The sequence below is a fragment of the Azolla caroliniana genome, unplaced genomic scaffold (assembly GCF_043228905.1).
Source record: "Azolla caroliniana isolate FFs.n. ecotype wild unplaced genomic scaffold, voAzoCaro1.0.p SCAF_68, whole genome shotgun sequence".
Lineage (NCBI taxonomy): Eukaryota > Viridiplantae > Streptophyta > Polypodiopsida > Salviniales > Salviniaceae > Azolla > Azolla caroliniana.
Window position 1 is genome coordinate 68,179 of NW_028230503.1, and position 66,411 is coordinate 134,589.

The 66,411-nt window shown below is 40.6% G+C and overlaps 5 protein-coding genes across 5 annotated transcripts; 2 read left to right on the forward strand and 3 right to left on the reverse strand.

Annotated features, from left to right (window-relative positions):
* The first annotated feature begins 16,310 nt into the window (after positions 1-16,310).
* Positions 16,311-21,152, forward strand: LOC147849415 (bifunctional 3-dehydroquinate dehydratase/shikimate dehydrogenase, chloroplastic-like). Its single transcript, XM_087337550.1, has 10 exons — positions 16,311-16,579; positions 16,701-16,806; positions 16,991-17,206; positions 18,706-19,052; positions 19,396-19,459; positions 19,561-19,669; positions 19,969-20,106; positions 20,225-20,373; positions 20,588-20,750; positions 20,845-21,152. Exons 1-10 carry the CDS (start codon positions 16,365-16,367, stop codon positions 20,886-20,888), a joined length of 1,551 nt encoding a protein of 516 aa, XP_087193676.1. The 5' UTR covers positions 16,311-16,364; the 3' UTR covers positions 20,889-21,152.
* Positions 21,153-22,660: 1,508 nt separating this feature from the next.
* Positions 22,661-25,529, reverse strand: LOC147849416 (pentatricopeptide repeat-containing protein At4g13650-like). The gene is made up of 2 exons (XM_087337553.1): positions 25,410-25,529; positions 22,661-25,221 (listed from the first exon to the last, which is right to left on the reverse strand). Exon 2 carries the CDS (start codon positions 25,217-25,219, stop codon positions 22,661-22,663), a length of 2,559 nt encoding a protein of 852 aa, XP_087193679.1. The 5' UTR covers positions 25,220-25,221; positions 25,410-25,529.
* Positions 25,530-34,890: 9,361 nt separating this feature from the next.
* On the forward strand, positions 34,891-35,867 carry LOC147849417 (expansin-A4-like). The gene is made up of 2 exons (XM_087337548.1): positions 34,891-35,085; positions 35,224-35,867. Exons 1-2 carry the CDS (start codon positions 34,899-34,901, stop codon positions 35,850-35,852), a joined length of 816 nt encoding a protein of 271 aa, XP_087193674.1. The 5' UTR covers positions 34,891-34,898; the 3' UTR covers positions 35,853-35,867.
* A 17,936-nt stretch (positions 35,868-53,803) lies between these two features.
* LOC147849418 (shikimate O-hydroxycinnamoyltransferase-like) lies at positions 53,804-56,027 on the reverse strand. The gene is made up of 2 exons (XM_087337551.1): positions 55,558-56,027; positions 53,804-55,362 (listed from the first exon to the last, which is right to left on the reverse strand). Exons 1-2 carry the CDS (start codon positions 55,981-55,983, stop codon positions 54,118-54,120), a joined length of 1,671 nt encoding a protein of 556 aa, XP_087193677.1. The 5' UTR covers positions 55,984-56,027; the 3' UTR covers positions 53,804-54,117.
* Positions 56,028-62,039: 6,012 nt separating this feature from the next.
* LOC147849419 (uncharacterized) lies at positions 62,040-66,405 on the reverse strand. The gene is made up of 4 exons (XM_087337545.1): positions 64,445-66,405; positions 62,882-64,343; positions 62,735-62,794; positions 62,040-62,319 (listed from the first exon to the last, which is right to left on the reverse strand). Exons 1-4 carry the CDS (start codon positions 66,377-66,379, stop codon positions 62,261-62,263), a joined length of 3,516 nt encoding a protein of 1,171 aa, XP_087193671.1. The 5' UTR covers positions 66,380-66,405; the 3' UTR covers positions 62,040-62,260.
* Between the last annotated feature and the right edge of the window lie 6 nt (positions 66,406-66,411).

Below are 66,411 nucleotides of genomic sequence, written 5' to 3' on the forward strand. Positions count from 1 at the left end.
ACAGTGACCCCCATACATAAAGGGGGGGACCCCATGGACCCAAATACATATAGGACCATTATGATAGGCCATACCCTTGCTAAGTTATATGGTGCAGTAATGGAAGCAGAGCTTAGCGACTACATGGAGACCCTAAACCTTCGTGCACCTGAACAAGCTGGCTTTAGACGAGCCTTCTCCACTATTGATCACATCTTCACACTTAGATGCCTAATTGACCAAACTAGGGCTCGCAAGAAGAGATTATATTGTTGTTTTGTGGACTTCCGCAAAGCCTTTGACACAGTCCCTAGAGATCGGTTGTCTGATAGACTTAAAAGCTTGAGGATACCAGATGATATGGTATGGGCCATCTACGCACTATATGAACAAGTGTCCGGGTGTGTCCGATGCCCAGGTGGCCTATCCAATCGTTTCACTAGCACTATTGGTGTAAAACAAGGTTGCCCCCTATCACCGACGCTTTTTGGGATTTACATTGATGAGATCACAGATTTTATTGCTCGTGAAGGAGGCACCGGAGTGGTCCTTGGGGATACGCAGGTTCGTATCTTGCTCTATGCGGATGACATAGTTTTGCTCTCTGAATCCGAACACGACCTACAGAGGCACCTCAATGCCTTAGATGACTTTTGTGTACAACGAGGATTGGTAGTGAATCTAGGGAAAACGAAAGTCCTTATCTTCCACACATCGGCCCAAGTTAGAGCTAAGTGTCACCTAACTATCTCCCATAGCCCAGTCGAGGTGGTTGGATCGTACGTATATCTCGGAGTCACTTTTAGTGCCCGCTCAGGTAAATTTTCGATGACACAGGCAGCGAAGGATAGACTCACGAGAGGACATGCATCCCTCTCACTCCTAGAGAGACAATGCCACCAAGCACACTTTCAAGAGCCACGGACTAAAGGGTGGCTCTTTGACTCATTAGTGACCCCCTCCCTCATGTATGCATCTGCGGTTTGGGCTCCAGGATTACCATCCTTCATGTGGACGCAATTAGAGAGACCATTGGTGATGATGCTATCACGCCAACTCCGAAGCAAATCGACTGTACCACATGACATTATTAGGGCCGAGTTCACGTTACCCCCAATGCTAGTAGAGGCACTTTTTCAACTTGTAGTCTTTATTGATAGGATACATAGCCAACCACATGATAGAATATCTCATCAAGCCTTTAAGGCCTCTCGATCATTGTATGAGTCCGGCTATACTAGCTCATGGTATGGCATGATGGTGACTTGGCTTCTTGCGAATGGTCTAGACATTAATAACCTACCTCCCCTTAGGTACAACCACACGAGTGATAACACCTTAATCTCTCATGAGAACCGCAATAAAGTAATACGCCAAGAAATATGGCAAATTTACACTCGGTGTAAATGGATCACCCCACTAGAGCCACTCCCATCTAAAATGTCGTACTATAAGAAACACTTCATGCACTTCTCTGAGTTAGGTTTTATCACACGGCCAAAATATCTAGATATATTCTTACCACATACACTAAGGGTTGCCATTGGACAACTTAGAATATCATCTCACCAACTTGAGATTGAAAATGGCCGTACTAGTGGAGTCCCTAGGGAGGAAAGGATATGTAGGTTATGTCACATAGAGATAGAGGATGAGTACCACTTTACTTGCAAGTGTCCAACCTATGCCGAGATAAGGGCAAAATACCAAGACATACTTGGTCCGTCTCCCACCCTCCCCAAACTATTAGATACTCTAGATATAAAGAAATTAGGCAAATACATTCTAGAACTAAAACAACACAGAGAGAATAAATTACAAAATGTTGACAATAATGCTGCTAATGATCACGAACATGTAACAAATGCAGTTTTTCAGGAACCTGAGGAGACAACGAATGACGACACACTTGCACCACTCGGCCTTTCCATTGATGAGGCAGAAAACCAGAGAAGAACCAGACGTCCTCGGGTGCCGGGTTTCAAAACAACTCAACGTGATGTGGACACAATATTGAAAATAAGGGAACGTGAGCTACACCGCCTCGAAGCCATGGCTAGGGCACTCTCTACATTGGAACCCACATCAAGACCCTTTGACCCCCCACTTCTTTTCGAGAGGCTTGAGTGGAAATAAAATTAGGCTTAGTGTATAGTCACTTTCGAGTATACTACATATTGTACACTACTAGAACTCTTTTAGTTTAAGTTCTATTTTTTTTTACTTAAGTTTATTTTTAGTTATGATGACTGGATAAATACTCTATTGTTGTAAACCAATTGTCTCATGGGCCAAATTTGGCCTTAGAAGACGTTAATACACCTTTCTTTCTTTCTTTCTTTCTCTCTCTCTCTCTCTCTCTCTCTCTCTCTGCGTTGCATTGCTCTAACGGCTCTCTCTATCGTTGTGTTGTTGTCGCTGTCATCGTCGTCGTCACCGTCGCCGTCGTCTGCAGCCGCTGCAACCGTCGCCGTCTGCTCTCTCTCTCTCTCTCTCTCTCTCGCTTCCTCGTCTCTCTTTGCCGTTGCTGTCGCCGTCGCTGCCGTTATCTGCGGCCGTCACCGTCTGCCACCGTCTGCAGCCGTCTTCTACAGTCTGCAGTCTTTTGTCGTCTGCTGCTGTCGTCTGTCGTCTGTTGCCGTCGTCTATCGTCGTTTGACGACTGCCACCGTCACGAGGTGTTTTCTTCTCCGTTTTCTCTTGATGTGGTGAAGTGCCTTTTTCTTGACGAGTTCGTAGGTGGGTTCTTTTGGTGTGCTCGTCGCGTGCTACAAAATGCCGATGTGATTGCGACACACACACAAACTCGGCTAAGTCTCGAACCCATTTTATTTTACCTTTTTTTTTCTTATTGACACCACAATGACGTCTAGACGGACTAAGGAACTTAAGGATATACAAGACGAGGCTATAAGTAAGGAGGACTTTTTAGATATGTTTAATCGTTTAACAAAAATAGAGATGGATATGAAAAAATGGGTGAAAGACACCGAAACCCACAAGAAAAAAGATAGAGAGGAAAAAGACACCCTCAAGGCCGAAATAGAACAACTTAAAGTAGAAAACATCGACCTTAAAAAACAACTTAAGGACATCGAGGTATCTCGAGAAGACGGTGAAATATCCTCTATAGAGGATATAAAGGACGAAATTAAAAAAGTTAAAGAGGAAGTTAATAATAACATAGAGTTAGCTAAAACGGGTTGGGTAGATGTGGTTAAAAGAAACATTAAAAAAGAAATAAAAGATGAAAATATTGTTAATACCACCCTTGAAGAAGAGAAAATGCGTCAGGCCCGACGCTTAAATGTATGTGTCACTGGGCTCAAGGAAGGTGCATCCCCAAATGAGGACGCACAAACACTTGGGAAAATGTTAGGGTACACAGAGGCCCTACCTATCACCAAAGCATGGAGGGCCGGGCGTGACACAACTAGGAAGAGAGCCTTAGTCCTTCAATTTAAAGACTTAGACTCTAGAATCACTTTCTTTAAGAAGAGACCAATCCTTCGAGGAATGGATGGGGACCCCATCTATCTCGATGAAGACCTCACTAAGATGCAAATTGAGCATCGCAAGAGTTGTATGCCACGAGTTATGCAAGCTCGTAAAGAAGGCCATCGCGCCTTTTACCGAGACGGGCGAGTGATCATAAATGATCGCACTACTAACTGACGGCGTGTGGCCCATGTGACAGAAAATGCACTTAGGATGACCCTATGGAATTGTAATGGCGCACTCTGGGCACACCCCGGCCGCCTAGAGGAGATACTAAAGGTATCTGATATACTCTTCTTGGTAGAAACACATCAGAGCCCAAATAGAGGACTCCCACGGGTCAAAGGATTCCGTTGGGAGTCCGCTTTTAGACAAACCTCACGTCGACACACTACTAGGGGATCTGGAGGTGCCGCGATACTATTTCGTAGAGAGCTACATAATAGGATAGAAATAATGAAGATAGACCCAGAAGCTCGTTTTATGTGGGTGAAAGTCTCCACAAGCAAAGACCATGCAGTATTTTTCGCCATTTGTTACTTTCCCCCAAAAGGATCCCGTTATAATATTAGTGGCTTGACGAGATTAGTCGATGAAGGAATGCCACATGGGCCTTCTCCATACGAACCCCTATCGGATGACATAATCCGATATTCTTCCCAAGGAGAAGTATTTCTTGTAGGAGACTTCAATGCGAGAACCCAATCCAGACAATGCACAGTATTTCAGATGAATAGAAACCTAGAAATGGTAAATGTTGATCCTTTAGACATAGGCACCACACGTAGATCAAAGGATCAAGGTGCGGACGCCACGAGCTTTGGCCATCACCTGCTCGAACTTGGCAGTCGGCACCAGATGGTCATATATAATGGTTTAGCTAAGTGGCCGGGCTCGGAAGAGCTCACATGTTTCCCACATGGAGGAGGGGAAAGCACAGTTGACTATCTAATAGGGCGCCCTGAAGCTACCCACATGATTAACTCCTTCCGAGTGGCCCCATGCCCTATTGGCGCAGACCATAGTTTCTTATACTTCGAGCTAAAATGTGATATCTCTAAGGTCACCAAGTCCAGTCAACCATGCCATCACACCACAATACATTTCACACATGAGCTCTCTGACATATACTCTCAACATGTTCAGGCCCATCTCCCCTCCATTGATCCCTCCCTACCGTTAGAAAGCCTTAGTACAAAATGTTGGAGACAAAGGCGTCTGTGCGGAAGATCAAGAAGCATTCGATTGCTGTTGAATACCTGCGTATGACAGTTTGTAGGTCGTTGCACAGAGAGAGAGAGACAGAGAGACAGAGAGGCACAAAAGACTTTCTTATTCCATAAAGCAATAATACAACAACAAAAAAAAAACATTTACAAAAAGGTTACAAGGTCACTATATATAGTGACCGACTTAGGGCAACTACCCTTTATGCTAATTACATAAATGGCCAAAACGGGATAGTGTGAATACGTCCATTATACACATGTATTCGACACTCCCCCGTAATGGGCGTATACATGGGTTATCTAAGATTACAGGTATAGACTTAGGTTCTCGGACATATCAGCTTTGTTCGAGTCGGCAGGGTCCAAAGGCAGAAGACCGAACTGGTCGGGTCGGAACAGTTGAAGCCGATCATTAAGGAACTGATGTCGGTTGTCGGGAACCATCCTGCTCTGTGTCCGGCTCTAACCGGACTGGTTTGTCGTTACGCCCATCTGATGCCGAAGAGACCGAAAACGGTCTGCCGAAAGACACTTGGTCATTCCATCTGCGACATTGTCGGTTGTGGATATTTTCTCTAGACCGATTTTCCCTGAAATGACGCAGTCCCGAACGAAGTGATATCGAACGTCGATATGTTTGGAGGCGTTGTGGTGAACCGGATTTTTCGACAAGGCAACAGCACCTTGACTGTCGCTGTAGACAACTGGAGCCGAGTCATGGTCGACTTGTCGAAACGTGTGCGCCAGCCGACCGAGCCACAAAGCTTCTTTTGCTGCGTCGGACGCAGCTACATATTCTGCTTCGGTCGTTGAGGTCGCTGTGCACTCCTGAAGTTTCGACTTCCACGAGATTGCTCCATTGCCGAATTTGAAGCAGTATCCGGTTGTTGATTTCCGACTGTCTATACAGCCGGCGAAGTCCGAGTCGGTGTAACCGACTACGCCTGAGGTTCGGTTCGGACCGAAAAGAATGCCGTGGTCTTTTGTGCCAGCCAGATATCTGAACACATGCTTGACTGCGTTCCAATGCGATCGGCCAGGATTGTGCATAAATCTGCTAACGACTCCTACGGCGTGAGAAATATCAGGCCGTGTCGCGACCATCAGGTACATAAGGGAGCCGACTGCCGGTGCATACGGTACCGACTTCATATCTTCCCCCTCCGGACCGGATGTCGGGCAGTCTCGCTGAGAGAGCCGAAGATTCATGGGGAGCGGGGTTGAAGCAGATTTGGCTGATTGCATGTTGAAGCGTTCTAAGACACGTCGGGTATAGTCGGTCTGAGACAAAAAAAGATGTCGTTTATCGCGATGCCGACTAATCTTCATGCCAAGGATGTGTCGTGCCGGACCGAGGTCCTTCATGGCAAACTTCAACCGCAGTTGTCGAATGAGATCGGCAAGTTCGCCCGCGTGGCGTCCAGAAATTAGCATGTCGTCCACGTAAATGATGAGGAAGATGGGTGATCCATCTTGAGCTGTGTTGGTAAAGAGACAATGGTCCTCATCGCTTTTTAAGAAGCCGATCGATTGGATGAAGTCGTCGAACTTCTTGTACCATTGTCGCGGTGCCTGTTTGAGGCCGTATAGACTCTTCCTGAGTCGGCAGACTAGATGTTCTTGGCCGGTTGCCACGAAGCCTTTTGGCTGCTCCATATAAATTTCCTCGTCAAGATCACCATGGAGGAATGCTGTTTTGACATCTAGCTGAATCAGCTCCAAGTTGTCGGCTGCCACTACGCCGAGTAGAAAACGAAGGGTTGTCATTTTCACCACTGGTGAAAAAATCTCGTCGAAGTCGACGCCATATTCTTGTCGGAAGCCCTTCGCAACTAATCTGGCCTTGTACTTTGGGGTGGTCGAATCAGACGTCTCTTTTAGTCGATAAACCCACTTGCAAGGAAGAGCACGTCGGTTCCTAGGTAATTCGACCAGATCCCAAGTCTTGTTTGCCCGAATGGAGTGCATTTCCGACTCCATCGCCAGATGCCAGGTGGCGGAATCGACAGATGTCGATGCTTCTTCGTAAGACGTCGGTTCGCCGGCGTCGGTGAAGAAAATTCCAGGAGAATACCTCTCCGGAGGTTGCGACAGTCTCTCGGATCGGCGAGGTAAGATTGGACTGGTCGCATCGGGTATCAAGGCCGGATGGTCCGAAAGCGGATTGTTCTGCTGTGCCGAGTCGGGGTTGTCCGAGTCGGTAGTGTAAGGTTCAGCTACCCGTGAAGCTGACCGTGTGTTGAGAGCAGGGCCTTCTTGAAGGGTCGGCACATCGGAAAATGTTACCCTTCGGACTTCGATCGGTTTTTCGACTAATGGATTCATAGCCGACTCGTTGAACACAACGTCCGAACTTCGAACGATTTGTCTGCGTTCGGGGTCCCAGAGTCGGTATCCCATTTCGCCGTCGGATCCATATCCAAGGAAAATGCATTTCCTGGACCGAGGTGCAAGTTTTCGGCGATCATCTTTCGGAATAAGGGCGTACGCCTCGCATCCGAAGATCCTCAGCTTGTCGTAATTCGGCTTACTGCCGATCCATAGTTCCTGAGGAATTTGAAGTCCTAGAGGTCTACTTGGCGACATATTGATTATGTGTACTGCCGTGAGTAGAGCCTCTGCCCAGAAGCCATCCGACAGTCCGGAGTGTTGGAGCATGGAAACTATCCGTTCTTGGATTGTCCGATTCATGCGTTCGGCAATCCCGTTTTGCTCCGGACTGTGTGGTGCCGTAAATTCACGTCGGATGCCGCGTTGTCGGCAGAATTTGACGAATTCTTCGGATTTAAACTCTCCCCCATTGTCTGTCCGAAAGCATTTCAGCTTTCGGTCGGTTTGATTTTCTACCATAGCGAGCCAATCGGTGAAGATCGAGAAGACCCGATCTTTGGTGCGAATTGGATAAGCCCACACCTTTCGAGTCGAATCGTCAATAAAAGTGACGAAGTAAGAGGCACCGCCGAGAGACTGATGCGGCATTGGGCCACAGACGTCCGAGTGGACCAAATCGAGAGGTCTCGTTTCTCTTGGTGCTGATGTCGGGTGTGATGCGGCTGCTTGTTTGCCATACTGGCAATGCTCGCAGAATTGATGGTCCGAGAAGGAGAGTTTGGGGATGTATCCGGCTCTAGATAGGTGCGTGATGCCGGCCTTGCTGAGGTGTCCTAATCTTCGGTGCCATAGTGATGACACAGGAATATCCACCAAAAACAGGTTACCCTCTCTGAGCGTAACATGTAACGGATACAGGGAGTGTATCTTGGGTCCTCTAGCAAGCAGGAGGTTCCCCCTGTGGAGTGTCCACCCTCCCGAAGAAAAACCGGCACGAATGCCGTCTTCATCTAGTTGTCCGACTGAGATCAATGGCCTTGAGAGCTCGGGTACATGTCGGACATTGTGGAGTACAAGTGTAGAGCCACCTGCAAGGTTGAGCTCTACTGTGCCGATTCCGATGATGTCACAGTGTTGTGAGTTGCCGACTCGAACTGAGTCGGAGTGACGGATCGTATATTGCCGAAATTGGGATCGATGAGGAGTCACGTGAAATGACGCGCCCGAATCTAAGAGCCATGTGCTCGATTCTTCAGTCGTGAGTAGAACTTCTGATCCGACTGGATTTTCGATTGATAGTATATTCGGGTCGTCCGGTAGTACATCAGCTGAGAAGCTGACGTAATTGATCTCCTCATGCCGGCCACTCTTCTTGTTGTTCTTGTTCTTGAGTGCGCGGCAGTCGGCTTTGATGTGTCCGAGTTTCTTGCAATAGTTGCAGATTCGGTTATCCCGTGACTGGCTCCGTCTTCGCTGATTGTTCGGCGGCCGTGAGGAATCTCTTCCTCGTATGTTCGATCGGTCTGTCGAACCTTGTACTACGTAAGCGTCGTCTGTTGAGTCTTTGGCGAAAGACTTTCTCCGAGCTGCTTCGGTCAGGATTGCGCTCGTGACTTCGGAGTATTTAACAGCCGTGGTTGACGCGTTGCACACGGTTGTGACGAAAGTTTCCCATGATGAGGGAAGGCTGCTCATGAGTATCATTGCTCTGAGTTCATCCTCGATCGCCGTCCCCTGTGACGAGATTTGGGAGCTTATGCTTTCGTACTCATTGAGGTGTGCTTGAACCAAATCGGATTCTTTCATCCGCAAGTTGTAGAGGCGCCGGATCAGAAACATCTTCGTTGCGGCGACCTTCTTTTCGTAAGTGTCCGACAGTGTTTTCCACAGTTCGAATGCTGTCGTACACGATTGCACCGTAAAGTATACCGATTCCGATAGGTGCATCCGAATCGTGGCGCGGACAATTCTGTCCAGCTTCTGCCACTCAATTGGTTTGTATCCTTCTGGAGGTTCTTCATTTTCGATGGGATCGATTTGCCCCTTGACTATGAGATAGTCCTGCATTTGTTCCTTCCAGAAGTTGAAGTTCGATCCATCGAACTTTCGTAGACTCATTTCTGACGAGCCGGATGTTGATGCCATCAAATTTGGTTTCGGTTGACGAAGCTCGGTTCGGAGTTGACTACGAGCCTTGTTGGAGTGCAGCCGGTTGGCTCACCCGATATCGCTCTAGTCGGATTTGAACCCGAGTCGGTTCGGCTTCGGAACTTGCTCGAATTGACTCCGGTAGCTTGAGGGACAGAACCGACTGGTCTTCCCGAATGTTGCCGAGTCGGAGTGAGCCCGGTTCGCTTCGGATATATATGCCGAATACCGATTATTGAAACCGATTATCTGGACCGATTCTGCTTCGGTTGACTGCAGCAACGAGAGAGACGGATCCGACTGATCCTCCCGAATGTCGATCAGCCAGATGAAGCACGAATTTGGGGTTGTTGTCTTGAGACCGATCTGCACCGAGTGGTTACAACGAGCGGCGAGCAGCGTTTGATGACCTCTTCGGATGCCGTTTAACCGAATGGAGCACGATCGTGTCAAAGTTGCACAAGGGGATTTCACCTCGAGCGGTTACGATCACAAGGAACGGAGTACAACCTGCTGGCTTACTCCAAGCAAAGATGATCTAACGCGATGAGATGCAGGCCTCGTTTTTCTTCTTCTTCTCTCTTTTTCGAATGACGCAGGAAACCGAATGCTGAGACGACGGCCGACAGCGGATTGAAGGACCGACTACTGTGCAGGCTCTGATACCAGATGTTGGAGACAAAGTCGTCTGTGCGGAAGATCAAGAAGCATTCGATTGCTGTTGAATACCTGCGTATGACAGTTTGTAGGTCGTTGCACAGAGAGAGAGAGAGAGAGAGACAGAGAGGCACAAAAGACTTTCTTATTCCATAAAGCAATAATACAACAACCAAAAAAAAACCTTTACAAAAAGGTTACAAGGTCACTATATATAGTGACCGACTTAGGGCAACTACCCTTTATGCTAATTACATAAATGGCCAAAACGGGATAGTGTGAATACGTCCATTATACACATGTATTCGACACAACCTATGCCGAGATAAGGGCAAAATACCAAGACATACTTGGTCCATCTCCCACCCTCCCCAAACTATTAGATACTCTAGATATAAAGAAATTAGGCAAATACATTCTAGAGCTAAAACAACACAGAGAGAATAAATTACAAAATGTTGACAATAATGTTGCTAATGATCACGAACATGTAACAAATGCAGTTTTTCAGGAACCTGAGGAGACAACGAATGCCGACACACTTGCACCACTCGGCCTTTCCATTGATGAGGCAAAAAACCAGAGAAGAACCAGACGTCCTCGGGTGCCGGGTTTCAAAGCAACTCGACGTGATGTGGAAGCAATATTGAAAATAAGGGAACGTGAGCTACACCGCCTAGAAGCCATGGCTAGGGCACTCTCTACATTGGAACCCACATCAAGACCCTTTGACCCCCCACTTCTTTTCGAGAGGCTTGGGTGGAAATAAAATTAGGCTTAGTGTATAGTCACTTTCGAGTATACTACATATTGTACACTACTAGAACTCTTTTAGTTTAAGTTCTATTTGTTTTACTTAATTTTATTTTAGTTATGATGACTGGATAAATACTCTATTGTTATAAACCAATTGTCTCATGGGCCAAATTTGGCCTTAGAAGACGTTAATACATCTTTCTTTCTTTCTTTCTTTCTCTCTCACTATGGAAGTGCTCAAGTAGTTACCCTAGGATTAGGGCTAAGTACACTTGTTTGGCACAACAAACTTTGTTTAAGACAACATCCACTAATTCCCTCACAAAAATAAATTTCCCTTTTCAAACCAAGGTTATTAAGGAATGATTACAAATGGGAAATATAAAGTGATGTTTACTAGGTATATAGTTGCAAAGAAAGGGAGTAAACAAGGAGAAATGATCTTTTTGTGGCCCGACCTCACGAGTAAGGATAGTTGCACCTTTTGTTATCGTGACTTTCCACTCCCTCTTTTGCATCCTCCTTTCTTCATCTTTCTCCCGTTTCTTTGAGGAAGAAGTGCCCAACAAACAACCTTGGTAAAGAATAAAGAAGGAATGTTGCCCAATAGCCACTCTCACACCATACACAAAAACCCTAAACTCAAGAGGATGAAGAAGAAAACAAAAAAGCCTCACAAACCCTAAAATCAGAACATAAATAATTTCTAAGACCTTTGAGCAACCAAACCCCTTAGGGCCCTCAATTCCCCTTCTTATAGTGGAAGAAGAAGCTAACCCATTGCATTAAATACTCCACCTCCACAAAAAGGCCAAAAAAGAGGTAGTTAATGCCCCATGCATACAAAGATTCTAACCATACAATGGCTCTTACACAATCGGATGCCTTAAACATTAGGACATTAATTATCTATCATTTAGATATTGCCATCTATTTTTACACCTATTTTTCGCCTCATTTCCCACCATTCTATCTTATCACAACAATGTACCTTAGAGCTTAATCCTCTTGTAACATGCTTATCTCTCATTGGTTATGACTCCAACCATTTAACCTAATGTCACCTTAAGTCTTAATAGTAAGTATGTAGTGTTTAGGTTGCTTGTTATAACTTTGGAAGAGTGATATCTTGTTCTTCAATCGAGTGTTAGCTTCATGTTTTCATTATCTTTTATGTTAAGCAATTTAACATCTCTATTGAAGTCATTAAGCTTGCTTGATTAAGTCTTGACCTCATGAGTGTAAATGCTAAGTTTAGAGTTTGGTTGCTTGCTTACCAATATTTGCTAATAGGCTTAGGAGTGGATTGACACCCACCCTAAACCCTAAACAATAGAGCAGAAGTTGTCCCTACCTCATATATATTGGTCCTAAGTTAGCTAGATAATATTGATTAGTGCAACATGAGGTAAGTGCTAAATTTCTCATAATCGGCATTGTGGTCGGGGGCTTGGGGAATTCTTGTAGCCTTGACAAAGAAATCCTTTTGAGTGTATAAGAAGCACTGAGATAAAAAGAGGCCTCAAGAAGCTCTCTAACATTATTGGCCTAACTTTCTCCCTCGTACAATTAATTGTGTGATTATAGTTTTGCATTCACTGATTAATCCAATTACATTATGTAATTTTCACATATTAGAATTATTATTATTATTTGTTCTTGTCTATCTTTTCACCTAAGCTATATTCATACTTGTTTTCAACAACAAGAAAATGAAATATTGCTAAAAACAATTCGAATGTAATTCTCCGCAAAACTCCTTTTCCCCACATTACTAAAGGTAGTTTTCTTTAACTAAAAACAAATAGAATATCATTTTTTGAAAGCAAGCAAACTTTTTTGTGATAAAAGAAAACTACTCTCTTTTTACAATGCTCAAGTACATAGTTTTGAGTTTATTTGAGTAAAAATATATTATAAGTGGAAATCGAAATTATGAACACAATTATCACATGCTTAAGAAAGAGGAACAAACCCAAGGCATTATGTCGAAATGTAGCATGTTACTGCTTTTGCAGGTATGATGCATTCAAGAACAATCACCAGTGACCACCATTACCATTACAAGGGGATGGAGTACATTCTGGTGATAAATCTCTTGATGAATCATATGAATACGCACATCAACTAGGTTGAATTCACACTGAATTTCAAGGGAAGACACAAAATTTAAGTTCAATTTGTTCTACTCAATAACTTAAAAGTCCCAAATTTTAAATACTCACTTAGGATGATCCACCTTTTGTACTTATGTTTTGATTCCCAAACATGTAGAAAAAACATATTTCCTTTATATGAGCTTATAAAGAGAGTAGTTACTATTGAGAATACATATGTTAAAACTTAAAAGTATTAATGATTGTGTATGTTATTTCCTACTTGTCATTATCACAATAAAATAGACAAAAATCCAACTTGGAAATTCAAGTAAAATGGGATGTTCTTTTTCATCGGTACCAACATGGTGCCTTCTAGTACAAATTCTTTGTAAATGTGAAAAACACGTGCTTCAAAAAGCTTCGAATTTTATTGGTCTTGTTTTTGTTGATTTCGAATATTACATGTAAATGGCATGTAGGGATGGAGTTACACCTATGGAATAGATCAACACTCTACTGAACAAGCCAAATACTTTTCAATCATAGCAATCAAATTTCTTAAATTGTGTGAACAAGACACAAGGCCCAATGTGACATAATGGATCTAGAAACTAAATAGAGGAAGAGATAGATTTCTTTTTAATGTCCACAAGAGATTGACTGTGAGAAAATGTTTAACAATTAGGTATCAGTTAATAGAGGTGTATCATGTATGATTGGCTCCTATTGCCTACCTTAGTTTTAAGGTTTTTTTTCTTATCATGAATGTCATGATAATATCAAAATATGAATAATAAATATTAGTGTTACGATTAAGAGCTTTTAAAGAAGAGCACATACCTACTAAACGGTCTAATACTTGGTAAGGAGGGCAAATTAAGATACCAAGAAGAGAAAAGGAACTTCATATTAAGTCAAAAGTTAGTGACGAAGATGTGGTAAGGTGGGCAAATGACCTCTTGATTGACATCAAACATAAAAGTTCCTTGCATCTCTTTGTATCTTCTAACTTCTTCCCATATTTTGTTTTCTCTCTTCCCATATTTTGTTTTCTCTCTCCTCGAGTTCTACAAAGTTAGCATATTCCCGTCAAGCAAGAATCTAGGGCTAGAACTCCTCCATACCTCGTTTTACTACCATGACTTCATGGTGTAGCAAAAATATCTATGTCCATGCATGGGTTATAACGTCATTTATGCTCATAAAAAACATATTATTTCTCTTGAGACATATTGGCAAATAAATAGTTTGATATAAGTATTTGTAGAGTATGGGGAGGGATTATAGTGAGCTTTTTGGAAACAAAAGCTCATCTAAGAGAGGTAATGTTATCAAACATCTACTATATAAGTTCCTAGTTCCCATTTGATCTAGGTATATGCCTATTATGGTGAGGGATATTTGGCTTTTCAAGTTGGGGATCAAAAACAAAAGTTCTTCAATCATAGGCAATATTAACAAACACCCTACTCTATCATGTTCACTCTAGAGAAATTGATAAGATATGTAAAGGTTTCATATTTTGGTAATTGTTTGACTGATGGAAAGCAGAGATTATGCTTCGCATCGTTGCCAGGTTCGAAGTAATTCGATTATATATATATATAGAAAAATCAAGTTCTCGTAAGTTCCAACTTTAAGATTTTCTTAGAAAGAGCAAAGCTTTATTGAAATGATAGCAAAATTTGGGCATGTTACCTCGTGTTACGTTTGAATTTAAGACAGCAAAGGGATCTATTTGGTACAACACATCAAGTAGAAACGCGTTAAAAGCAAATAAAAATAGAAATCGAGACACAAACACAGACCCCAAAAATGTTCCCTGTAACTTATCGATGAAATTTGTACGATTTTTTTAGCACTTATGGGTGGTCGATAATTAGCTAAAGAACACCTTTGACTCTTGAGGTGCCCTACTTTTTTTGTCCAAGAAAATTACTACATTACTATTAGGAATGCCCTAAGGCTGCACATGAAATATGTACATATAGGAAATTACCACCGGATTTTGATTAAGGTTAAGTTCTAAGTTCTAACTATCAACATAAAAAAATACTTTGGGGTGGAGTAAAGCCACTCCACCTTGGCAAATTTCCTCTTATAAAATATTCCTTTGTTCCATGCGGCATGAAACTCCAATCTTTGTAACTCTCCCTATTGCATATTACATTTTATGTTATGCAGAGACCGTATGAGATTATGCACAATCTTTGTCCAAATCCTAGTAATTATCTAAGTAGGTCTTTGTCACATTCTGGAATACCTTCAAAGAAAAATGATAATGGCAATTTGCATTGTTTTCCAATCACATGACATTGTTGGTGTGCAACCATTAAAAGAAGACTATGAATGATTATCAAGGTTGGTCATACAATTAAATTTACAAAGAGACGATGAATGATTGTTAAGAACAACAATAATTAAGAGTAATAAATTATATTGGATTCACAAAAGGCCAAATAAATATAGTTAAGGCAAGTGGCATATGGGCGAGACAAGTTAAGTTCAATGGGTTTACGTTGTTCCATTTGGTATTGGAGTGACCCATCTTTAAATATGGACAATAGATGGCTTCCTGAGATAGAAACCCAAACAAAATAGGTCCTCAAATGTCCATACCATTCTTGAAAGAAATGGTACTATTTGCCTAAGGTATCATATAGTATACAATACATATACACATGTAATGTTCCTCTAACTTAGTGTCCCACACATAACTAGCATGTTATGTTATCCATACTATGGTATGAAGCATACATACCATTGGTGCATTCTCATTCGCAAACATTCTTAACATTTGCATATGAAAAGCACCCTTGAAGTATATGGTAAATACCATACTTTTGCACTCATTATTTATTATAAGGTAATTTTTTTTTAAGGTAAGAAATTTAAGGTAAGTTAAGGTAAAAGTGTAAAAGAAAACACAAGAATGTTTTAATAACATATGCATTCGTCTGCACACGTATGAAAACGAATGTTCGGGCTAACGAACACGAATATTACTTACTATGATCCATACTATTAGGTGCGTATTTGTTCAATAGTCACGCATTAGGACATGCATAGATGTGTACGGTTCCATATGTCTATTGTCAAATGGTATGGTGAATCCAACATTGGAGAAAGCGGATACAATAAGATGAAGGAACGCGGATGACTAAACAAACACGAGTGTTCTCAATGTCTCAATAGTAACGAGAGAAAAGGAATGGAGCCCATGCTAGCCCATGCTACAAGTGAGGTGTGTGTGAAAACAATGAAATAATCTATCCATGCCTACACACTGTAATGTGGGGATGGGCATTGGGCAGGGCAGGGGGGGGGGGGGGGAGTAAGTAAAAACCAGGAATCTCTCTCTCTAAACCTCAGTAAAAGTAGTAGGAGTAGGAGTAGGAATAGGTGTACTCAGAGTAGTAGCTGAGGAAGAGGAGGAAGAAGAAGAAGAATCTATGGGGCAACTCTCACATGATTGCAGATAGCTTAAGCCTTAGATATAGGGTGGGGAGAGACCAACCAATATCATCTCATATCCTCTGTAGATACATACATACTGATACAACCATATCACACACCATCAGATTCTTCCAACCATCCATCCATCCTTTCACCCATTCCCCATTGCATTGCAATCATAGTAAAATCCCACATCCATCCAGATTTTTCCATGGCCCAGCAGCTTGAATGCCATGTTTGTGTTCCCCTGCTTGCCCCCACCATTCCTGAGATGTTGCAGCAGATGCATAAGGCTTGTGACGAGGGCGCGGACATGGTCGAGTTCCGTCTCGACCACCTCCATCTCCCTGACCTCCACCTAACCCCCTCTCAATACCTCCCTTTGCTCCTCCGATCCCGCCCTGTGCCTGCCATTGTCACCTACAGGTACCTCCCTCCCTCCCTCAATTAAAAAACCAGCCAAGCATACATTCATACATACATACATGTACATACATCTCCCATTGATACATATTATGATATAGCTTCTTGGTGGGTTTATATGCAGGCCTCAATGGGGTGGGGGCCAATACAATGGTGATGAATCCCTGCGCCTAGAAGCCCTCCGATTGGCTTTTACACTCGGGGCTGATTTCATTGATGTCGAATTAGAAGTAATGTTTTCTGACTTCTTCGTCGTCGTCGTCCTCCTTTATGCATTTGATATCTATACCAAGAAGAAGAAATGCCAGACTATCTATGTTTGTTTTGCCCTATAGATTATTTTGTGCAAGACTTATGTGCTTCATCCATAATAAAGCAGCATTACTGCTTCTTGTGTGTTCATGGTATGTTTAGGTGGCTTCGCGCTTTGTCGAGGGCCTTGACCGGAGCCTCAGTGATTGCAAGATCATAGTTTCAGACCACAATTTCGAAGAGACTCCATCGCGAGAGGAGCTTGGATCATTGGTTGCAAGGATCCAATCGACGGGAGCAGATATTGTTAAGGTTGTGACAACTGCAAAGAAGATTACGGATGTGGCGGCAGTGTTTAGCATTCTTACCAGCTCCCAGGTACACACATTCATCTCTTTACTCATCATCATTGTCATTGTCATTGTCGTCCACATCATAATCATCATCATAATACCAATAATAATAATAATAATAATAATAATAATAATAATAATAATAATAATGCAAGAAGAGGATAGAGAGATTGTTTTTTGTGGTCCACAAACAGGGAGCCATGCTGGGTTAAGTTCAACAGCTTTTTACAAGTCTAAGCAGAAAAGAAAGAAGGTCATCCTTTCTTAGTTCAATTGTAGCACAAAATGCCCATTTGACCCAACCCGAGTTCCAACACATACATGTCCATTTGCCCCATTCTATTCCAAAGTGATGGCCAGCAACATGGCCATTGAGCAATCATCATTTCTTCTGACCAAATCTGGGCAGTAATTTCTTCTTCTTCTTATCTTTGTGTGTGTCTGTGTGGGGCTCTTTGCTTTTCTGTGGGCACCTTTTGTATTATTTTTGGTGGACACTCCCCTCCCTATCTTCTACTAGGCCTCAGGATAAATATCTTATTTGTTATTTTTTGACTTTAAACCTAGGGGTCATGGAAAGTGAGTTTGTAGTTTTTGGTAGCAACTTGGGCCTCGGAAAGCGGATCCGTAAAGCAATTATCTTTTAGGAGTTGTCATACTTGGAGGCTCGCGAAAGTAGTTGTTGTAAGGATGCTTTCCCTATGTGTTTACATGGGATGGGGTTGGGGAAAGTGGAATTGTGAAGGTAATGAATCCGAGTTTTTTATTACTCGAGGTCGTGGTAAGTTAAGACACGAGTAAGGTAGGCTTTTTGGTCTTTTTTTTTCCGCGATGAATGAATATAAGATTAGAGCCCCTTTAGGATTTGGGTTTTGTAATGACTCACTGACTACTCTTTTGGGTGGACCCAAGTTCGATCCTTTCGTCTCATAGATCGCAAAGCGGTTCTCCTCTCGACAGTAAAAAGATATGTATGTATCTTCATGAATGAATGAAAGGAATGAAAGTTATTTAGCTTATGACAGCATATTAGTTAGTTTGTCATTAGTGGGGCAAGACCCCTTCCCTTTCTAGATTTGAACCCACGACATGTTTGTTGAGCCTTCACACCAATTACAATGAATGTATGAATTGAACGCTCCAGAGAAGGAAGGAAGGTCTTCTGCGCTTTCTGATGCATACATATCCTCAAGCTTTCCATCATTCTTCTTTGTCTACTAATTCATGGTGCATGCACACTGATTCTATAAAGCCCTGCTTTCGGCTGGCTGCGTGAGCCTTCATTCAGCCTCTAATGAATAAATGTTAAGTGCATGAAAAAACTGGTGTTTCTACATTTGTTTTTAATCTGTGTTCTGCTGCTTTTGTCCATGCATTTGTTTCACAGTCTTTCACACAGCAACAAACTGTTCCTGGACTCCATCGCCTGTATGTTAGGATTTGCCATGATTTAAGAGTTGTTTTTAACCAGAGATTCTTGCTTTTGACCTACGTCAGTAATACATACACGTTCCTGAATCACAGGTGCCTACAATTGCGTTGGCTATGGGTGAATATGGTCTGATAAGCCGACTTCTGGCCCCCAAATTTGGTGGATTCCTCACATTTGGCTCGCTTGAAACTGGTAAAGAATCTGCCCCCGGGCAGCTGACGGTATCAGAGCTTCAGAACATATATGGGCTGAGAAGAGCTGGCAGAGACACGGAGATTTTCGGCATCATTGGACGATTTGTTGGCTATAGCAAATCACCCATCATACATAACAAGTTTTTCCAGAAAATTGGCTATGACGGCATCTATGTTCCATTCCTCGCAGATGACATAGTCGATTTTTTCAATGTCTATCACGTGTCAATGTTTTCAGGATTCAGGTTATACAACTTATCATATCACATAAAGACGACAAGCATCTGTGTGAAATCAATGCATGTAAATACAATTTATCATATATAATTTAAAGCATATACAATTTATCATATCACATAAAGCCGACAAACATCTGTGTAAAATCGAAGCATGTAAATACGAAAAATTGCACACTACCTTTTGTGCATCATCAAGCCACTAATATCATCCTCTAATTATGTGTGAATTATGCACTATTTTAATGTCCCACAGTACCGAAAATTTTAGCTCTATGGTGATTATGAGTGTGCAGAACCATCATGCTTGAGGAGTGTTGGAAACTAAACATTCATTTGGTTTTGCTTCTAGTATCTCAATTCCATACAAGGAGGCTGCTTTGGCTTATTGTGATGAAGTTGAACCTCTTGCCAAGGTAAGCCCTGCAACCCAAAGATGAGTTTCATGAATTGCAGCGTGTCTTAAACTACTTAAAATTTATGTTATTTGCTGTGCTCTCGGTATCTGCTTTTACAGGCTATAGGTGCTGTGAATACAATAGCAAGAAGAAAAAGTGATGGAAAGTTGGTGGGGTATAATACTGACTGTGACGCTGCCATCACAGCTATTGAGGAAGGTTTAAATGGTATATCGTTTGACATCAATAGTCCCACATTATTAACTTACAGATTTATTTCAGAACTTCTAGGCAAAGCCTCCTGCATGAGACATCATTTGGCATTGATGGTCCCATATTATTGATCAATTGATGTAGAAAACTCCTAATTGATGTGTTGGCTATGAATAGGAGTGTCATTGGATGGGTACAGTTCATCTCCTCTCCCTATGTTTGATTCAGACCAAAATATCATATATGACTTGTGCTTTGTAAAACTGTTTTAGTGTTTTTTGTGAATGAATGAATGATGAGAATTGATGGGACAGGGCAGCAAAGCAACGGAAACAAGTCTCCACTGTTTGACAAATACTTCGTATTGATTGGAGCTGGAGGAGCAGCCAAAGCCCTTGCATATGGAGCAAAGCAAAGGGGAGCCAGAGTTTTCATTGCGAATAGAAATCTTGGTATAGTCAAGGATATATAAATGTGTGCATTCATACACATATATGTAGTGGTAGGATGCCAAGTTTGTGTTGCACTCCTTTTTTCACTCTGCTTAGAATTGTGATTCTTTAACTTTAGAGAGAGCTCGTATACTTGCGGCAGCTGTGGATGGAGAGGTGATGTCAATGGAGGAATTGAATGCATTCCAGCCTGCCACGGGAATGGTGTTAGCAAATACTACCCCCATTGGCATGCATCCAAATGCTGCAGATACACCCATTTTGAAGGTCACTTCTCTAAATTAACGTTTCAGTAAACACCTTTATCAAACTTCTTTCTGTGCGAAATGAATCTTGGGGGGTTGAGGGCCTCATACAACGCGTCATTGAGATACAATGACATGCGTTACGCTTTTTCTCAGCATATTAGATCTCAGAAATAAATGGGTGCATTTCATTATACATATTCATTCTGATACTCAACAAGGTATGCCACTTGCAGGAGGCATTGAAGGCGTATAGCTTAGTGTTTGATGCTGTATACACACCTAAAATTACGAGACTGTTAAGGGAAGCTCATGAGGCTGGGATTACCGTTGTGAGTGGCGTGGAGATGTTCATCAGACAAGCTATTGAACAATTCTCGCATTTCGTGGGGCAACCTGGTAAAGTTATACATAAAACATACTAGTGTGTACTCACTTCAAGCATTACATGTAGACTGATGAATTTGTGCTAACTAATTCTTGCTTCTTGCAGTTCCTAAGCAAACATTAAGAGAAGTTATGATTAATGCCATGTGACCATGCGGAGGATGATTCCTTTGTAATTTAATGGCCTCAACATTAGAGGTTGTTTATCTGCTTTGTACAGAAGCTAAAAGCATCACCTTGTTCCAGCTGAAATTAAGCGTGAATAGCATTTCAAACAGTGGTTATCTATGCAAAGATACGATATGTGGTTGCTGAAACTCTAGCCCAAGCTCTCTCTCTCTCTCTCTCTCTCTCTCTTTCTCTCTCAACATCGAATCACTGCACTACTAAATAACCTGTGGTTTCAGCCACCATTATAAATGACTGGGAAAGCTGATTCTGCCTCAAATCTCCATTTTCCTGATCTCTCATGACATAGTTTGCAAAATAAGTTGAACAGAGTATCAAAGATTCTCGTGACAATTGGCATTTGCAATTTCCTTAATGTGAAGAACCATTGAAGATCAATAAACAGAAATGGAACTCTTTAATTTGGTCCAGGCACATTTACTTCATTCTTAACAAATTAATTAACACAGTAGGTAGGAAAGTCAACTTTGCTAGTAGCGAATCAAACGAAAAGCTCACAAAGTTCACAATTTAATGTGGGTATAAAGGTTATACAAGCATGGCCAAAGTTCAATTCAATCAAAATCTTTTCAAAGTTTGTGAACATATTTGTCAGATGAGCTTCTTGTTGGGTGTGCATATTGTGGCTTTTTATGGCTGTGTATGTCATGGAGAAATCATAGCTTGAAATTCTGTGACATACAACAATTCGTGCATTTTGAAACACTTTGTTATGAGGGGATCATTATGTTACTTGTATGCAGCACAACAAATGATTCTCCAGATTGTGTGGTGGGTTGGCTTCTTCCAACCTGGATAATTCAGAACGCAAGCTTCATGCTCCAATATTTGAAGTTCACATTGTAATGGTTGTTGAGTTCAGTGTTAGTATAGTATTTTTCCTCTTTCCTATTGATTATTATGCTTAAGCAATAATCAAGTTCCAGATTTACCCCTTTATCTCCCGATAAAATATGAAAACTAATAAGTGCACTTACTAATCAACCATGTCCCATCTTTTAATGAGAACATACTCATCCTTTCCACATGAACACTAGTTAGTACCACTACTAGAATGAGGTATTTTCGCAAGGAATGCAGATTGGACAACTGGTTGAGCTCATGGAAATTGAAGTCTCTTTGTTAATGTGGACAAATTCAATGTAATCATAGTAACAATGAACTAATCTCTTGAATTTGAAATTGTAATATTCCCATATGATCTTGTGTTCTTTCCTATTGTAATCTAACAAGTTGCTCCGAAACACCCAAAATCATATACAATTATCCACTTATAAAATAAGATTTGTTTATATGATTTGGTGGCAATTTAATCATTAGTTGTGCATCCACAACTATGACTGTGGACAGTCAAGGCACCTATGAATCATTGCCTAGTATTTACTAAGCATGCTGATAAGAGAGTTCTCAATTATCTGCATTTCGAAAGAGTTCCACAGAGCTATTGCCCTCACTGACTAATACATCTGATTGTTACCCTATACACATTACCAAGAGGTTGGATTCTATGACGATGACAATGATGGAGAAGCGAAATACTTCCAAGTAGCTTCGCATTATAACCACACATTCTCTAATCCTTCTCATGATCACCATCTTGAACAGCCCCCAAATACACAAGTTCTTTTGATCTTTAAATAAGCTATACATGGGAATAGCTCTCACCAGCCATAACTCTGGCTTATTCCATTCTCACTGCTATCGATATTCCATTCCCTATATTTCACTCTCACTTACTCCATTCTGTTTGTTTTTAAATCCATGGCAGCTGCAGTGTATATATTTTGCATACCAACATATGCAGCAGTACACCTGTCATCCAATTGTATTATTTTCTCAAACGCGAACCTCCCAAGTTCAACCTTCATCCATTTTTGACAAGCCCCCAAAAAAGCCAAACACATTGACACATCGTCCAGCAAAAAACGTTTAGCCATGCCAAAATCTCCTGCTCGCCCAAACAGATCCACCATGCAGGTATAATGCTCTACTGTTGGGGTGAGACCATACAACACAATCATGTCATGAAATAACTCTTTTCCTATCTCTACTAGAGCTGCATGGCTGCATGCATTCATGACAACGAGGAAGGTAATTGAATTCGGCTGAATACCTACTAGTCTCATTCTTTTGAATGAATCCAAAACCATATTCATTTCACCTAGCTGTGCATATCCAGCAATAAGGGCACTCCATGAAACAACATCCTGGTCTGGAAGCTCAGAAAATACTGTAAGTGCACTTTCAAGTGCTCCACATTTTGTATACATATCAAGTAATGCAGTGCCAAGCACAACATCCTTAAGCAATCCCTCTTCTTTCACCTCAGAATGTATTCCTTCTCCAATCTTCAAAGATCCTATGGTAGCACAAGCTTTTAAAATGTAAACATACGTCACTGCATCTGGTGAGACTCCCTCATCCTCCATATGTATAAAACATTCAATAGCTTGATGATTACACCCATTTTCCATGTATCCAGCTACAAGGGCATTCCATAACATAATATCATGTATAGGAAACTCATCAAATACATTATGTGCCGCTTTAAGGGCCCCACATTTTGCATACATATCAATTAATGCTTTCCTGATTACAGTATTCTTTTTGAATAATTCTTGCTTCTTCATCTTCAAATGTATTTCTTCTCCAGTCTGTAGAGACCCTGCAATCGTACAAGCTTTGAAAATGCAAACATATGTCGATTCATCTGGTGAGATTCCTTGATCTTCCATCTCTCTAAAGCATTCAACAGCTTGCTCACCAAGTCTGTAATTGACATACCCAGCTATAAGTACATTCCATGACACGACATCCTGCAGAGGAAGCTCATCCAATACATCCCGCGCTCTTTGTAGCAAGCCACATTTAGCATACATATCAATTAATGCATTGCCAACTGCAACATTCTTCTTCACTAATCCTTGCTCTCTCATCTTGACATGTATTCTTTCTCCAATCTCTAGACATCCCACACTGACACAAGCTTTTAAAATGCTGAGATAGGAAACTATATCAGGGGAAATTCCAACACTCTCCATCTTCCTCAAGCATTTCATCGCTTGATCACCATGTCCATTCCTGGAATATCCAGCTATAAGTGCAGTCCATGACACAACATCACGCACAGGAAGTTCATCAAATACTTCATGTGCTCTTTGAAGCTCGCCACACTTGGCATACATATCAATTAGCGTGTTTCCAAGCACAATGTTCTTTCCTAATCCCCTTTGTCTCACCTTAGCATGTGTTTCTTCTCCAATCTCAAGAGATCCTATCACTGCACACGCTTTTAAAATGCAAACATAAGTCACATTATCAGGCAACACTCTTGCATTCTCCATTTGTTTGAAGCATTTAATTGCTTGATCTCCGAGACCATGTTCGACATATCCAGCTATAAGTGCATTCCATGATACAACATCCTGTAGAGGAAGTTCGTCGAACACCTCACGTGCCCTTTTAAGGGCACCACACTTCGCATACATATCGATTAAAGTATTCCCAAGCACAATGTTCTTCTTCAATAATACTCTCTCTCTCACCTTTGCATGCAATTCTTTTCCAATCTCAAGGGACCCTATAGTAGCGCAAGCTTTTAAAACACTAACATATGTCACTTCATCAGGAGAGACTCCCTTATTTTCCATCTGTCTTAAGCATTTAATGGCTTGATCACCAAGTCCACTTTTGGCGTATCCAGCAATAAGTGCACTCCATGACACGACATCTTGTTGTGAAAGGTCATTAAATATTTCCTCTGCTCTCACAAGGATGCCACATTTGGCATACATGTCAATTAACGTATTGCCAAGCTCAACATTGTCCTTCAATAAACCTCGCTCTCTCACCTTGGCATGTAATTCTTCCCCAATCTCAAGAGATCCAGTGTTAGCACAAGCTTTTAAGATACAGATAAATGTTACCGGAGTAGGGATGATCTCCTCATCCACCATACGTCTGTAACATTCTACAGCTTGGTCAAACGCCTTATTCTCAACATATCCAGATATAAGTGCATTCCATGATACAACATCCCGATGAGGAAGATGATCGAAAATTTCTTGTGCCTCTGCTACCGCTCCACAATTGCCATATGTCCGAATGAGAGCAGTAGAAACATAGATGTCCTTCAAGATCCAATGCTTCATATCAGAATGTAATTGCCTTGCTTTGAGGAGGTCTTTCTCTTTTCCACAGGACTTCACCATTTCTAAAATACCATGATTCCTCTGTTTTCCATAAGAACCAGAAGAATAGGCAACATATGTGTGACATGGTGATGACATCATCCCTGGTAAAGTTCAGTTTTAGAGCGGGGCGGAAATGCAACCATATCAATAATAGTTTCCGTTGTGGTTTTGTGTCTAGAATATGGGTCAAAAACCATATCCAACTGATCAAAATAACCGTGAAACTGGTTTTTGTAAACATAAGATAAACCGTGTCTCTGTGAGCGAGATCAGAAATGAGATGAGGTACCTTTGCATCACGCTGATCCCAGAATCGGCGTCGTTATGTGAAGGAGAGCGTCCCCCGTGGCTGTTTACTCGGCCTTAGCCACATTACATGCCTGCATGCTCTGTTCCTTCCACCTACATATACATTATATATCTGTATCATGTATGTATGTATGTATAGCCATAGCATATATATGTTTATGCTCATACATATCACATCATATTTGTATCCTGTGTGCGCTTAACTAACTCTTCTACTAAATTTTTAGGAAAAAATTTTACATTTTGGCCTCCTCTCCAAATTAAGACTACCCCTCGTAAAGCTACACATATCAAGAAGAGTCGAGGCATCTCCTAATCACGTGAAAATTAAGAGTTGCAAAACCCGGAAGTAATGCACATGTGTTCATTTTGGTGCGTAACAACTCCCTGCCTTTTTGTCTCAGCAGTTGGATCTGCGAAATCATCTTGAAGGAATTTTACTCCTAATTGCAACCACACATTAACGAAGCGTTTATAGCCATTTCGGAAAATAACTACACATACTCTAGTGCTTTTTAAATACATATAAGCATATTGTGGCATGTCTCTCATGATTGATAAACTAAGCTTGTGTATTAGAAATTGAAAAAACATCTTAGTGTGTCGTCAAAGTGACCTAAATTGGTTTGTTCATAGATGAGGGTGTGAATAAGATGAAACTCCAAGTTAAGCACAATGACATAGGCATAACCTAGTAGTTTCCCTCATAGTATGAACCATACGTACCATACACGAATGGTTCAATCATTCGCGAAAGAAAAACACCCTCAAAGAATGATAAATACCATACTTTTGGATTAACTATTTATTATGAGGTAGATAAGCCTAAAAATGAAAAAAAAACAAAAAAAAAACATTAAAAAAATGGGAAAAAAACAAAAAAAAAACACAAGAATGTTCGAATAACATTCGCATTCGTTTTCCAATGTAGGAAAACGAATGTTATACTAGACGAACACGAATTTCACGTACTATGGAACTTTCCCTAACTAAGCATGACAACAAAGCAATCTTGTACATCACCTTTTTTTGGGTTTTTACCATATACGAGGAGGCCAAATATGATATATGGCAACAAAATAAATATCTACATATTGCATATGTCGCCTTCCTAACAAGGGGATTGCTACTTCCTTGTAAAAATTCTCTATGAGAAAGTATATATGCATACACATTATGTGCTCAAACTTCTCGACAATGCTTTGAGTAAGAAACCTAAGTTCCTACCCCATTCACAAGTGGTCATAAGCACCTAGGTAATGCTTTGAATGTTGTTTGCTTCGAAAGCATTGGGATTTTGGGCACATAAATATTCGATAATTATTGATAATTACAAATGTTTGATTGATGATGAGGTGAGACAAAACGGTCAATACTGTTTACAAAGTGAGTTGTATACCCATATTTTTCAGGTCTATTTTTTTCCTTGATAAATCACAAATTAAAACGTAAATATTTATCATTGGAGAGGATGATAGTAGTAAATTCATTGGCTCTTCAAAATCCAAATAGGAGACATGAAGAGATCAATATTCTCAAGGTCGATTACTAATGGAAAAACTAAAAATGAAGCAATTGAGGCATATATTGTTCAATTCTATGTAAGCTAGTAGTTTTACAATCTAGGCCAATTGCTGATTTGCATTGGGATCCGTCTAATTATGGTTGGAAGCTGTCCAGATCAGACACTTTGCAAACGAAGGTCCTCCCATTCTTCACATATTATGTGGCGTTTGGAAGGAATTTTCTTTTGAATCGGTACCTGTGGGGAAAAAATATTGGGAGGAAGGTAATGTGTCATCCTCGCATATGTTGAAGTTTTGGAAACAATTTTGGTCACTTAAGTGTATGAATAAGGTATTACAGTTTTGATGGTTCATGATTCATTATGCCTTGCTAGTAGAAGGTTTATTGAGGAGAACAATGCCTGATAGATCATGTGTTATGTGCGGGTTTGCAGTTGAGACATTGCATCATGTTTTTTGGGAATGTGTTGCGGCCAAAAGTTTTTGGTTTCGAATTCTTAGGTTATTAGGTCATAAGTATAGGTCAACCATTTTCACGTGGGGTGCAGTATTTTGGGGAACGTTGGATCAACAAAAGGCTTTTTATCAATATCATAATTCTTCATTGACTTTACAGGTAAAAAGTTTTCAGGTGTACTCTATTTCAACCTCCGTACCAGGAATCAAGTTCTTCTCACGGTGTTATGTTTGGCAGATTGTTTCCTCTTTGGCTCGATGGGTTTTGTGGAAAGCGAGATGTTCCAAACTATACAACGATGAACAAATTCATGTTGTGGATCAGGTTAAGACCTTTTGGGAATTAGTGATACATACAGTAAAAGGTGAGTATGATAGTTATAAGGGTTATGTAAATAAAGCTAACCGGAAAAGAAGAAGAATTCATAGAGTTTGGGCAGCTATTCCTATTTTGTTGGATGCAGGTGATAATGTTAAGTGGAATTACGTTCCACCTCGTTGGTTGTTTCCGCCACCAACACCGTTCTTAGTGTAGACAACATGGAATTTGGTGAAAATGGCGATAGGGTTGCTATGGAATTATTTTGAAGCAGATTTAGTTATTGTAACTTTTAGAACGATGAATGAAGACGGGGACAGAGGCAAATACAAATTTTCATGATGGTTTGAGGAGTGTGTATATACAGGAAAGTAGTGAAAATGGAGAGGACTTTGATGGAAAATGGCGAGATGCTTTGATGTGGAAGTTTTTTTGAAGTAGACTTATTTATTTTCAGTTTTTAGAATGATGAGTGAAGATGGTGGCGGAGGCAGAAGCAAGGTTTCATGAGGGTTTGAGGAGAGTGGATTCATTCTGGTTTTCTTTTTGTAGGTACAGAACTCGAGCGATGAATTGCAAGATGGTTGTAGTGGAAAATGAAGTTGATTTATTTTGAAAGGATGAGTGAAGATGGTGACGGAGGCGGAAGCAAGGTTTCATGAGGGTTTGAGGAGAGTGGATTCATTCTGGTTTTTGTAGGTACAGGACTCGGGCGATGAATGGCAAGATGGTTGTAGTGGAAAATGAAGCTGATTTAATTTTGGAAGGATGAGTAAAGATGGTGGTGGAGATAGAAGCAAGGTTTCATGAAGGTTTTAGGAGAGTGGATTCATTTTGGTTTTTGTAGGTATGGGACTCGAGTGATGAATGGTAAGAGGATCTTGATGCAAAATGGAGAGATAGTTGATGTGGAAGTTTTTGAAGCAGTCTTATTTACTTTCAGTTTTCAGAATGATGAGTGAAGATGGTGGCGGAGGTAGAAGCAAGGTTTTATGAGGGTGAGGAGAGTGGATTAATTATGTTTTCTGTATGTACAGGAAATTGTTGAAAATAGAGAGATACAAGACTCGGGCAATGACTGGCAAGATGGATGTTGTGGAAAAGGAAGCTGATTTATTTTTGAAAGGATGAGTGAGGATGTTGTCGAGGGTTGAAGCAAATGTCATGAGTGGATGAGGACAACTAATTTTTTCTTTGTTGTCTATAAAGGAATTCCATGGAAAATGAAGAGATGGCTAATGTGGAAATATTTTGAAGCACATTTATTTGTTTTTAGTTTGTACAACGATGAGCGAAGATGGTGGCGGAGGCAGAAGCAAATTTGCATGAGGGTCTGAGGAGATTGGATTGAGTAGAGAACCAATATTTTCATATGGTAGGTTCATCTGGATCATTTGGATATGATGAACTCTTACATGTAGTAGCGATCAAGGAACCATTGTGAAAGAAGATATATCACTACATGTTGAATACGATGGAATTGATGTTAGGGGCTTTGGCATGGCATCAACATTACTTGGTGATATGGACGCTGGTAGGGCAACAATATTACTTAGGGAGAAGTTCACCGATATTATCTTGTATCTTGCCTTTATCTTTATCTAGAAAGATTGGCTGCACAATATTCATTGTAATGTTGGATTATCTTGTATCTTGCCTTTGGCTACTTTAATCTTAATACGAATGGAGGATAATTTTTATGGAAAAAAATTCTATGTAAGCTAGTATCCTAATATGGGAATCTGTTTGAAAATCAAAAGAATAGTCTTTGGAGAAGATAGGCAAAGATAATTTAGAGAGCGATGAAAAACAACACAAAATTAATTGATTGGATATAAATTTGAAGTCAAGAGTTTTTTGCAACTTGGGAAGTAGTGAGAAAAGGCAAGTCTTCTGAACATAATACACTTGCCATAAAGTGGTCTAAGTGGGCTTAGTCGATTATCAAGTATGATTAGATTGTTATGATACAAGACGTGCAATATAGATACATGGTATGCATTAATAGACATATTCTCAATACAAGGTTTCTCATGTACTACAACACCTTCATTCAATAGTGCATTTTCAAATTGAATTCTTTTGGTTGATATTTTGGGAATTTTAAAGTATAGTTGACTATAATGCTTGGGTTTCACATTAGCAAGAAACGTTTAGTTCTAGCAACAAAACACCTTTGTATGATGGGTAATTTTATTAAATAATTGAGAGTAAATTGCAATATTTAGGTTATGTTGGATGCAATTAGTATAATGGTTCCATCTACAAACACGTGATTCAAGCATCGACACTAATTTATTTTGCTAATTGTTTCACTATCTAATCGGTTAGGATACATGACTCTCTCTTTTTGTAAATGTATGTTTGTCATTAAAACAATATGATAATACAACCCTCGTTATCACCATTACTTAATTAGTAGCGATATGGCAAGGTAAACCGTCTCAAGTGTTGTAATACTAGATGACATAACTCTACCTCATATGGGGCAATTAGGTTAGTATGCCTAGTGTTGCCTTTTGACGGCCAACATTGCATGTCATGAGACCGGTATTCCAATATTTTTGCCCGTCAAATGATGGTTTGTCGAAAAAATTGCCCTTCAAAAAGTAAATACATTGAATATTCGTATTAAACAATATATTATACCCTTCTATCCTTTGCATCTTTCCTATTTTCATATACACAATCCCATTCTATTTCTTCAATGTGTGGCCCATTCAATGAGAATCACATTAAATCATCTAAATGTTCTATATTCAATCGGTTTCTTTTCATCTCTTTGATGAGATTTTGCTTAGAGAACCCTCTCTCATACAAAACCGTGGTAGATGGAATAACCAAAGTAGTGTGCCATAATTTCATCAAATGAGGGAAACTATCTTGTCAATCCTTCATTTTGCAAAACATACGCCAAGCTTCATGCATAGTATAGCCTTCACAATTTAAAGTAAAGTGTCAACAAACCTATAGAGTTCCATTTCACAAGCCTTTGCATCATGTAAAAATTGAAGACATGCATTGACATCAATGATAAATGAGGGAAACTATCTTGTCAATCCTTCATTTTGCAAAACATACGCCAAGCTTCATGCATAGTATAGCCTTCACAATTTAAAGTAAAGTGTCAACAAACCTATAGAGTTCCATTTCACAAGCCTTTGCATCATGTAAAAATTGAAGACATGCATTGACATCAATGATAAATTATAACTTGTGTGTGAGACTTGCAAAGTTATGGATGTATTCCATCAATGATCAATTATAACTTGTGAGTGAGAGAGAGGATGAGAAAGAAAGAAAGAACAAAGTACAACTTGATCAATGCAAAGAGCTTGAGAAAGAATTATAACTTGATCAAAGCAAGGGAGAGAGTGAGAGAGAAATAAAAAAAGAAGTAGAAACAAATGGAGAGAGAGAGAGAAAGAAACAAACAAAAGAGAGGAATGGGCTCAAAATAGGAGAAACCCTAAGTTTATTTTCCTTCTCTTTTATCATATCACATAACATATGTTTTACACATTTACTTTCCTTAAATAAAACTATATGCTATGGCCTATGAATTGTAATTTGTAACTACTAATACATGTACTATTGTTTTGGCCTTAGCAAAATTTAAACCTTCATTTTTACGTTTTTATAAAATATATGCCCGTCAAGATTGACGGTTTCATTTTCAAATTAACCTTCATATACGGTTAAATTTGCCAAAAACGATCAAAACAACCGTCAAAAGGCAACACTAAGTATGCCCAAGATGCTTGTTGAATTTGCTATTGTTTTCCATTACTACTTGTCCAATTCAGTTTCCGTTGCATAACTTGATACTTTGAGCTCATGCAATGGTAGATGATTTGTTCACGTTCCTAGAAGATGAAACAGATAACATAACTAAAGCCATTGAGGTGTTGCATTTGCATTGGTGTCAAGGTTGCACATGTAAGTTCGTTAGGGTTACACCATAGGAAATTTTGTTGATCTTGGATGACATGGCCAAATACTTGAAAAAGGTAATGTTTGTTGTCAATGTAAGCTACCCCATTGATGGTTTGTCTCAGCTTGTGAAATTTAGACTTGGATATTGGTACACACACTCCTAGATAAAAATAAGCGTTGAAAGTATTTCGTATTCCTATTTGCTACTCGATTCATAGTGGTAAAAGTAATAATGATTCCCATGATTTCTTTTTAGTAGGAATTACTACCTAATAAATCACTTCATTGATTTGCTCCTCCAGTAAAGAAAATGGTATGGAATAAATAAAGTGCAATGACTAACCTAAATAACTTGGGTTTCATGGAATCATATATGCAACCCAAAGAATTTTACAAATAGCAACCCTATTGAATATGGAAGAGCATACGGTTGCTTGAAGATCCTATTAAAAGTATGTATTAGGAACTCAATCTTGGGTGAGCAAAAAATGTTCTCTTGTGACAAAAATATTGGTACTTACCAATGTAAAACAAGGATTAAAGCATCTAGTGTCATGTTGTCAAAAGTGTTCGGTTATTTAAATGTTCAAAATTGATTATGGTTTAATATTAGTGCTTTAGTAGCAAAGAAGTTTGAAATTGGTGAAGCAACAATCTCCAAAATGCTAAGTGTACAATATTAAGTCTCTAGGACAAAGGTTTAATATTAGTGCTTTAGTAGCAAAGAAGTTTGAAATTGGTGAAGCAACAATCTCCAAAATGCTAAGTGTACAATATTAAGTCTCTAGGACAAAGGTACTAGCATTCTCATGGCTTTTGCATTGGAATGTAAAAGAAAATTTCAAGTATGGATTTAATTGTTTTGTGAACTTGGCTTGGTAACTATCCAAATTGTGATTTTAGTGCATATAATCATCTAATGGCATTCTAAATTGTTTGAACCAAGTCCATATTTCTCCCAGATATGATCATTATTTTCTATGCCTATTATTGTGGCACATGGTTTGAAGTTGGTAGCAGATGAGTCCTAACAAGAGTAATTAAATAGCCAAAAATCGATATTTGTGGTGCATAATATTGATTTTTATTGTAAGTTGATTCACGTTGTTGGTGTTAGGTTGGTGGTGAAGGTATTATTTACATGGACCATTACCTGGTTAGCGGTGGGTGGTTGCCTTTGGTAATGCCTTTAATATGCTAACACATTTTCAATAATTTTGTCCCTTTTCAATGGGTTTTTGTTTAGGGTACAAAAGGTTGTTTGTTTGATGGTTATCATCGAGCATCACAAGAAGTGCATAGGCTAAAATAAAATTAGATTCGGTTGTTCTCACATCTGAGCTCTGCGGGCACTTTATCCTTAGAAGGGGTTCCCCTACATCAATTAGTCTTGCAACACCTGGAGGATTTTACCTCGCCATGTTTTCCTCACTATCACGAGGACAATAAGGTTATTTTAATTGTCACTATGCTTTAATTAATATATGTCCTCCTTTTTATGAAAATCAAAATTGAGAGAATCATTACAAAGTGAAATAGGTTTACATAATCCAAGCAATGATATATTGCTTCCTTATGACATGCATATAACTTAACAAATAGGAGACAGAACCGTACACATTTTAGCAATTTTAAGAGAGACACTTAGACTAAGAAATCGCTCCTACATGTTGATTGGATGAGCTTCATTTTCTATTTAAAGTAAAATGTCCCGAGAGAGTCCAACTTTCACCGAATGTATACAATCTCGTTTATTCACGAAGTCATATCATTGCGTTTTCTCCATGTGGTCCATCTTATGGAGTTGTTCTCCCATTGCCTTCTTCGACAATGTTGGTAATGATTTGAAGTTGTGCCATTGTTACTCTACTTGGGCATATAGATGCTTTTTACAATCTTCCTATAGAGAGCATTTAGGTATAACATGTAAGAAGACGCACATCACAAGTTATTGGGGAACAATGTTTTTTGCTAGCGCTTTCATCGAATTGAGTTCCTAGGTGAGAGGAACCCAATTGCCCTCCTTCTCTCATGTGCCGGGGCACGACACCTCAAGGGCCATTAAAGGGTAAGCTCCATTGCAAAAGTGAGCGAAAAAGAAAACACTTAATGAAAAGAGGAAAAGATATCTCTTGATAATATTCCAAAAGCAAAAGTTGGAAATGACCGGTCCAATGGGCCCAGTCATGTGCTAGTGTCATGTTTTAGTTAGTTATGCACAAAGGGGCACAGGTCAATCAACTAATTGTAAAATGAAGGATGCATAATAAGTCAAGCGGATCAAATTGCAATAATGTAGTATTCAATATATATATGCGCACATGATTTAGGATTGACCAATCCTTTCCTATGGTTCACTAGCAAGCCTTATTAACTAATCGAGGAATGAATAATGCAAATGCAAGTTAGTTAGTATGGTGGTAGTGGTGGTTGTCGTTGTTGGGTGGGACGAGACCATCAAGCATATAATCGTGTTTCCATGCAATGCGCCTTTTCCAAAATTATAGCGAAGCGGAATATACGCTCTTTCTGGTCCATTCATTGGTAACAACAACAATGACGACCACAAGAGACGTGCGAGCAACCCGCTATCCCCCCCACAAGTCTCACTTAGCACATACATACATACATGCTATAATACATACTATACATACATCAGATATACATGCATACTATACATAGATGCATGCATACATGCATACTATACATACATACATACATACATGCATACACACATACATGCATGCATACTATACATACATACATACATAGTTTTATAATGAGGCCGAATGAATAACTTTATTTGGCTGGTGTCCTAGTCCTACATTTGTAACAGGGGATTGGAGCCCACCATGATGGATAGATAGATTGATAATGATAGACTGATGAGAGAAAGAGAGGGAAAGAAGGGCCGCTCATCATGGCGTTAATGCCGTTAATTGAAGAGACTTAGAATAATTGAAGAAAAGGACGGTGAGGACGACCCTTACCTCTCATGGGCTGCTGTGTGTCTGTCTGTACTTACTCTCCCTCATGGCCTTCATGATAGCAACGGCTGCAACTAGCAGGGACATTCATCCACCATATCTATAATATGTAATTACATACATACATACATACATATATATATATATATGTATGTACATACACACACAAGACAGACATTAAGAGGTTGCAACCACCGTGACCGCAAATACATACATACATACAAGCCTAATTTGAATTAAATACAATGGCGGCAACACGTCCCCAAACAGCGCATCCCATGGTCTATAGTACCACCATTTCCGTGGCCGTGGCCTTGGCGTTGGTTGTGGTGTCCATATTTAGCTGTCCTGGCACTGATGCCGCCGGCGTGGGCGCTTGGGAGCAGGCACATGCGACCTTTTACGGCGGCTCCGATGCATCCGGAACAATGGGTACGTACTTGAATTTGCATGTTAAAACACAATAAATATATATTAGGTTTACACATCATCATCTGAATCAGAATCAGAATCATCGTGACCATGAGCCGCAATGCGCTTGATTGATTTGTGTGTACGTACATGTTACAGCCGGGGCTTGCGGCTATGGCGACTTGTACAGCCAGGGGTACGGCACCAACACGGCGGCGCTGAGCACGGCGCTCTTCAATGGGGGTGCCATCTGCGGTGCATGCTTCGAGATGCAATGCGTGGACGACCCGCAGTGGTGCGTGGCCGGGCAGCCATCCGTCATCATCACCGCCACCAACTTCTGCCCGCCCAACTACGCTCTGGCCAGCGACAACGGCGGGTGGTGCAACCCGCCGCGGCCGCATTTCGACATGGCGCAGCCGGCGTTCCTGCAGATCGCGGTGTACAGCGGCGGGATCGTGCCTGTTCGCTACCGCCGCGTGCCGTGCCAGAAGAAAGGCGGCGTCCGCTTCACCGTCAATGGGAACCCCAACTTCAACCTCGTGCTCTTCACCAATGTGGGCGGCAGCGGCGATGTGGTGGCGGCGGAGATGAAGGGCAGCCGATCCGGCTGGATCGCCATGGCACGCAATTGGGGCCAGAACTGGGAGTGCGGCGCCGTGCTCACAGGGCAGGCGCTCTCCTTCCGTCTCACCACGGGCGACGGCAGCGTGCTCACGTGTATAGACGTCTCCGATGCGAATTGGAGCTTCGGCCAAACCTTCGAGGCCCTAGAGCAATTCGGATGATTGGGAGCTACTTACTTACTGCTCACCACCACCACCTGGTACCACTATACTATCCCATCCATCCATCGGACATCCCTTCCCATCCCATCCCATCCCATCAATCAATCAATCATCGTTTCTGTATACCATCAAAAAAAATAAAAAATAAGAATTGGCCGCACATTGCGGTTAATTTGGCTTCTTTCTTCCCCTCTCTCCAAACCTTAGAGAGGAGGGGTGCAGGGTGTATGTATGTACCGTACCCTATCTACACCACAGAAAACAGAACCCTCAACAAAAACAAGAATGCCCCCATATTTTTCCTATACCATCAATTCATAATGCACATACACACACATAGTACATACATACGTGTACACCACCATATACATACATATCTCTTACAATCAATGGAGTCACGGTTTATTACTCCATACAAATATATATATATATATATATATATATATATATTATTTCTCTCTCTCTCTCTGTGTTTGTTTTTTCTTGTCAATTTTCCCTTCCTTTCAATCTCTCTCATCTCTCCTTCCTTCCCTTCCAATTGTCTAATGTCACGTCTTCTACACCCCAACCAACGTGTGTCTCGATTACAACGGCGCTACGCATATCTCAAACATGCCATCTACCCTTACTGCCCCCAAGAACTCTGAAAACTATTCGAAAGTGTGCCGAAGAGAAATCCCATAGCTAACCTACAAGAAGATTCATTAGAATATGGGGGTTTTGAAACCTTAGGGTATCTGATACGATTCCATGCCACATATGGCAGCATATGTCATTGTGCAGGCGAAGGGCAACGATATATTTTACGCAACTATAAAATTCGGACCATATTCTTGATGATAACTAATATCACATTTTGCAAACGATGGAAGTCATGTGATATCGGGGTGAGCGAATGTGTTGAGCAGGGAGATTCGATAGAATTTTCACTACCATCAAGAAATCCTTGCATTGCATGGGCATTAATAGGTGATGTTCAAAAAAGAATTTGTGACATCCACAATCTTTGGTACCTGGAACTCATTACTCATTACTATCACAGTGTAGATTCGATTTAGTCTACTCCATGTCGACCTATACTCATGGTGCAGTGTGGAAAAAGCTCATGTTTATTATATAATTTTGTGTTATTAATCATATTGGAATCTAAGTGTTGCATGCTTATCATTCTGACTTTGATAAGTGAGGATACTATGAAAATTGGCTGAAATTTGAGACCAATACTAGTTCCAATGGCTTCCTTCCTCGCCAAGGTTTATGGAATTATGGAATGAAAAGTCCCACATGGGGATATTCAAACCATCAAATGCTCATATTCTAATATAAGTGGTTCATTATTCATAAGAGGGAAGGGGTGGCTTCGGTTTATGTAGGATATGAAACTAGTCAATAAGGTGACTGTTAGGTGGAATGCACATGTTGGCCAGTCATCAATGAATATATTGAAGGATAAATTAGTGGAAGAGTTATTTACTCCATGGAAAATTTTGCATTTAAGGTATCACGATCCATTCCAACTTGCTATGGAAAGCAAGGATATTACAACCATGTAGAAACTGATTGGATTTCTGTGGATGGTGTACCTTTCTACAAGGTGCACCAATTCAGTTAGCCATGTGTTGGTATACCAGCTTGGATGAGATTCTCATAAACTGATAAAGATAGGAACGGGGATTTGAGGGGGTGTTGAAAGTTTGTACTATAGTAGATCACTTCAATTACCTAAAAAACAAGTCTCATCAATTACCTTCAAAAAGTCTTATAGATGTTGGCAAAGGTCAACCTCATTGCATCTAAATAGACATCAATATTTGGATGTAAAGAAATATTGATAATTAAAACTTAAACCATGTTAGTATTTTTTTTTTTCCTTGAAAGATTTTCTTTAATATAAGTAAAAGTTATCTGCCCCTAGGCTTACAACATAGAATAAAAGACAATATAAAAACAACTTATACAAGGATGTTGAACCTTAATACAGTACATTAACATCTTGTTTTTTATCAAGATGGAAGTTCATAGTTCCATTGAGGTCTTTGATTTGTCACTACAAAGAGAGGCACCTTCCTCCATAAGTGAAGAAGCTTCATCCTTCTTTTATGAATATTTTCTGGAGAACCATACATGTTATCATATTGCCCACGAACTATTGTGAACAATGTTTCCCATATCTCAAGCAATACCTTTGAAAGACCAAGCTTTGTTGCATCGTAAAGTTGACTTGACTGCATCTACATTTCCATAATACCCATAATGTTATCGTCGTCACAGTTATCCAAACCTGGACAAATTGCACCTGCTTTCGAGGTTGTTGAAACGAACTAAGCAATATCAATCTTCTGTTATGTATCTTCATGGCTTCTTGTATATCGTCTGCCTCATACAACATCAAGCTAGAGTGCAAAATTCCCCACACTGTTGCTGCCCATGAGAACAAGCAACCAACATTGATCGTTAGGAATAACGAAAAAACTTTATTCCATACTTGTTGAGCCAGGGAACAAGACCAGAGGGCATGCTTAGTAGTCTCTGGCGTTGCATAGCAAAATCCACCTTGACTGAGATTATGTGCTACATTCCCTTTTAACGTCTGGCCAACTAGTAATGTTGCATGCACTAATAGCCATCTAAAAAGAATATGTCCAGAACCAACCCCCTGGATCCCATAGTAGTCTTGCAATAGGTTCTTTTGCATACAACCACATCATATCACACATATGAGCGATAGAAGGATAAGGATCAAGCAACCACTTCTTTCGCATTTTTGCAAGCACTCTAACTGGTGCATTCCACGCATGCTGAAAATAGTTGCAGTCACATGCATGATGCTGCATTCTATTGTTATCAAGAACCTCAAAATAAGAAATGCACCCATTAGGTGAGATACCCTTGAGAGCCAACAATATATCATTTATGAAGCATCCAAACAAAAAATGCTCGTGTATGGGTTTGAAGGTCATCGTTAATGAAGAATATGACGCTGAAATAGCAATTGTCATTACCTTGGCTCCATGAAGAGTTTGTAAATGCGCAAGCCAATCTGCTTGTGACATCTGTTGGAATTGAATACAAGTGCTTACAGATGCAGTTGGCCCATTATCCAGTTTACCCTAGGCAAGGTGAGTTCTAGGACCCACCACTTTTTCCTATATTATCCCGAAATAGAGAATTTCCAAGGAGAGGCTGATTAAGCAATGCATCCCAAGTAGAAGACTTCTCCTTAATTAGATGGCTTGATCCCATCCTACGCCCTTATTATTCCTAACCATGATAGTATATATTGTGGTGTGTGTGTGTAAAGAATCGGGTATGATTCTTGTGTAGCGGAATAGGTGTGAACTGTGTGTGTATGAGAGAGAGAGAGAGAGAGAGAGAGAGAGAGAGAGAGAGAGAGAGAGAGAGAGAGAGAGGTTTAAGCTTGAGCTCTTGGGATTGAAATTAGTAACTGTTTTGACAAGTTTATTGTTTCACCATTATAATCCTTCATCATGTTATAATGTTATGAGGATTATTGCTCCACACTTGGGAGAGTATAAAGGAGGTGAGATGCCTATAGGATCAGTAAGGCACAAAGTATACACAAGGTAGATTATATTAACAAAGGAGAAAGACTCAACAACATACAAAGTGGGAGGAGGGTGCTTTATATAGTCACCCTCTCTCTTCATTAACTACAAGACTCATGGAGCATGGGGAATGTGAAAGCTCATAAGTTATGTGGCATAGAATATGATTCTATGACTCATACTAAATGTTAGAATACAAAGAGGTGACATAATGGTGACCCTTGACCGCTGGAGTGTCTATTCACTCTCAAGGTGAGTTCACACACTAGACCAAGTTGAGCTTGATTCTCAACACGCCCCCTCAAGCTCAAGTTGGGTCGGTTTCAGACGGTATCTGAAATCCGCTTCGACTTGCGTTTCGGAGTCCGCGTCGACTCGCGCCAACTCGCATTTATGCGGAGTTGCGGAATCCGTGCTCCAGCTTGCGTTGTGCGTAGTTGCGAAGTCTATGCTTCGACTTGCGTCTTTCTTCGTGGCTTTGCGTGGTAGATCGGCTTTTCGCGGCTTCGTTGCGTAATCCACGCATTATTGCGTAGTGCACAGTTTGCGGAATCCACGCGTTATTGCATAATGTCTTCAGTACTCCCCCACAAGCTTGGCAGGTCAGGGGTCGTCAATCCGAGATCGGTCATGAATTGCCATAGCTTGTTGGCTCCTAAGTCTTTAGTGAAGATTTCAGCCGTTTGAAGATTGGTGCTAATGTGTTGTAGGTTGACATCGCCAGCTAGAACGCGCTCTCGGATAAAGTGATAGTGCACTTCGATGTGCTTTGTCCGCGTGTGGAACACCGGGTTCCGAGCTAGAGAGATACTGCTCATGTTGTCGCAATAAAGGGAAGTTGGATCCTTGATGGGTACGCCCAGATCCTTGAGTACCCTTTTGAGCCATACGGCTTCACATGCGGCCACTGGCGCGCCCCTGTATTCGGCCTCTGTGCTCGAAAGAGCGATGGTTGGTTGCTTTTTGCTGCCCCAAGATATTGCTCCGCTGCCGAGGGAGAAAACAAATCCGGAGGTTGATCTTCTATCGGCTTTTTAGCCGGCCCAATCGGCGTCTGTGTACCCCTCGAGTCGTATTCGCATCGCGGTCTTGTAGAGGATGCTGCAATCCATTGTGCCGCTCACGTATCGTAGAACTCACTTAGCGCAATCCAAGTGAGTATCACACGGTGTTTGCATGAATTGGCTAAGGAGACCGACCAGATAACTGAGATCGAGTCGAGTGATCGTGAGGTAGATGAGACTCCCAATGAGTTGCCGATATTGAGTCGGTTCACACGCTTTGGTGCCGGAGTTCGCATCTAGTTTGAGATTGCGATCGAGTGGGGTTGCGACGGATTTGCACTTAGCCATACCGAACTTGTATAACAAGTTGAGGATGTAGTGCCGTTGAGAAATCATGATTCCAGTTGGGGTCCGAATTACCTTGATGCCGAGGAAGTAATGGAGTTCCTTCATGTCCGTCATCTCGAGATTTGACCTTATTGATTTCGATGAGATGCTCACCTCCAATGACTAGGTCATCCACATATAAGATGATGACGATCGGACTTGCGGAATCGCTTCGTATGTAGAGGGAGTTGTCCGATTTTGACATACGGAAGCCGATTTCATGAAGATATTGCGTTATCTTCGAATGCCAAGCACGCGGTGCTTGCTTGAGGCCGTAGAGTGGCTTCTTGAGTCGGCATATAGCTTTCGGATGGGTGCTCGAGTTGAAGCTGGGTGGTTGTATCATGTACACCTCCTCTTCTAATTCGCCTTGTAGAAAGGCGTTCTTGACGTCCATTTGATGGAGGTGCCACCCTTTCGCTGCGGCAAGCGCAATTACGGTCTGTACCGCTGTCATCTTTGCCACCGGGGCAAAGGTCTCCTCGTAGTCAACTCCGTGCATTTGGGCGTAGCCTTTCACTACGAGTCACGCTTTGTAGCGGTTGACGGAATCGTCGGCGTTGTAAATCCATCTGCATCCAATCGCCTTTTTATGTGGTGAGGTGGGAACGAGATCTCACGTGTCGTTCTTCCGTAGTGCCTGCATCTCCTCGTTCATGGCTTCTATCCATCGCAGATCCTTGGCTGCTTCGGAAAATGTTTCCGACTCGCGTACTGTCGCCACCTTCATCATAAAGGCATAGTGATATGCCATGTTAGTCATTGTAGCCGAATTGGCTAACCGGATTCTTTTCATGGGTGGAGCGACGGAGCTTTTCATTTGCAAAGATGAGGGCTTTCTTAGTTCCGATTGTTACATTGAAGCCGTTGAACTCACTGTCGAGTGAGTGAATCGACTCATCGTTGTTAAAGCGATCGTCTGCGTATTCCGCCATTTTTGCGTTGCCTTTGTCCATCTTCGGGCTACGCCATGATGTGCTTTGATCGCTCAAAGGCTCTTGTGGTCCACTCATTCGGGTCGTGATCGGACTTTCTTCGAACATGCACGTAAGGCGATCTTCATCCTCTAACTCTTGTTCGGCGAATTCCGGGTCGAGCGGAGTCGGAGTCAAAGTTGTCTCTGCTGCGTACTAGGATGCAGACTCGTCAAAAACGACATCTTGACTTACTCGAGATTTCCGAGTTGGGGGGTTGTAGCACTTGTACCCCTTTTGCTCCAATGAGTATCCCACAAGGATACATTTCTCCGACTTCGGATCAAGCTTTTGACGCTTCTCGTCGGGGATGTGCACGTACGCTATCGTGCCGAATATCCGGATCTGCGATAAGTCTGGCTTCTTTCCGAAGTGTTTTTCGTGCGGAGTGACCTCGTGCATGCTAGATGTTGTGCACTGGTTCATTAGGTAGACGAACGTATTTGCAGCTTCGGCCCAATATAACTTGGGCATATGCTTCTCATTCATCATGGCCCGCGCTACTTCGAGGATGTGCCGATTTTTGCACTCGGCTTCTCCGTTTTGTTGCGGAGTGTGTCGGCTAGTGAATTCTCGTCGAATTCCTTCCTTTCGGAGATACGCCATGAAATCGTTCGAGAAGTACTCCTTGCCACCATCCGGTCGAAGACAACGTACATGTCGGTCCATGGCTTTCTCGACTTCATTCTTGAATGTTTGGAAGTGTCCGAACACTTCGCTCTTTTGCCGCATCGGGTATATCCAAGTGTGGCTAGAGAAATCATCGATGAAGAGCACGTAATATCGGCATCCGTCGAATGTAGCCGTCTATGCCGATCCCCATACATCAGAATTGACTACGTCGAGTAGACCTTTGCTCATATTCCGCTCTTTCGGGAATGGGTGTCGTTGTTGCTTGCCAAATTGGCATGCTTCGCATACACCTTCAATCTCCTTCTCTTTGAATGTCGAGAGTCTGATGACGACTCCTTTCGATTTCATTGCTTTGAGCTTTTGGAGATTTATAGGGCCAATTCGCTTGTGCCATAGCTCTATGTCAGAGTCGGTTTTCGTGCTTTTTGCGAACATGGCGGATTTCATTTTGTGTGAATCGAGAATGAACATCTGGCCCTCTCTTCTTCCGCGCGTGATGATTCGGCCCTCTTTTTCGATGAAGCACCTTTCTTGGTCGAATCGTACTTGCATCCCTTGCTCAACCATTTGACCGACTGAGACCAAATTCTTCGTGATGGTGGGAACATGCAAGACATTTTTAATGTATGTTTGCTTACCTCTTTCGCCAAACGGAACATTGCCGATGTGCCGAATCGGGTGCGTAGTGTTGTCTCCGGTTTCGATATAACCGGGTCGCTCCGGCTCTCGAAGTTCGAGAAACCATTCTTTGTGGGATTTCATATGGTTTAAGGCTCTGGAGTCCACAAACCATCCATCCTACAGATTGAGGGCACGATTTGAGGTCAAGGCCGACATAGAGTTTGCTCTATGTTTCATCATGAACATTCCGCCACAGTCGGAGTTGCGTGCATAAATTCCGCCACGATCTTCGTAGTCGGAGTTGTTCTCGTACATTCCACTATACTCTTCGTAGTCGGAATTGTGCACGTAATTCGTGAGGTCAGCTTGTGGAAGCCGATTCACGCATCTTCTTTTGGCACTCTTCTTCGTGGTGGCCGAGCTTTCCGCAATATCTGCATTCGGTTGCGTTTTAACGGCTCCGGCCGGAGTGGAAGCTCCCCCTTCTTGCAAAGGTTCCTCGTTGGCTTCCGTTTTGCGGCCGAAATTGGGAGTTCGCCTCGTTCGCCTTGTCCTTGGCCGAATCGGCCTCTCGACCGTTCGCGTCCTCTTCATCCGTTCAAGTGTGTGTAGAGCATGTGGCCTTCTGACTCATTGCTCCTTGTACGCACGTTGTTTTCTTTGACCAATAGCATTGATTCGAGCTCGAAGAAGGAGGGAGCTTTCTCTCGTGCTAGAACGGCGGTTCGCATCGCGCCAAACCGTGGTGCGAGGCCGCCGAGGCATATTTGAACCATCTCATCATCATCGATATTTACGCTTATTGAGCCGAGCGAATCGCAAAGCTCCTTGATCTTCGAGGTGTATGTCGTGATGGACATGTCCCTTTGTTGAATGTTGTTCAACTCTTGGCGGAGTTGAAGCCTTCTTGCGGTTGTGTTCGCCACGAAAATCTTTCGTAGATTTTCCCATGCCTCCTTCGGCGTCTTGGCTTCGCGAATGTAGCCAAGCATGTGATCGTGAACACATGTCGCCAAGAAATACATCACCCGGCTTGCGGCTTGCTCCCATGTCGCGTATCCGGGAGCCACTTCGGCGGGTCGGTCTTCATGCACTCCTTTGATGTAGCCCCAATAGCCTTGTCTGACAAGTTATTGGTGCATCTTGTACTCCCAAGATGCGAAGTTATTTCAATCCAACTTCTCGGTAGGGAGAGCGCTCCCCATTTGAGTATTCATTATGTCGATTCTTCTTCTTCTTCTTCTCTCTTCGAATGTGAGCTATGTAGTGAAGCTACGATAGCGATGAGCCGGTTCTTGGTCGTCGGCGTGGAGCACAACACACGATCACGATGAGGCGAATGGGCTAGATCGAATTACCAAATCGCTCTGATACCATGTAAAGAATCGGGTATGATTCTTGTGTAGCGGAATAGGTGTGAACTATGTGAGAGAGAGAGAGAGAGAGAGAGAGAGAGAGAGAGAGAGAGAGAAGTAAGACACAGAGTATACGCAAGGTAGATTATATTAACAAATGAGAATTACTCAACAACATACAAGGTGGGAGGAGGGTGCTTTATATAGTCACCCTCTCTCTTCATTAACTACAAGACTCATGGAGTATGGGGAATGTGAAAGCTCATAAGTTAAATGCTAGAATACAAAGAGGTGACATAATGGTGACTCTTGACCGTTCGGAGTGTCTATTCACTCTCAAGGTGAGTTAACACACTAGACCAAGTTGAGCTTGATTCTCAACAATATTGTATGGTATGAGTGAACCTCTTGTCCGATAAAGGTTGAGATAATTTAGGAGATATAGGAAAGATATGTGACTTCAACTTGTGTTTAAATTTTCTTACCACATTGGTTACCTCATTACCGTGACTATATTATGTGTTGTTGTACCCACTTTTTTTTCTTGAGAAATATCCTCTATTGGTATTAAAAGAAAAGTGGCCAAATCCAATATACAATTTAGTGGTCCAATGTTACAAGAAATGTTGGGACTCCATGCCGAACGACCCTTGCCAACCTTTATAGGTAAAGATAATGATAAAAATACTTGTAAAAGTATTGGATGTGTAAATAAAGTACAACCAAGCCATCCCATTCTCTAGATCAACAACATGAAGAGGAACCCAATATGAGTAAACACGTTCATGTTCACAAGTGAAAGGATCGTGCATTCTAGCTATAGATTCCTTTTATAATCTTGCAATTTTAGGCCATTTTCAGAAACTTGATACACTAGTATCACATGTTTTAAATAGCGTGTAAAATTGGCTAATTTTTTGAGATTTAACAAGTTTCAAAATGATAAATTATAAAATTGAATAGTTTTTCAATAAACGTTTAAACATTGATGGTTTGCAAATATGAAATGTAGTTAACTTAAAGAAAATCACAATGGCTAACTAAAGGCACAAGTTAAGATTAATGGTTTCTTTTTGGAAAAAAAAAAGATTAATGGTTTCACCATCTTGAGAATATGTAGGTTCCAGAAGTGGAAGTTACATCTATTGTTAGACTTGAAAATGTTTTAAGTATACGAGGTAACATTGTAATCCTTAATGCAATTATCTATAAATTTAGTGCTCATTAACATCCATAAATTCACAACTCAAGAAATGTATATAATATTCATAAACAATTTTGATAAATCCATAACTCCTAAAATGTAGATGATATTCATAAACTATCAAAACTAGCAAACTTAGATGTAAACATTAATATATCAATTTGAACATATCACATAGTTATTAAGGTATCCACAATGTTCTCCTCTTCTTCATTTTGAGAGCTCCTCTACAAAATTTGTGAAGTAAATGACATTTGCAAGGTTCAATTATAATCAACACAATTATTAATGGTTTTTTGTTAATCAAGGAAGCACATGTTCATGTTTAGAGTTCATGTTTAGAAATATTCTTCTTTTTTCAAATAGAAGAGGTTTAGGGTTTACATGAAGTCGAATTGTACTAAAATCTCTGTTTTTACAAGAGAAAAGAGATGCATGTCGATACTGCAAAGAAGTATGTTGCACAACAAGACACCTTATGGTGAACATGTCTTTTATTGATTAACAAAAAACCATTAATAATTGTGTTGATGGTAATTGAACCTTGCAAATGTCATTTACGTGGTCTATAAAATATTCTCATGGTTCTTAATCACCACTTCAAACACTTAATGTTGATCTTTATAGTTTGGTTCATCTACAACAAAGAAACATTTATGTGAAACTAAGCACAACAACACGAGCATAACTCAAGTGACAAGGAAACTTGCAAGAACTCAAGGTGAGAATATTAATAGCTACACATGTGGATGGCCATGACCTAGGGCACCAATTCTGCATTGGTAAAGTTTTGAACGTGGTGATGCATTAAACTTTTGTAATACATCTATCATTGACATTAGTGAGGTGGATATCATTGTGTATGACTTTACACTTACAAAAGTTGAATGTTTAAGGACGATAACGATAGACATAATAAAAGAGATATTACCAAGTCAAGAAGATATTACCAAGTCAAGAAGATATCTCAGATTGAAGGCGAACAAGATTTAGTGTAAACAATTTGGAGACACCATTTGGTGAAGACAATGATTTGATTGGTACATTTGATAATGAGGAGGAAGAGTCACAATTGTATATTAGTTAGAGTAGTGATTCTCATGAAAGGAATGATGATAGTGATGCAAATGACTCCTAAATGTATTTTTTGTGCAACAATATGTAACAAATTTAAACAACATTTTATCGAATGAAATGAAAAAGTTGATTGTTTTGAAATCTTTCCCTTATAATTTCGTTAGGATCTAGAATACTACTAGTTGTAATTTCTCCTTAAAAATACACAAAGTTACTTTTCTTATTTGGCCAAAATTTGGCATTTTTCAATTTTACCAAATGGTGAAAATTTTAGCTTTTCTATCAAGTTTTCGAGAACATGTGATACTGGTATCAAGGTGTTTTCTGAAATGGCCAAAAAAGCCCCAAAATCAGACGGAATATTCCTTATCCTTCCATTTGTACGCAATCCTTCCACTCGTGAACTCATATGACTTGAATAAAAAAATCTTCACCGATGAGAACAACCATTGTTTATGAATCTTTAGGGAATTCCAAGCAATAAAGCACCATCTTCCAACTGAAGCTCTTCTTGATAAGCATTTTATGGATTCTGCTTTCAGTGTACTTTTGACCTTGTAACAAAAAGAAGCATGATTGGGGCAATCGGTGTAATCCTTGGTAATATACATAAATACATATGTAGTTTGATTCCCAATGTCATAAACAAATGAATCCAACACCTTACTCATCACTCTATACGAATTGCATCTCATCAAATAATTTAATCGAAAACCTCCCAATTCATTGTAACATTGGATGATGCCGAGGGAATGTTGTTGTTGTACCCGTTCTTAAAATAGGGGAAACATTAGTCGAGTTACAAGGGCACATAATATAAGTACTACACAAACTCAAGCAATGACTTTAGAGAGTTCCTATTCTCAAAAAGTTGACTACATTTGTGGAGAACTCAGATCATTTTCACTTTTGATACAAGCCCTAGATAAAGATTGATTGTGTTCCTAGGCAAGAGGATGATCAAGGAAGAAGACATTGTATAAGAGTTGGTAACAAGGTTGTGAATACATGTAGAGAACCTCGTCTTTGGTGAAAAAAGAATTATGGGGAAATTATGGTGAATCCTCGAAAATGTGATTAGGACTACTTGAGAAGTAGGGCTTGATTGTAAGATTATGTAGGATTAAATACTAATCTCAAAGAGTAAAGTTTAACTTCAAATTGTACAATCTTGACACTTGTAAAGTTATGAAGTCTTACTAGGCTAAGGCTGTGAAGTTGTGAAAATTATCATGATCCACCATAATATCATGTGCCTTCCAAAAGTCATGGGTTGATACATTTATTATCTATAGAAATATAATGGTCATTTGAGGAGCAAGGTACCATCAATAAAACTAGGCCCATTTGTAGTTTAGAGTGTAAAGTTATAGGTATTGGGAACTCTTTTTTTTTTTTTTCCAAAAAAACACTACTTCGCATTAGTTAGCAAACAAAATTACATCATAGAACACCCAAAGTTCTTCTCACCAGCCCTCACTCTGGCCTTCCCACCAAAGTGGACATAGTCCCCACCTCATTTTCAACAAACGTATCCAAACAACTCCAATAACCTAATAATTTGTACCATATCTATACAGATTTACAGCACCTAGACGCTGTTGGAAACCGGAAACAGCCATCGAGGTGCTTGGTAGTTCCATTGAGGCCCTGATGAGGATCTGCCCACCATAGGAGAATTACCCCATTTCAGCAAGAACTTTGATCGAGATCTTTCAGCTGCATCAGATTCCCCCTTGATTGAGTCGTATCGTCCCCGCAGCCAAGATACCAACTCAAACCAGATATTTAATAATACCTCACCGCTAGGGATCTTTTGTTGTTGAAACACAAATTTACAACGGTTGGTCCAAATGTGCTAGACCGATAAACAAGACACCATCATCCATATCTCTTCAAAAAATTCTGAGTTAGTGCCATGTCAAACTCCAGCCTGTTGAAACACCTTGCCATCTTGCACTATAAAACCATGTCCGTGGGGGTTTAACTGTTCAGCCCAGCCTTCCCCTGTTAACTTCAGGTATTGGGAACTCTTATATTAAACAAGTTAACACTATACATATTGTTTCAGTCTTTACTATATGTGCATATGTATATTTTTAAAGCCCTTCTTAAGATTTAATTAGTTTCTTAATTAATAGTTAACACAACGGATTGTGAGTGAGTTTGTGAGGTTATGATCAACCAAATGCTCAAGACTTTTTGTCAACCATTGTCGCCCAATTCACTACCAATTTACTAATAGGGTATATGGTGGTTGAATCTCTTGGCGCACGACATCGCCATCGACATGGAGGTAGAACTCCATGGTCAATAGACGTGTTGTCGGTGGTGTGCACCTTGAGAAAAAATACATGTTTAAGCGGATGTAGTGGATGCCTACATAAATGTTGAGAGACAAGCTCAACATCGGCCGGATCAGTTGAGCAAGCCGAGGACCGGATCGGTTGGGACCGATCGGTTAGGCCGGATCGATCGGTACCAGTACGCAGACCGGTGCGTAGGAAGGCCGGATCGGTACAAAAACCGTGAGGCCATCGGAAAGATATTCCGCAAGGAATATATTTGGGAGTTAGTGTAGGGGCTCCTTAATGAGCATTGAAGTACTGTCAGTACTTCTGTCAGTCTGAAAAGGACTTGTATAAAAGTGTTCATTGAACACACACGATGTACAAATCGAGTATTATTTTTTAATTGAGTTCTCGTGTTTACTTTCTCTCTGTCTCTCCCGTGCGTACTGTGCAAACCTAAGCTTTCCATTAAACCTGCGTTTTCTGTTGTTCGGTTTCCTATATTGCTTCCGCACGCCATACTTTACAATAAACTTAACAAAAACTAGCAACCTACATTGCATTGTACATGCCAATAAAATTGAAATATACCACTTTGCCAATGGTTTGATACTTTTGAGGTAATTAGAAATTCCCATGGTATGCCACCGACAAGTAGGCTCCAATAAATTACAATTAGATCAAATTTTGTAACCAATTATGCTTGAGAACTAAGTCCTCACAAAAACCATTAAAGCTTACAAAATATAATATCTATATGATTTCCAATTCTGATTGTTTGTGATTTGCACACGATGTTTGCACTGATTATTGTTGGTTGAAGGAAAGAAAGTGTAATATAATGTGAGAATTGTTTGCAAGAACACAATTGTGGTCATTCATCCATCGTAAGTTAATGTCAACCAATGTTATATCTAGAAGAGTGTCCTTAACAACTATCCTTACCACACAAAACATGTTGCAGAGTGAATTCCTTATTAACATATTATTATGAAGATATGCATGTAAAATCCTTGTAGATGTTGGTGTCTATATTGTCAAGTTGGTTAGTGATAGAGATATGAAGGAATGAATATATTTTGTTTTATGTTTAGTTCTTCCTAACATTTATACTTCCAACCCTTGTCAAATCACCTTGATCACCATCCCACCTAGCAACTTAAGATATTTGTCATTTCTTTATAATGGCCAATCAAATTTATGCAAAGTTGTTTTTTCATTTCTTCTTGATGCACAAAATAACATCTCAAAAAAACATTGTCCAATTCTGAAAACTGTCGACACTAAGTTTCATTCCTCTAGGATTAATCATTGTATCCTATGCTCTTTTGTGGTTTGATTTATGTTCTAAATTTTAAAATGGCTTGTGTTTGAGACTCACAAACCATTACCAAATACTATTCCGACCTCTACATGTTAATTTTGTACACCCAACGCCACTTGCTTCCAAAAGGAAGGAAGCTCTAGCTTATGGGGTTAACGGAGCAAAAAATTGAAAATAGCTAATTGGATGCAAATCCAAAATGACCCAAAAACAAATGGATGTAGTCACCAATTTTTTGACGGTTGCAAGTGGAGATCCTTCTTTCAGCGTTTCCAAAAGATAGTCATGAATGTTTTTTCTCAAAAGGTAAGCATATGACATCGTGGAAGAAGCCAATCGAAAAAAACTAACAAATCATATAGTGAACATTTTTGGTTCTTGAGTTATTTATGCCATTTTCAATGGACTTGCCTTGCAAGGTAGTTGGCTACTTGCAACTTGTGCCCTTCATATATTCAACAACCACATGACAACACCGTGAATGCTTTACGTGGAATTTGGAGGAAATGATTCCCAATGCTAAAGATGGGCCATTCATTTCATTTCTATTTAGGAATCACAAATAATGACTCGTGGTTCGAACAAGGACTAGTTGGAATTGTAGTTGGAAAATCTTACTTTTCTATATGAGAAAAAACAATGGGTCCAATAATAATATTGCAGTTTGTACGATTAATAATTAGAAAGAAAGAGGGAGAAATCAATAAGAAAAGAGATGCATTGACCAAGCCAACTCAAATGATGGCAATAATGCACAAAGAGGTCCCCTAAGAGAGAGCCAAGAAAGAAATATCAAGAATTAACAAATTATATATGTCAATGGAAAGAAGGTATGACTCGGTAACAAAAAACATTAGAAATCACTAGATAACCCATGAGATGTCTAAAACAAAAACAAATCGATAAATAGTCAAGAATTGTGGCATCTACACTCGACAAAGACAAACAAGTCAAGTATAGGGGGAAACTACCTCCTCCAACTAGCCCCCAAAAGGTTGTATTTATAAGGCTCACAATGGCCTTTTATTGTTTACGCTTTTAATTTTATATTTCAACCATTTGTTAGTGGGCAATTTGTGAGGTTTTATGCTCAACAAAGGAACCCCTTGATGTCTAAGAACTTAGAAGTCAACATTAGTGTTCAATAAGGCTTGCTCGAAACAAGAAAGGGGTGATTCATGTGATATGTTGAAAGGACCATCTATTATATTGCAAGATATTTGCACCACAAATTTCTTCAGCATAACGTGTGATGCTCAATGCTTATAATGTATGTATATTTATGTATTTATTTTTTTCTCAAAACTAGCAAGGAACAAATTATGTGATACTTTCCAAAACTAGGAAGGGGTGATTGGCTTGTGATACTTTCTCGACAAGATGAACCTTTGTCTACTTGCAAGAGATTTTCATGAGAGAAGAACATGTTATGCTTGATGTTATTGGCATGTGTGTGAGAGAGAGAGAGAGGAAAAAAAGATACATTGGCTTCTTCCAAGAGGCCAAAATGGCCTATAAGACCAAACAAGAGATTATATTTTAAAGTGTTGTCTTGTCTTTGAGAGAGAGCATGAAAAGAAAACCCTTTTTGAAGATGGCGTCTAGACTACCTAAATAAAGTCAACGAACAACTACCCCAAAGTGGACATTGCATCATCCTAGGCACTAATAGATTGGAGATGGACTATCTTATGAGCAATTTCTTACTCATGAGATAATTTGAAATCCTAATTCCTCATGTTATGCCAACAAGAAGCAAGTTCATTGTATCCCTCAAAGCATTTCTTCATTTGTATGGATATGTGTGATTGTTAGGTATGGCCACCTTTTAAAGACACGTCACACCATAGTGAGCCACATCTTTTGAAAAAAGCAAAAGGTTGGAAACTAAGTTCTAAACTCTTTCTTTCTATTTGGTGTGTGTGTCTGTGTGTGTGGGTGGGTGCACGCGTGTACCTTCATTAATTGTTAATCCTTTTTGGTGAATTCTCACACTCACTTCACATTTGGGTGGACATGGTTTAGGTTCGGAATTTTTTTCAATGTGTATGCTTGTAGTATCACGAGTAGAATTTCATAAGTGTGGTGGTGGACCGCGGTCCCAAGCACGATGTATGTGATGCCATGTTCTTTCGAAAAAAGCAAAAGGTTGGAAACTAAGTTCTAAACTCTTTCTTTCTGTTTGGGGTGTGTGTGTGTGTGCGCGCACGCGCGTGTGTATCTTCATTAATTGTTGTATATACTTTTTTGAAGTTTAATGAGAAGAATCCTTTTTCGTGAATTCTAAAAAGAGATTTCATTAATGCTTAGTCACAATCACTTCACATTTGGGTGTACATGGTTTAGGTCCGGAAATTTTTTCAATGTGTATGCTTGTAGTATCACGACTAGAATTTCGTAAGTGTGGTGGCGGTCCCAAGCACGATGTGTGTGATGCCATGTTTGATCACATTCTTAACAAAGACATTGATTCCCCATGCCTAAAGACAAAAAATATTGCTGATATGTGACATTGATTCCCCATGTCTCACATATCAAAACTTTAATGGATATATAGAAGAGAAATTTGTATTGAAACATAGTGGAGCACATCTCTTAGCACATTTTACATAAGAAAGAAAGGAAGTCATAAGTATACTAAATCTGTGAGACATAAATCCATTAAATGATTGTGGCTGAAATCATATAATGTTATAGTAGAATTATGCAAGATGTACAATGAAGCTTCACAATATACTCATCCTCATAAGGAAATTCAAACTACGGAAAAGACAAAACTGCGGCATGGTATATGAGTTGGGGAATCACAATCGAACCAATCATGTCAAAGAGAAAGTTGTGTAAGAGTTTGTTAGGTATTCAAATTTCATTTTACAATAAGAGTATATACGCTCCACTTCCATGCAAGAAGTCTTCCTTACTCCTTGATTTCTCAACAAATGAAGTTAAATCACAATGAGAAAACCATTGCTTTTATAATCTGCAATAAATCCAAACCAGCATATACAAAATACATGTGCATAGATTCTTCCAACTACGAATATATAATACATAATACATTGTCAATGTATAGTGTATGCTTCACAACTTTTCTCCTAAAGAAATTGTCAAGAGAGAAGTGATGATATATTTCAACTTCATTGGGAGCTCGAAAACATGACTTATCGGACCAAATACTCAAGTTACCGAGAACTGATGATATTTAACTTCTTTGGGAGACTGAAACCATCACTTCCTAGTAGGTGTCCCATGGGTGCAACACCATCAATGTTCGCAATTTGCTCTTTTACCTCTTTTTTTACCAACAAGAGAACAATAGAAGAGAGACATGAGAGAGATAGAAAGCCCTTTGTACTAACAAAAGAGAGTGGCACAATGATCCCCAAGATTTTGAGGTAATAAAAGAGATTTACACCGCTTGGAACATTATGACAATTTCAAATCGTGAGGTAACTTCGTTCGCAAATCAGATGCAATCCTGCTATTTGAACAATACATATCAACGTAAATGTCCATGAATCGAAATCTAATGTTGCATTTACTATACCAGCAAAACAAATGCAAATAACTTGAATATCTCTGTCAATGTACATTTTATCAATTTCCTTCTCCTCAAACAATGGCATTACACATTCAGTTTCCAACACCAACTAAAGGCTGGAAAACAATAGCCTTGTTTGGGGCCAATGCTAAACTGCTTCTAGATAGACCTATAATCATATGTAGAAGGAAGTCAGCAACCCGAAAGAAAATATTTAAGGCAACTGCTACATCAATACAACTCTCCCCAAATCATACAAAGAAAGCAATCAAAACAAAAACATGTAAATTAGTTTGACATGCATAGGAAGATTTTGGCGAACGATGCCATGTGTTGGCGTTGGAGAGAGATGATGAGTCGGAAGCCACCCGCATTGGAGGCCAATGGTGACCTCATGACATAAGCGAGTCCTTCAAATCCGATGTGGGCAGGGCCCGCATGGATAGGCTGCCCCCACCCGAAATCACACTCATAGATAGGCAATTGGGTCCAACTTGTGAACCCCACATTGGGTGATGCAAACGTGTGTGCCCCCTTGATAAAGCGCTTCGTGTCGGGAACCTCTTCTAAAAAGTCCAAGGCCGAGCGGCAGTATGGGTCATCGAGTTTCCGTAGCGCCTGCCTGACCCGGCTGGCTGCCACCACAATGTCTTCCTTCACTACCTCGCCCGCATCTGCCGCCATTACACTGGTAAAGATCACATTCCCAAAGTAGCCTTCTGGTAGTCCACGCATCCGCGACCGTCCATCCACTGCCACAATCATCTTGCTCTTCACCCCTTCCCCTAGTTTCCTCGCCTCACACACTGACCTCCACAAGTGTGCTGCCAGTAGCTCGTACGACGTGTAGGGCTTGGTATCCCCTGTGCCCGCAGCCAGGTGTTCTTCCTGCATCTGCTTCAGCTTTTGCACAAGCTCTTTTGGGATCTCAAACATCTCCACTATGCTCTCATCGGCATTGGCTTTTGCTGTACTCACTTTTCCAGCATTGACCACATGGTTGTTGCTGTGGTGCCCATTTGACTCTTCATCCTCTTCTTCCTCAGATCCATTGCTACTAGAATTTATCGTATGATCATTGTCATTATCATGGTCTGCATCCAAAGGAGGTTCATGTTGCAGCCCATTCGCCACCTGATTATGTGTAGAAGAACCATTTGTGATGGTCACTTCACCATTAGATTTATGCCCATTCGACACATCATGTTCGGTGCTTGAATCATCAAAGGCATTGAGGGAATGCTTCCGTTTACCCATGCTAGAGGGGGGGGTATATGGGGCTGCTGCACCCACTTTCTCAGCATTATAGTTGGGGGGTAATGGCAAAGAGAGGTATTCTTCATGAGCAAATTCCGGGGTTGGAGGGGTTCTCGCCTGGAGGCACTTGCGATCGAAGTAAACCTTGTCATTGAAAGGGACACCTCTGGATATGTCGGCCCAAGTGTTGAGAAATTTAACGGCTGATTTTCCATCGGCCACATGATGCTCGATGCCAGTTCCAACAGAAATACCGCCGCATTTGAATTTGGTGACCTAAAAAGGAACAAAAAGGAAAAAGGAGAACATGTCACATAGGAGCGGACGTAAAGAAAAAAGGCCTACCTTGAGGCGTCCTCTAAATCTAGAGTACACACCTCAATATCTAGCTAAAGAAGGGACACCCACATGAGGGAGGGGAAAGAGTTTAGTACAGATCTGTATAGCTCAGCTGAATTGGTTGGTTCCTACCTGTATGACCACCAGGGGCTGCGTGGCGAGATCGGCAGTGGAATCGAGCGTGGGGACAAGGTCCAGAAGATTCGGGTTGGGTGTGAAACCACCAGGCAGTGCGTTCATTTCGCAAGAGCAGTGTGCCTCAACGAACAAGACACCTGCGTCGTTACAATCGATCTGGAGGCGGCCGGAAGGGTCATGGGAGAGGCGGCCGGCCATGGGCCAGAAGTGGGAAAGCGCGGTGCCCAATGCCTGCTTCAGACGAGAGATCTCGTGATGATGATCAGAGGCAAGCAGGGGATGCTTCTTGTCGAAGAAATAGACGGTCTTGATGTAGGCGTTGAGGATGACGAGGTCCAAATTGGAGGTCCACAGGGATGAGGGGTGGGGGATGGGATTCAGGGGGACAACCATCTCTGAATTCACCACTTCTACATCCATCGCTCTTCTCTGTTTTCTTCTTCTTCTTCTTCTTCTTCTTCCTCTTAACTATGACAAGTATGGCCACTGCTACTGCTACTGCTACTGCTACTGCTTCCTCTACCCCTCTCTCTGGGATCTGTATTTAGGTTTGCTTCGCTAAGTTTTGGTGGATTTTGTGGGCACCGACGTCTGAAGAAGAAGAAGAACGTCTATCTCTCTCTCTCTCTCTCTATCTCTCTGTCTGTCTTTATTTCGTCTACTATTTATAGGTATCTTCTAATAAAAGTAGGGAGGGGAGGGCAGAAATAGTAGAAGAAGAGTGGGCTTCCTCCCTCCCTCCCTCTTCTTGTCTTTGCCTGCTTGCTTCTCTTTCTCTTTTTGAAACCCTCCTTCTTCTTCTCTCTCCACGTCTCTCTCTCTCTCTCTCTCTCTTTGGCCTTAGAAGACGTTAATACATCTTTCTTTCTTTCTTTCTCTCTCTCTTTCCTTCTTCTCTTGTGTGTGTGTGTGTGTGTGTCTGGGCCTCTGACTAGCATTTTTATTTGTGGCACATGTTCCCCGTGCCTCCCTTGCCATTATTACTCGCATATTTTCTTTGAATTCCTTTGGGGATGTTAATCTGTGGCTCTTCCCAACACCACACACCCCCCAATTCATCCACACCCTCATGTTTTTGTTGGATTAACTCTCTCTCTCTCTCTCTCTCTCTCTCTCTCTCTCTCTCTCTCTCTCTCTCTTTGTGTTCCTTCTACACCTCTACTCTACTCTCTCTTGTGTCTTGGCTCTTCTCTTCTGGACACACATGGTTCGCTCCGCTACATATGCACCGTGACCCCACATCACATCACACTCTATCCATCTCTCCACTTCAGTAAATACGTCATGTTGCTCACTTGTTAGCTGTTAGCATCCCTTCACACACGCACATGCTCGCTCGCATATTCAACAGATGCCCCTACCTTGCGGCTGCCCCACCTCACTCTCCAATGTCCATGCATATATGTATATATATATATATGCTCCATCATCCTCGTATCATACTTTTTGCTTTACATCGTATTTATTGATAATCGTTTATGTGTAAGTAATCGCCTCTGAAAAAAAGGTCAACATGTTACGTGCTCTCCACGTAGTGCATTATTTTAATACGTAAGAGTGCCTCACCCCTCAATACTTCCCAAAACTTGTAAGTAAGAGGGGAAGGAGGGAGGAGGGCACATTTGCTAAATCATTGATATTGTGGTTCATCTTCTCGGGATACATACTTTTCGAATGTTTTTGGTTAAATCGGAGGGAATGCTTATTCGTATTTTTGAAATTGAACAAAGTTCTCGATTTTGATAATTATATACCCCATGCAACCTTTGGAATGCTAACACGATAGCATGTGTTTATGGATTTGGCCATGTATTCTACGGTCAAGGCTTGTGTTTCTAATACACATTTATGTACAACTATGTGAGAGCGAGTAAGAATGGGAGATGATGATGTTTGACATGAGATTCTGGGCAAATAGAGCAATGAGAGTAAGGATTTAGGACGGTGGGAAAGAATTTTTTTTATTTTTTTATTTTTTTATTTTTTATTTTTATTTTTTTTGGGGGGAGGGGGGGGGGGGGATTGGCCACACAAAGCATGTGGGTTTTACATAGAAAGTCAGAATGCATGGGGCCATATCTCACCATTTCTGAATTCGCTCATGCATATTTCAACTTTGGAGGCTTCCCTCGATGCCAAGATCCTTAAAACTTACGCATGAGCATCTTTTGAGAGGGTTTGTAAATTAAAGGCCCCATGGACAAGGTAAAATTGCATAGCTATTAAACCATATGCATTAATCATTAGATTGTAGGTTAAAATGCACCCTTAACTTTTTGGAAAAATAAAAATATAAAAAAAATATAATGCACCCTCAATTACGATAATCATAAATCATGATTTAATGCCACAAGAAACCACAATTTTATATTGAGATCGACCCAATTCAAATTTTCTAATTCCAGCCTAACATGTTTGAAGATATTTTAATATCCCAATAGAAAGAATAAAGTTCGAGGATAAGTGGTTTGTACAATAAAAAATGTGAACCTTTAGGGATTTTGATTTCTTGTTAAATCTTCAACATATTTGTTTCCATGAATTGGGACACCTATTTAGAACTATGGTTCAAACATCAATGCCAAAAACTTCTCTTCTATACATGAGATACAACAAACAACTCACATAGCACCACCCGTTTCTTGAATGGAATCTATACTCAATACTTAGACATGACAAACCAATGCTAACAAGCATCTAAAAAATCACGTTGAAAAAAGCAAAGGAGTTATAAATACCCTATGGTTTTTTTGTTTGTTTTTTTTTTTAAAGGAAGATGCACCTTAGTATATTACTTGAAAAGTGTACATAGGAAAAACAGAAGGAGACATTTCATCTCACTTCTTTTTGTAAGATACAAATGCTAGTAGATCTTATCAAACAGATGAGGTCATATATGAACAAGTAGAACAATACTTACTATCCACCATCCAACATAAAAGAAGGTATGGCATAATTTCACTTTTGACCAGGAGTTGTCTCTAAAAAAAACTGGAGTCCTTGCCATCGGTTCTAAAAGGCCACTTGCCATTGCCACAACACATCATCCGAACCCTGCAAATCATCATATATGACCATCTAGTGTGTGAACAAACAACATCTAGAATTCAATAAGCATGGTGTTGAGCTGTATATGGGCATTGTTAAAAACAAAATCACGTCTCATTTTCCATATTATCCAAAGAGCCAATGACCTAATAGTACGCCAAATGACCAGATTTTTAATTCTGAACCGTGAAATACCCTAAGTTGTTGGACCACATGATTTGTATATTGCCATCGCACATGCTTTCCCCTAATTTATGTATGATCTTGCATATACCGCTTCCATGTTGCATGTCTAGTCATCTTATGGATTTCAAATCTTCTGGTTGGCTATCAACTTGTTGGCAATTTAACATATTGGTTTGTCATTAGAAAGTGTGAATTACTCAGCCAATTGCCATATCATGGTCTTGATCAATATGTGTTTATATGTTGTATTTTCCAAATATGTTATTAAGGGTTCCTTGTTATACAAAATGTAATGTGTGAATTTAAATGTAAATATATCACTTCCACTTCTTATAATCTCTTCATTTGGGAATGTTTGAAGCACATCTAATCTTAGCCTCACTAGCTCAAAAATCTTCTCTAGGTTTTCCTTACAAGCAGCATGGGCCCGATGGGGTCCAACAACACTTCAATCCTCTTTACAAAAAGTCAAAAGCTTTTTCAAGACACTAACCCAAAATAAGATGTATTACCTTCATCTTTCATGGGTAAAACGTTGATGCTTTCTGAAAAATAAACTCATGAAAACAAAAAGGTCTACCCCAATGGAAAAGATGTTATAATACTCAATGCACATGTCAAAAATCGAGACAGAGTAGATCAATTCAAATGTTTTAGTATGAATTGTACGGGAGTAGGTGGGTGGTTCATGGCAAAACATCATGATTTGAAATCGAGTCGGGGCCAAGATTTTATGCAAAAAAAGGTGGCCTCCATATTTACTAGAAGGTTGGACAAAAAGTTTTGAGCATGATCTTGTGGTATATTCTCGAGATGTGCGGTCATATCGTGGAGATCATGTGACAATACTCCAAAATTGAAGACTTCTAGAACCAAGTAAACATCCATATTATACACATCTGCGTGCACACACACACACACACAAATTTTCACAGCATATACACAAAAGAATATAAATCACATCACTTGCCAACAACTATATGGAATGGAAAGGAGATAATGTGAAGGCACTCCAAAAATGAAGACATCTAGAACCAAGTAAACATCCATATTATACACATGCGCGCGCACACACACACACAATTTCTAACAACATATACACAAAAGTGTATATGGTTTCCTTTGCAATAAATTACATCAACTACTGACAACTTCAATATTAAGTTGAAAATCCATAGTAAATTATGACAACAAAACGAGAACATCAATATTTGTCTCTAGATTGTGAAAGGACGGTCTTCTAACAATAAGCATATAAATAAGACACGATAAAGATGTGTGTGTGTGTACTCATTTGCATCTTGAAGACATAACAAAGGACAAAGGACGTAAAAGATCACTATGGTAAAAACCTACAAAACTATACATGTGGTCAGTCGTTTGATATCCACATGGCCCACAATCCGATCAATACAAAAGAAATATCGATGAACACATATATATACATATACATGGGGATGATATCAAAATATCTCCAAATAAGTAATAATGTCAACTCAGCCCTAACCTTTGTAATTTAAAATACAATGAATAACAATAATAAAGCAAAAGCAAAATGTGGGTATTCCTTTTCATGGGAAATGAAGAGTTAAAAAGTATAAGACTTGGACTTGTTCATCCCAAATAAATTTGATTACCTTCCGATATGATGATGATGGCCTACACTTAAAAAGTTGTGTTTTTCCACACACTACTTAAAAGATAGGCTATGTATGCTTCTTGAATCGGGGGATCAGGGCATCACGTTGTTGTTCATTAGCCTTGGGCCTTGGCAAGCTGTTAGGACATAGGTGACATGTCACAGTGGGCAAAAAGCCGCATGATAACCGACAAAAGTAGTCAAGCTTATTGATGATTCACACAACAAGTAAAAGAATAATCGATGACATGCTTCATCGGGGAGTGATGCGACTGATGAGATGAGATACGGGTAACCAACGATGTCACTAGAGAGAGAGGAGCAGAGCTAATAAAAGGTTTTGTGTATGTATAAGAAACCATGACATTGTGTGAGAGAGAGACTTCTACCATGCACACGTTTCTAAGGAAAAAAACAAACAAAACCCACCTTTGGCGTTGGATTCAAGCGTACAAGAGGCTAGGTCATCCATCCATTTATGACGCTCAAAATTGGACTTAGATAGTGGTCGGTAAGTGAAAGGTCAATTGCCATGAACCCACTTAGTCAATTAAGTTTCTATGTCACCTAATGACCCATTCATTTATCGTGTACCCAACATGACCTAACGACATAAACGCACAACCTGGCCTAACCACATCGTAGAATTTCATTCTAACGCAACTGAATCTGACAGTCAACCTAATTAACAGGTAAGACGGTAGTTCAATTCTATTGTCATACAGCCTAATCAGCTTAATTATGATGCTACCTTATTAGATTACGATGCAACCTAAACAGATTATGATGTAACCTAACCTAACCTAACCAGATCAAGAGCAACTAGTTAGTTAAGATGCAACCTAACTAAATTCCATTGTGATAGATTAACATCATGCTAATCAACTAGTAGGTTGGATGTTGCTATCGATGATGATTTAATTTGATCCAATTGGGATGCGTGATAATCTTGTTAGGTTCAATCATAAAATTGTCTAGCATATATTGAAAATCCCAACCACGTATCTCAGAACTTAGCAGAACAGATGCAAGATAATTTAGTAATTCATGCATCAAAAACACATATTTCATTATGAGTCGAGAGAGGTGATTCAGTTAAATCAACAATATGAATTTATAGCTCGCGTGATTATGCTGTGCTCCTTCCATTGATATAGTCAAACCTTAATCTAATCAGAATTTTGATTGATTTCGTTTTTTTGACCCCAAGTGGGCAGTTAGGGATATACATAAAGAAAACTCCGATGGCATGAAACAGATCAGCAACGCGGAACAAGAATCTAAAGTGTTTTGTTTGATTCATTTAATGATTGACTTTCATCCTCGTCTTCATCTTCATTTTCATATTGAAATTGATATTATCGGTATTCTTGTTTTCTATTTGCAGTTCCTTTCCAGATTGTACATTGAATGCTAGAGTCTCTCGACAAATCACTTCTTTTAACGTTGTATACTGTGTGTGTGGGAAATGAAAGCTTGAGGGCCCAGCAGCCATTGATCCACCATGTTATTACCCTAATATACAGAAATCTCTCCGTCAAGGAAGAAAGATAGCACAGACACTCTGTATATATCCTCACTCTCCAAGAAGCAGACGAAGAAGAAAGGAAATAAAAGAATAAATAATAAGCAGAAAAGAAAAATCAGCTTCAGCTTCAGCTTCAATATGTAATACTGATTCCTATGGGCGATGGCCTTATTATTAGAAATGTGCATCCATGGCCTTGATCAAATCAATAGTATGACTAGCGAGTGAGAGTGAGAAAGATTTAAAGAATAATAATCTATACAAAGACATTTCCTTCCATGCACTGGCCACTTTCCTTAGGCTTTCACCGTGTTGCTCTTTCCTCGGAGAGAGAGCGAAAAGAATGACCTTGAACCTGCACAACACCATCCACACATACATATAAGATTAAGATTAGAAAACTATAATGAGCACATAAAATGACCATCTCTAACATTGCCTTCTGCCTCTACCTATCATACCCTTCTCGTGTTGGGAGATATACATGTGAACTAATTCACTTCATATTGGATGATAAACGGAAAGTACCCTTGCAGGTTTCCCAAATATAAAATGGTATTCTCTTGGTCTAAACGAGAGAAACTAGTTATATACTTAATCTTCTTCGTCTACTCCCAGTAACTTAATTATGGTTCCAGTCTGTAATGGGTGGGGTCAGACATGACACGAGTACATAATTAGGTTAAATAAAAATGCAATTCACACTAATCAATAACATGTCCAATGAACACTATTACTCAAATACCGAATTTTGACAGTTCAAATCTCACCCTTCGACGATGAGCTTCCCTCAGACTTTGATTGGGATTGTGTTGGAGTTAAGCCAGAAACTGCCCAAAAACGAAATCACGATTTGTCAATCTCATCACGGAAATATAAGCATTGACCTAATTGTGGCAATTTTTTTTAGCACAGACCTTGCTCACTATCCAATTCTTCGTTGGGTCTTATGTCGTTGTTTGATGAAGACTCCTCTTCTTCACCCTCAGATGGGATGATACCAGGAGAGTTAGACTTGCTTTTGCGTCCCAAAAGCAAAAACTTCTTGAGACCCTTAGCCTTAGAGTCGCCCCATTTCTTCCTTGATCTGCTATTAAGTGATCCATCGTGGCTAGAATCCAACTGTTTCGATTCATCGGAGCTAGGGATATTCAAAGATGGACTGGATACAGGCACCCAAGAAGGTGAAAAATGAGGGCTGAGATCTTCATAGGGAGGCTGCTTATGGTTTCTAACATTTGGATCAGCCTCTATAATATATGTGGAGACGTCGTGCGAAGATGATCCAAGGACTATTGGAGCATATTGACAATCCTCGTTCGCCAAAGAACTTTCCTCGATTTCCAACTCAGCCTCATCAGTACCAGGTGCAGAGATAGTGACATCGGGGGATTTAGCTCTAAGAGAGGCACTGGGTGTTTGCTGCCCAAGAAACGGCTCTTCTTCATTCAACACTAGAGAATCACCTCTAGGGTCAGATTTCTCATGTGGTACAAAGCCATTACTCCCATCTCCATGACCATTTGCACTGTCTACACTTTTGATTATTTCTTGCGGCTCAGCAGCCATTGGGATAATCTCATGTTTATCATCATTTAATACCACATTTTTTTGTTGGGACGTCTCATTTCCCTCAGTTGTCGCCGCCGTTTCATGCACTGCGTTCGCTTGCGGTGCTGGAGAAGCCCTCCTCTCAACAGAAACAGGAGCTTTCTTGACTTGTTTGGCCTCAACTGTACCAACTGTCGGTTTCAGAGACTTCACTGTGCTATCTGAAACAGTTGACTTTTTTACAGTCCTTTTGTCCATGCTGTCTGAAACAGTGTGCTGCTTTACAGTCTTTTCATCCATGCTACCTGAAACAATGGAATGTTTTACAGCCTTTGCATTGATGCTATCAGAAACAGCGGATTTTTTTACAGTCTTTTCATAAGTCCGACCACTAGGAGTTTGTCCAATGGTACTGGCATCTGACGGATCAGCAGCTTTCGTAGGAACACCATTCTCTTCTATACCATTTGTCTTCGTATCAGACAAAATGTCTGAAGATTGATATGTTATGGGCTTCTTGGAAGGGATAATTAGAGATCCGGTGCTAGCACGTAGAGTAGAAAGGACGGGAGTGCTTCTTCTATTCTCCTTAACAGGACCACCAATGGATTTAGGGCTGGAAAGTTGAGCTAACCGAGCTGCACTTGATGCCTTATCTCGAGGAGAAACAGAGTAGGCATTAGAGAGCTTTTGGGTCTGATTTGGAGGAGTGATACTGTTAACTGCCCTGTTAATGCTACTTGATGCTGGAGCTGAGAGAGTTCGCGCAGCTATCCTCTCCTTTCTCTGGTTTTTCAGGTTTTCAATTCGTTTCCTGTCTTCTTCTTCCTGTAATAGAACACAACTATTCTCTCTCTCTCTCTCTCTCTCTCTCTCTCTCTCTCTCTCTCACACACACACACACACACACCACAGCATCCAAAGATTACCTTTTCTTTCTTGCTCTTTTGCAATGCGGCTTTATATGCACGGAGCTTCTCTGCTCTTAGCTGTGCCTCTGCCAATGGGTTTGGCCTCCCTGAAGCTCCTCTCCCACCCACCATACTTCTTCTCCTCTCAAGCATCTCCTTCATGGCTTTTGCCTTTGCATCTTTCTCAGATACTCCCTTGGATACTGTTTTCTTTGTCTCTACTGCACTGTCATCTTCTTGTTCGTGTGCACCGTTCTCTGCATCCTCGTCATCTTGAGTTTGGTTGTGGTGTTCATGTTCCATCATGTCAGCTGAGAGGGCTTGCATATCATAGTCTACATTGTCCCAAACCCTCTTATATGCATCCCTGCTCCTATTGGGAACCATGAATGAATCTTGTGGCTCAAACATATCGGGCTCTTGAGCTGCTGTGTTGACCATAGCAGTTTCGACATTATGAATAGACTGCATTTCTAATGGCATCTCTGAATCTAGATTTAAGGACACCCTCCACTCATGGTGGTTGGCACCTTCAGATGTTGCTGACCGATCGAGAATAATAAATGAATCATCAGAGAGCTTCTTGTCAACTGCCTTAAAAGCAAAATCATTCTCCGGATCCATGATTGCACTGTCACGGATGGTAGTGGTACTGTGATTGTCAGGAATCACTATAATAGAGTCATCCATAGCAGCCCTTTGTTTATTTACTTGTTGCTCTTGTTCTGCAAGCATATCGAAAGGGTGTGAATCTATACCCTTACCGTTGGCTTCTCTTTGTGTCACCATCACCATGTCTTCTGTTGGATATCGATTGCTGATACTGCCTTCCTTTGAAGCATCAGCTGTCTGTTCCAGTTCACATGTATCTAAAGCTAAGCCAATGGAATTCCTTTGGCTTACTCTAGTCATAAAGAGAATGTTTTCCTCCGATATCATGCTTTTCTGCTCATTACCTACCTTGTGCTCAATTTCTTTTAGTTCATGTCTGTCGTCCTCTCTTATTGCCCCTGTTTCAGATTCCGAATCATTGCCAGATGCAGGTATGGCATTAGAACCCACCCCTCCGCCGCTTGAGGATGATTTCTTCTTTCCCTTCTTCGATCGCTTCCCATCCTTGTTTCCATGTTTCAGGCTCTCAACTAATCCAACCGCTTCATCTACTGAACCTCTCAATGTCTCAGCCTTCATCTGAAATCTCCCATCCTCATCATTGCCACTGTCCTCACTAGTGCAGCTGCCAGTACTCTCATCATCATCATCATCATCATCATCATCTGGCTTTTGTGTCTTTGATGCAATGTAATTGATATTTCGGATGACAACTGTCCCTGAGCGCTTCGAACCCCCAGATCGGCCAATCTGGACTCTTCTCATGGGTGAAGCAGATCGTCTTCTAGTGGATGCTGGACCTTTGGCAGATCTCCTTGTTATCTCATCAGATAGTGTTTCTCCTGTGTCATCATGATACTCTTCATCACCATTGAGCTTAGTTGGTTCCTTGGCTCTTGAAATAGAACTGGAGATGCTCTCCGGGTGAGAGCCGGGCCAATACTGTGGTGGGATATGCGGGTAAGGTTGCGGTGGCATGTAGGGGCTTCCTAAGTATTGAGGATAAGGTAAACCAGGCTGATTAGGGAGTGCTTGAGCTGATAATCCATAAGACATAGGTCCATATGGGGCATGATGAAGGCCATTCTGCATAAATTGGTTTTGCGGATGTCGTTGCCATGGTGATAGCATGGGATGCCCCTGAACAAACATTGGTCCTCTTCCTGTTTCAGCACCTGAAGCAGTATCTCCATTCCCAATTGATGGCAATTGCTCCTTTGTGGCCTCATCCAATGAACTTCTTCCAGTAAGGTTTTCAGTTCCGTTGTCTGATGCAAGGATCACATCAGCATGAGAATTAGACCAGCTCTCAACCCCTCCACTGCCAAGGTAAGCCGCCATCTCTGCTTGAGAGTTTGCAAAGTCGATTTCTT

What these genes read in the sequence shown, in the direction of transcription:
- LOC147849418 (XM_087337551.1), bottom strand. Translation starts at nt 55,983, where the DNA reads ATGGATGTAGAAGTGGTGAATTCAGAGATGGTTGTCCCCCTGAATCCC. An exon ending in AGCCCCTGGTGGTCATACAG is followed by an intron (nt 55,363 to 55,557) that starts GTAGGAACCAAC and finishes GTTCCTTTTTAG; the next exon opens with GTCACCAAATTCAAATGCGG.
- LOC147849419 (XM_087337545.1), bottom strand. Translation starts at nt 66,379, where the DNA reads ATGGCGGCTTACCTTGGCAGTGGAGGGGTTGAGAGCTGGTCTAATTCT. An exon ending in AGAATTGGATAGTGAGCAAG is followed by an intron (nt 62,795 to 62,881) that starts GTCTGTGCTAAA and finishes GTTTTTGGGCAG; the next exon opens with TTTCTGGCTTAACTCCAACA. An exon ending in GGGAAGCTCATCGTCGAAGG is followed by an intron (nt 62,320 to 62,734) that starts GTGAGATTTGAA and finishes GGTGTTGTGCAG; the next exon opens with GTTCAAGGTCATTCTTTTCG.
- LOC147849415 (XM_087337550.1), top strand. Translation starts at nt 16,365, where the DNA reads ATGGCCCAGCAGCTTGAATGCCATGTTTGTGTTCCCCTGCTTGCCCCC. An exon ending in GCATTCTTACCAGCTCCCAG is followed by an intron (nt 17,207 to 18,705) that starts GTACACACATTC and finishes CCTGAATCACAG; the next exon opens with GTGCCTACAATTGCGTTGGC. An exon ending in TATTGAGGAAGGTTTAAATG is followed by an intron (nt 19,670 to 19,968) that starts GTATATCGTTTG and finishes TTGATGGGACAG; the next exon opens with GGCAGCAAAGCAACGGAAAC.
- LOC147849416 (XM_087337553.1), bottom strand. Translation starts at nt 25,219, where the DNA reads ATGATGTCATCACCATGTCACACATATGTTGCCTATTCTTCTGGTTCT.
- LOC147849417 (XM_087337548.1), top strand. Translation starts at nt 34,899, where the DNA reads ATGGCGGCAACACGTCCCCAAACAGCGCATCCCATGGTCTATAGTACC. An exon ending in CGATGCATCCGGAACAATGG is followed by an intron (nt 35,086 to 35,223) that starts GTACGTACTTGA and finishes TACATGTTACAG; the next exon opens with CCGGGGCTTGCGGCTATGGC.